At 45.3% G+C, this 72,089-nt stretch overlaps 2 protein-coding genes across 4 annotated transcripts; both read left to right on the forward strand.

Moving 5' to 3' along the window:
* Positions 1-17,207: 17,207 nt before the first annotated feature.
* Positions 17,208-59,927, forward strand: LOC119159387 (uncharacterized). Its single transcript, XM_075865106.1, has 4 exons — positions 17,208-17,628; positions 46,650-46,775; positions 55,379-55,600; positions 55,696-59,927. Exons 2-4 carry the CDS (start codon positions 46,663-46,665, stop codon positions 56,267-56,269), a joined length of 909 nt encoding a protein of 302 aa, XP_075721221.1. The 5' UTR covers positions 17,208-17,628; positions 46,650-46,662; the 3' UTR covers positions 56,270-59,927.
* On the forward strand, positions 31,783-37,572 carry LOC119165582 (zinc transporter ZIP1-like). 3 transcript variants are annotated; one of them, XM_075865104.1, is made up of 4 exons: positions 31,784-32,001; positions 33,157-33,323; positions 33,419-33,935; positions 34,814-37,572. In XM_075865104.1, exons 3-4 carry the CDS (start codon positions 33,571-33,573, stop codon positions 35,364-35,366), a joined length of 918 nt encoding a protein of 305 aa, XP_075721219.1. In that variant the 5' UTR covers positions 31,784-32,001; positions 33,157-33,323; positions 33,419-33,570; the 3' UTR covers positions 35,367-37,572. The 3 variants fall into 3 exon arrangements, with proteins under 3 accessions (XP_075721220.1, XP_075721219.1, XP_075721218.1); XM_075865105.1 differs by lacking the exon at positions 33,157-33,323 and having other exon boundaries at positions 31,783-32,001; positions 33,474-33,935; XM_075865103.1 differs by lacking the exon at positions 33,157-33,323.
* Positions 59,928-72,089: the final 12,162 nt, after the last annotated feature.

Raw genomic sequence — 72,089 nt, forward strand, 5'->3', positions numbered from 1 at the left:
AATATTTTAATTTACATTTCAAGGAAATGCTTTACAACTTTTTCATCGACGTCCTGATATATATCACCCACGTCATCGCTAAATTGTATTGATTCAGCTGGTTTGCAATCGCAAGCGCGTGTGCGCTTACACATGTTGTGCACATGTAAAAAAAAACTTACATGTTCTTCCAGGCAATACCTAAAAACAAAAAGACATCCTCAAATCTCTTTATTTTGACTAACAGCCTTGTATATATGCATGACAATGAAGTATATATGTAGAGTGTGCAATGTTGTGCACGCGTCATTTGCATGCTTTAGAGGCTTAATATTTCTCATGTCAATATCTCAGCAACTTGAGCTGCGTCAGTGAATTACGACGCCAAAACGTAATATAGGAGAAAAGAGGAAAAAATACTCATATTTTACCAATACAAAACTAAACATGACGTTGGTGTGCTAAATGGGTATCACATTCGCTTACTAAAGATAGTGTGCTCGCGACAGTTATGAAAATCTATGCGTCTACGCATATATTTAAGCTCTGAGTATCGTATCAGTAAGTAACCGCACTTTAACCGAGCGTTGTCCCACATAATGTAAATCGAGAGACATAAAAAGCACATAGAATCATAGACCTATTTCACCTTCCAGTCGTCACAAGCAATTCAAGGAGAATTTGGGAAATCGCTGGAGTTAAAGATATGCCCCGAAAGTTAATCCAAGAAGCCACCAGCTTACCGGTGGCTAGATACCATTGCAATATGGGTCATTTGTTGGGACCACCGTGGTTGGGACCTATAATCCTCGACGTGTGCCTTTGTGTTACAGGTTTCCTTGAGAAGCCTCAACATCTAGGCACATTTAGGAGAGATTAAATTATCAATATTTTTCTCGATAGATTATTTTCGCTGGGAACGGCAATCTCTCACCTTCTAATTAGTCTATGTCTACGATAAAGTCTATCAAACACCTTTGCGCGCGCGCGCGCGCGTGTGTGTGTGTGTGTGTGTGTGTGTGTGTGTGTGTGTGTGTGTGTGTGTGTGTGTGTGTGTGTGTGTGTGTGTGTGTGTGTGTGCGTGTGCGTGTGCGTGTGCGTGTGCGTGTGTGTGTGTGTGTGTGGGTGCGTGCGTGCGTGTGCGTGTGTGTGTGCGTGCGTGTGTGTGTGCGTGCGTGCGTGCGGCGTGCGTGTGTGTGTGTGTGTGTGTGTGTGTGTGTGTGTGTGTGTGTGTGTGTGTGTGTGTGTGTGTGTGTGTGTGTGTGTGTGTGTGTGTGTGTGTGTGTGTGTGTGCGCGCGTGCGTGCGTGCGTGCGTGCGCAACGGAAGACAAGGCTACGTCCTGAGGAGCTTCACCCACAAAAGTGACTTGGACGAATGAAGCAAATTTTACACATATTTCACAAATTTGATTTAAATAGCAATAGTCATTCACGTCAACACCAACTATATTGTGAGAACACATAACGGCGCCATCGTGAGCTATCTTGCATTGTTATTTCCCTTCCACCGGGTTTCCTAACTGCAACCCATGCTGCATTACAAGAGAAGTTGAACGGTTGGTTTGCTATCTAATTTTCTTCAGCCACAGACAAAGACATGAAAAAATCCTGAGGATATATGAGCGCTCGTCTCTCTTTCATTTTTTTTTTTGCGCTATTGCGTTTTTTTTTTTCTTGTTTCGAGACTCGCTAATATATTGCGCAAAGAAGAGTCGCATAATATTTTTGTTTTACTCTATAATTTCGTTAGGTTATTTTCTCTGCTCGCTCTGGCAATTTCGAATGTGCTACCTGCAAGTAAGCGCAAGTACACCAGCTTCAGCTACTGAAGTGATAGCGCTTTTTTTTTTTTTTCACGTTCCAGGTCCCTGAAGTATATAGAACCACTCCTGTCGCTCGTGTTCATGTCATCTTCGTCGCTTTGCGCACTTTATGGACACTGCGAAAGAGTTTCGTCAAGAATGTGTCGGTGTGACAAGTGTCCACGGCTTTCAAGGCGGGTTCGTGGTGCGTGGCTTCTACTTTTCCTCCCTTTTACGAGGGGCAAAGCAAACGAAGACGCATTGTCTTGCGACCCTGTTGCCCGAAGTGGGTCGAGAGGGCCTGCACCTGTGCTTTCAGCCTTATCTATAGATAGGCGCGGTGATCTCGTGAGCTCGAGGCTGGTGTCGCCATGAAACGTGGCCCGACGAGACGCGAGAAAAATATCGCACGAAGGTTAAAATAGAGACGTTGATAAAGACGAAATGTTTATTGAGATAAAGGCCGAAAAGCCCCAAACGGCCTTAGAACTGGCCAGTTAGACTACACCTTTGGTTATGTAAGCAAGAGTAAAAAAGTGTAATAATTGAGCTGTATTGTAGTACCGCGTAAGCATTGGAATGTCAGTTTATCTGTGAATTTTGTATTGCTTTTACGGTATTCACAAGTTCACCATAAAGAAAGAAAAGCTATCTTGGAGGCGTAGTCGGAGCCATACCTAAGCACCAACCTCTATTTAAACGCATTCAATCAAGAAAAATTAACAGTGGCTTAACTCAGGCATTTATTTATTTGTAAAACCCTCAGGGTATATTTGTACATTATCGAGGGGAGGGGCGGAAATACAGACGAACAACAAAATAACAACAGGACTATGTAAACACATTTAACAAGAAGATAAATATAATGAAGTTTGCATGCAAGTAGTACACTTTATTAAAATACAACTGAACTAAAACCACAAAGAATACGCTAAACAGTCAATAACACTTACGCCGATTAGTACAGTTCACGATTCTGAGTTTATTAGTGCATTCTTAAATCGAGTGGGGTCGATGATGCTTACTGATGATGCAGGTAGGATATTCCAATCTATTGACGTCTTAAGGAGGAATGATTGTGAACATGCTAAGGTTTTGTGACGAGGTACGCTGACCTTGTACACGTGATCATGGCGAGCAGAATGGTACGATGCCGGGTGAATCCAAAGTGAGTGCAGGAATCCAAAGTGGGCGAATGCAAAGTGAGCTATAACAGGTTATACTTAGCGTGAGCTTTGACGTCATCGACGGCGTCTTGTTGTTGCTGCTATTGAGATGGTTCAGTACGTCACTCAGCCTGCTGGCAACGCTGCTTTGCTAGACAGGCCTCCCTTTGTTCTTCACAGCCCGTTTAGCCTCCTTGTGTTCATTCTTTCTATGCCCACCCATTAGCTTACAGGCAACTACTTCGGGATACGATGAGTGAAGCCTCTCCGCTCTTCTGCGCCGCTGGGCAGCTATTTTGCTCTCCTTCTCCATGCCTAAACCAGACTGGCAAATAAATGCCCCGCTTCTATGTAGCGCCGTGGCACACGTGACCAAAGAGAGCAGCGTGGCTCGAGGTGCCACGTCGTACAATGAGAATGCCTCTGCTGTGGCTATGACGTCTCCGCTCTGGAATGCGCAGACCGTCAAGATGCACGTGGCAGTGGTTAGCAATGACGCGCCGTGCGACGTATGTTCCTGGCGCATGCACAGCACTGCTCACCATAAGCCACTTGAAACTACTCAACCTCAGCCAATGTAGCTCACGCTACAAAAACAGGGGTAGGGGAAGGGGTAGGTGGGTACGTGTGCTCAAGCAAAACACGGGACCTAGTACGCAGTACCATCTGACGGTCCTCAGAATTACCGTCCCTTGGAAATCAGCATGATGGACAAAGATCTTGTTGAGGGGCGCAACTACGACACCACCTCAGAGAATGGGGAAGAAGAGCCGGCGATGGGGAGGAATATATGTGCAGTCGGTATCAAACGTTTAAAGACCTCAAGGCCCATAGAGGACTCATAACATTTTGAATTTCACAGCAATTCTTAACTGTATCCAGTCGAACTGCAAAGTACACGCAGTCGGCGTGTTTTATAAGAGGACGAAAGTATAAATTCTAGGCTCCCTGCCAAAGCAGTGGGAATATCCGGCTGTTTGCTTATGTCGCGTGAGCCTTAAATGTTTGACGCTGACCATACATGTGCTTATGTGTCCGTCCCAGCGCCAAACATCGCAGATGCATGACTTGCACTTTGGAACAGTCATCCAATCCTTCCTTGCGTGTGCCTATGATTTATATATGTATATAAGGAAAGAAGTGTAAACTTAAGGGCTCGTTTTTTTCGTGTTTGACACGATATTAATAAGATCTAACAAACAATAATGCCAAGGAAGATATAGGGGAAGTTATTAGACCAAATTTTAATGTAAATTGTAACAATACTGATTGTTGGCCTAATTGGTACTCGCTTACTGACATGCTTTGGCTGCAAATGACACACACACAAAGTAAAGAATAACTCAACGACAAGGACATGCAACTTGTCGCTTGTCGCTGAGTGTTTCTTTACTTTGTGTGTGTGTGCGTTATTTGTGGCCAAATCATATCAGTATGTAATGTAAATGTCAAGAAAAAAACTGGGTGAAAAGATAACTTGCCTTGCCCTGAGCATATATATATATATATATATATATATATATATATATATATATATATATATATATATATATATATATATATATATATATATATATATATATATATATATATATATATATATATATCAAAAATGTCATGTCATCGAGCGTAAGCAATCCTTTTTGTCACATGTTAACGTTGAACCAAGCCCTCCAGCGCTTCATTTTTTCCACCATGCCATCATACCACCATTTTGGCGACATAGTAGTTTATTCGCGACTATAGTTATCTTATGGCTAGACATGATAGTGCGTATATGCCTGCACTGACTTGCAGCTGCGAATAGTGGGCGTGCTGAAAAATAAAACTATAAGTTTCCTGATAACATTTCAGTTATTCACAACATTAACCATCTTTTGTAAAAAAAAATACCTATCGAAAATGTTCATTTTTATCTACATTGTATAGCATGCAAAATTGTGCATTTTTCACTATACGCCAGTGTCCTCTGAAAGGAGCACATCAACAATGAATATTCTTTCCATATATTTGTGCTGTTTTCATTTTGTTTGTCTTGTCTTACCCTTCTGCATACTTCCACTCCAGAATAGATAAGGAAGCTTAAATGTCAAGTACACCCGTTATCTAAACGACCATTGCGAGCCCTGGTCACAGCTTCCGCTAACTACCCTTCGCTTTCGATAGGCGTGTTTTATCGCAGACACTCAACAAGGGTATCCAAACACGGCTTCGTGCAGTGCCAAGGCGACAGCACAAAAAAAAAAGAAAGACGCAGCCCGTGCAACAGCTCCCTCCACTCGCCGAGCACAGAAGAAAGCACTTCTTTGATAACGACATAGTGTGTCACTATATGCGGATGCCTTGAAAGAAGGGTTCCTTTTTATAAGCGTAACAAATGAATTTACCAGACATTGTTTAATGATTAGCCAATACGTGTACGGTAAGTAAACACCACAAATTTACAGGAGTCTCCTACGGGCTCGAAGCCGTATAAACGCTGTAACTGCCACACCTGCTCCACGCCTCAACGGTTCCCATACTCATCTCCCAACATCATTTTGTCAGGAGTCATGGCAAGCTAACTGTGATTGACTTTGGGTAAATGCGGTTATGTTTTACTATTCGCAAGAGCCGGTACCACGATTATTTCGCTCATCTCCCAACAACACTTTGTCAGGAGGCGTGAAAAGCTTACTGTGATTGATTTTGGGAGAATGCGGTTATGTTTTACTATTTGCAAAAGCACGTACTGCGATGATTTAGCTCCTACAACAATAAAACTTCGAACGCACCCCTTTTTTCAGCGTTGAACTACGGCATCGGTAATATTTATAACTAATGCTTCAGTAGTGTCATACGTCATAACGGGGAACATCTTGGCATCCAGGGTTAACCTGTTCCTTTACCGTAAGGTTAGGCGATTTTTTAACAGCATGCAACCATGGATATGGATGCTGGAGGGCATATTCGGTAATATTTCTTGTTTTTTAATTAATGGCGAAGCTGTTCTTAACAAAGGCTTTAATGTCTGGGGGCCGTCGTCGGTCGTAGTTCGTAGTAGGATTTACCCATAGAAGGTGGGTAAATGTCTTTACATTGCATGCGTATACCAGTTCTCCCACTACTCACTAATCCCACAGCTCACCACGGCACTTGCGATTGCCCCTGCCACTTCTGTCGCTTCATTACTTCATTAGCCCACTTCATTCCCACTTGATCTTTCTTTGTTCAAGCCACTTCATTCCGTCCCAGTTCACGCCACCGCCTTTGCTGTTTAATCACTGTCCCCCAAATGGAGCTGGCTGGAATTTTTTCTTCTTTTCCGAAACTACAGCTCTTGTTTTCTAGCGCTGTGTTCAGAACTCTTTGGAAGCCAACAGTTAAAAAAAAAGCTTGGAACTCATGGGTTTTCATGAGCGTAAACCACGGCACAATCACGAGGCATGTTGCAGTGGGCGACTTGGAATGTGTATTCACCCCTACGTCTATTTTATTTGTTTGCCACATGGCACTAATTTTCCCACCTAGCGTCTCGGTTGCGACTCTCGCTGACCCCGAAGAACAATGGCTTTACTGGCAGACGATGGTGCGAAGCGCATCTTATCAAGACCAACTACGGGCAGTCCAGAAGGTCCACGATGACGCCACAAGCAGCAGCAGCAGCAGCGCTGCGTAATTAGAGCGGTCAAATAATTTAGGTTACATGAGACTTTGATAAATCACGGTACGCGAGCCCTCTTGCATTCGAACCCGATCGGAATGCGGTCAACGCGATATCGCGGCAAACATCCATTTTAAGCAGTATGGTGAACAACGACGCCAATCGCTACGGGAATTCCGAAAGCCTATGGGTAGTTCTGAGTAAGCGTATAAAATTAGGCATGAGTTTATCGCCCTCTTCTGCCTTATCGTCTCGATGTTTGTCTTTTGAACTACTTGTCACTTCTAAGCTACAGTCTTTTTATCATCGTTATCTTTCATGACCAACTGACTGATTGTTGGGGATACATGACAGGGAGAGGCAAAGAAAAAATTAAAAAGCAAAGGAAAGGGAGATAATTTCAAGGGAAAAAATTCGGTATGTGGTACGCACCCACAGAAGCAAGGGGCGTACTTCAAGTATCACTTTTTTTTACATGCAACAATATTCGCAACTAATCTCGCGCGCTTTAATTGCGTTATTGTCAGGCATTCTGTACTAGTCGGTCACGAACCCTGCGAGCGATAGGAGCAGGACATATCATTACTGGTGGAAAAACCGCGAGCGCACTGTGTTCGAGAAAAAAAACAGCACAAGCAAGCCAGCTCAACACTATTGCTGGGCTGTTGAAATACGCCCTAAAAGGGGATGCTTGGGAGTATTGGTACGACGTCTGGGAAACAAAACAGCGCGAAAGAGAGAGCGCAATGAAAAAAAGGAGGACACAGACAACAACGCTGCCTTGCAACAAATTTTATTTTCTCACACCACGCAATATATGTGTATATATGTGTACAGTCCTAAACGAAAGACAGAAGCTATAATGATGAACCATAACAAAAACAAAGATAAAAACAACAAATATAATCTTCACAACTAAAAAAGGACCGCGTATCAGCTTCATCACTGCTAGCCATGTGCGTTGCGCATACAACCACGGATCTGACATGTAACACATTCCCTTGCCCGTCAAGGCGACTGAAGGCCTGCCCTACCGAGTCTTTCCAACTCCTCCAAGATTCTTTGTGTTAGCTGGTTCCGATGGCGCTTGAAAACGCCTCATAAACACTGGTTTCCCTCCTCGCGCAATGACAGCAGTTGTGGAGTGCCTGCTGAAGGAAATGAAAAATAGCCCAGGCACGCTTTTTGTACCCGACAAAAGAAACTTTGTCGTCGCTCAATACATTCATGGCGCGGCCCACAACCTTCAGAGAACTATAGCCGGCAGATAATGACAGGTCGATGTCGTTCTCTCTGCATCCGAGAAGCTGACTAGCTTCTGTACAAACGTAAACCCTCAGGCGAGAAAAATCCAGCTGCGTTTTTAAAATCAAGCATGAAATGAATTTGATGCATGTGCTGAAGGCGTAGTCTACTCCCTGTCGCTGTATTGTGGCAAGCGGTACATTGGCCAAACGGACGAATGTCTCAATGAGCGTCTAAAATGACACGCTTATATCGTTTCTTCGGCAGTATCTGGTCACCGTGGCACCTGCTGCCGCGAGGTTGCATACGCGGATTTTATCAGGGCATGGTTGTCAAGCGTCATCGCGACCAACTAACAAAAAAAAATCTTGGAGGCATTAGAAAGGAAAATGCTTGGTAACTTGTGCGTGAGCAGGCCTTCCATCGCCTTGACGTGCGAGGAAATTTATCTGCCAGATCCATGGTTGTATGCGTAATGTGCATGGTTCAGTGATGAGGCTGACAGGTGGCTCTTTTTTTAGCGATGAGAGTGACATTTTCTTCTTTTTGTCATTGTCCTTGACTGTTCCGCCTTTCTTTCGTTTGGGACTGCGCATGTACGTATATCCCGTGATGTGGACGAATATTCTTTGATCTCTTTCTTTTTCTTGAAGTGAGCTTTCTTACTTTAGGAAGCACAGGGTAGGAGAGGGAAGATGACACATGAAAAATAGTAAAGAAAAATAAAGAAACTGGGGGCGCGGACGCATCCTGACAATATGTCACCATTGCCGCTGACTGGGACTGTGCAATATCAGTTGTCTATCACAAAACACTCTGCGATAAAAACTGCACAATAGGAGATGGCATAATAACCTCATTTGCGACAAAATTCCGAAATAGCCATGCCGCAATGACCCAAAATTATGCCTCGTTTCTTTCTTGTTTGTTCACTTGTTATTTTGTGTGTGCGTGTTTGTGTGTTTTCTCTTTTGTCTTTAGGAACAATGGTTGCTGAAAACAAAATTTAGTTGCTATATTCCCGACGATCTTTTGTACAATTTTCTGTTCCCTCAGATACGACAGACTGAAATAGACTGCCAGATGTTCAGAAAATTATCTGTGGTTTTACGTGCCAAAACCACGATATAATTGTGAGTCACGTCGTAGTGTTGGGCTCCTGAACTTTTGACCATCTGGTGCTCCTTATTGCACACTGACAGCACACAGCACCAGCCTTTCGCCTCCATGAAACTGTGATGGCCACAGCCGGGATACACCTCGGCCAAGGTGTGTGTTTCGTTTGTGTGTTCCGTTTAGCAGCCTAATAAACATGCCCTGTAACTAGGCATGACAGCGCGTCAGCAGGATGGATAAGCTGTTCAAGCTGTGGTTGTGTTATAGCGACAGCAATAAGGACGCAGTAATTTAAAACAGTTAGTTTTGCGCATTAGCACATAATTTCTAGTAGGACAGTAATGTACGACGGCAATGGCCAGCTTGTTAGCGGGACAGTAATACCACTGTCGATGTTGTCGAAAGATGTCAAAGGGAGTCGGTGAACCAAGCGATGAACTAACGCCTATGCAACGTTGGAACAAACAGTTGAACCTCGTAGTTACGACTGATATAGTGAACTATCAGTTAATGTTACCTAAATATGCAGTTGCGTTGATTACTTTTCGCTGCGATGGCATTAATTATTTGCATAACAAAACCGGAAACAAGTGCACGCCCGCAATATTGGTGGTAAAAAAGAATTGTCTGGTTCACGCGAGGCCCCAGACTTGATGGAAAGGCACAGAAACAAAGTAAGTATTCAAAAACATTCTCTCCGCATCATTTAAACGTAATATTCAAGTAGTGTTTTAATCTACCAGACCAATTGGAAGACCACTTTTTTTTTTCAACTTCCGTTACATGCAGGCCTGCTTTGTCAAACTAATTTTCTTTTGTTGCTATTTCTGCTCTAATGTTCTCGCCTATCTACATAGAAATACCTCAATGAGGAATGCGTAAGGATTGCCTAATTTATAGTGGCTTGGAAGCCCACAATAATGAGCTTTTGTTTGTAGCTTTTTTTTGCCAGATTCCCGAAAGTTAATGCAGATTTTCATGCCTACTGTTGAACAAATATTGGATATAACAAAAAACTATGGCTCATCGTACTCTGTTATAGCGACATTCAAATGCACTCGTGAACTGAAGCAATAAACACCAGAAGAGACAAGTCCCAGCAAAACCAACACCAGAAGAGACAAGTCCGTGTTACTTCTTGTGTTTGACTCGTCGGTGCCGTATTTCGCCCGTTAACATGTGCCAACAATAGCCCAACAAAAGCTTTGCTGGTACTCGAGAAATCAGAGAAGTTATGTAAGATATATAGGCCCTTGCGGTCAGGGTTGCCTTTGAGTAGATTTGAAAAAGAGCCACATTTCAGGCTAAAGGTACCCGTAGCAGCCACGCCATTTAACTTTGTCGCCAAATTTGTAGCCGATTAGAACAAAAGTGATATTATGACTACATTTTTTCTTTATTATGCACTAAGATGAGTTTCCATATGCAATAACATGAAAACAAGAGCAGTACTTTTGCTTCTAGCTTGGCCTTTAAGCCGCATATAAGTTGTAAAAAAATGTATTCATTTATTTATTTATTTACTGGAAGATTAGGGAAAGGGACAAGAATGATGAGAAAGAGAGAAGAGAAGGAAAAGAAAAAGGCGGAGACAGACAGTAATTTCACTAGCGTGGAGAACTCCACCGCAAGTAAGAGGCGTTTACACAAACCTGTCGTCCTCAAAACAAAAAAAAAAATAGAGGGCTTTCACTGCCTTGTGGGCTGTCGAGAGATGTGGACGGTGCTGTAATAGCCCTTGCACAGAGAGAGGCTGATCATCCAGTCGCCGCAATGCGTAGGCAAGTACTTGTCTGTCTGAGGCAAATCGAGGACAATGACACAGCAGGTGTTGGATGTTTTCACCGGTGACAGGGTGGTCCCTGTCAGTCATTCCGATTAATGAGGTATATGCTTTCGTGAAAGCAACTCCCAGACAAAGACGATAGAGAAGCGAAGCTTCACGTCGATGTAGGCCGGGTGGAGGCCAGAGTTGTAGTGAAGGGTCAAGTTCATGTAGTCTGCTACGTCGTATGTTTGGTGTGTTCTGCTCCGTCAGTGTGAGACTGGGGGCCACTTGACGGGGCTGCCTCGCTGCGACCGCTCATAAAAGCGGAATCGGAATGCTGTTTGCTTCCTTATGTGACTTGCGAGCAGCATTATCTGCAGAATTATTCCCGCTGATACCACAATGCCCAGGTAATCACTGGAAAACAATGCCATGGCCTTTTTTGTATTAAGATGTGGTGAAGTTTCCCGGTATCATAGCGATAACTAAAGCCATGGCGTATACAGTGCGCAGAAAAAATTAATGTGCCATGAATGACGCTGCGGTGGTTTATTGTACGAAATAAGACCAAGCGGTAAAAAAATTGATGTTATGTTAAAAGTGAAGGGTATAAAGACTGAATTTCGTGGCTTTTATGCTAACAGTGCGATTGTAGTTCGAAAGAATATTACACACTTCCTGTTTGTGTTACATATTATGTGAACATACTAGAAATATTCGTTTAATTGACGGGTTCAAATGCAACGTGGTTCAATTTTTAAATAGGCAAGTGCTAGTCTTTGGGACCCGCCATGGTGGTCTATTGGCTAAAGCACTTGACTGCTGCCCGCAGGTCCCGGAGTCGAATCCAGGCTGCAGCGGCCGCATTTTCGATGGAAGCGAAAATGATTTAGGCCCGTGTGCTTAGATTTAGGTGCACTGTTGTAGGCCCGTGTGCTCAGATTTGGGTGCACGTTAAAGATCCCCTGGTGGTCGAAATTTCCAAAGCCCTTCACTACGGCGTCTCTCATAATCATATGGTGGTTTTGGGACGTTAAACCCCAACAATTATCATTATGCCAGTCCTCGGGGTGACATAAATAAGCTTTCATTTTCTGGCGATTAGTATACAAACCATATTGTCCGTCAGGTGGTGAAGCATCTATATGGGATTGGGTAGTGTAAGTTCAATGCCTCTGTACATAGTTGTGCAGTATATGCTTCTTGTGGGGAATAGAGTAATTTTGGAACGTTTCAGGCAGTAGGTTGATAGGAACATTAAACGTTCAAGTAGTGTTTTCTTGAAGGCTAACCGAAAAATTGATTACTAGATTTACCATAACCATATCTTAGCTTCATTTTGGTGCGTATCTGTTTTTTTTATGTTCGCACGACAAACAAGCCTGCTGCTGGGAAAATTACATGCACGCACACTAACTGACGCCGAAGAAAGGGTGAAGAACAGTGGGTACTCTTGAGTCTTCCTTGTTCTTTCACCAGTCAATTATAAGAAAATCGGCTACTAAATGCGCCAAAACAGAAGTTCAATGCAATCAAAATGTAGCCATGGCGCCGACATGAAATTTTCGTAGCCACATGGGGGCCTCAAGTAGCTAAATAGCGTAAAGTAGCCATAAACAGCAACGCTGCTTACGGCTCGAAAATAACTTCTGCTGCGGGGCGATTCATTGAAAGTATATTCGCATGAAAGGGCATCAGAGTAAAAGCATCAGTGTTTCCACCGATTTCAGTCGGATTAAGCTGTACTTAGTAATCTTAGTACGTCGTCAGTGTGACCAACCGGCACGCGTGAAAGCTCGTGGCCTGCACGTGGCGTGCGCTGCGCACTCGGCAGGGCAGACTTCACGTTGGCAATCTGTACGCCGCTCCGCATGAAAGAGCGATGTGGTCTGTCAGGCAAGCCAGACCGCGTCGCTTATTTATGACTGACGGCGTGCATGTGGCCGGTGTGAGATTGTTTCGCGCGTGAAGCTTGTGCGATCGTGTGCGCGAAACTGACCAAACCCCGGCGTGTTGTCGTGTGCGCCCTCGGTCGCGTGCATTTCGTCCTTAATTTGTTATCATCTTGTATGAGTACGTTACAGTTTCCACTTTGCGACGGCCTCGTTCGTCTCTCTACAGCGTTCACGCATTTCGCGAAAGAAGGCTTGCTACATCCTCGTTTCCAACATAGATACACAGCTGCTATAAAGCATGGCCGCCCGTTGAAAACAGCGTGTCACGCTTCCTCTGTAGGCGCAATCCTTCCGGCAAATGTGAGTACGTGCGTTCACGGTTCATTCGAGCGACCACCATCGTATTATCTCCTCTCTTCCAGGGCGCTTTAGGTGCGCCGTAGACATTTACTGGCCAATAATTGCTTCTAACTGTGCAGCAACATCTGGTGTGTTACGTGACAAAATCATGATCTCATTATAAATGAATGAAGAAAGAGCCGTTCGAGGGATGATTTCTTCTTACACGCACTTGTGCAAAACCTGCAGATTATAAATACAAGGAATATATGGGTGACATTACTTGTACTCTTTTAATAAGGTGTATTGTACTGATTGTCGTACAGGTATGAATAAAGGTTTTGTCAAAGAAAGGAACATGTGCATTCTTTGCAGCGAATTGCTAGAAAACCATCAGCAGGCAACCAAGGAAGACGAATAATGACTCGAATAAGGATCACAAACAAAACCTGCTTCAGTACAAATCAGGTGATGTTTATTTTATCAACGTCATAGCATTAAAAAGCTCGTTTCGAAGAAATTCTGGCGTAGGCGTTGTTGGTTGTGAGCGAGAAATCGTCATCTTATGCATGACCGAAAAAATAGAAAACTATGTAAATAAAATAAATAATAAAAATCCTGGGTCAGAACAAGAATTGAACTCGGGTTGTTTCCGTGGCAAGCGGATGTTCTACCACACGGCCACGCACCTGCTTGTGAATACATTGAGATGAACTTATTCTGCTTGAAAAATGCAGTGAAAGTGACACATCCTTCACAAACACACGCGTCCTGTATACATGCCTCACAATACAACATGAAATATTGCAGCTATAATGCGTGGTACAAGCGCCCATTGCAATCAGACGTCAGAGCATGTGATTATAATAATGAATGCGTGGGGTAAATATGGTAACTCACTACAAAAGGCACACACGCTATCTGTGCCTGTTTCCTTAAAAGCCAACTCCGCCGATTTTTCGACCATATCAAGGTAATGGTGTTTCTATGTTCCTGAGACACTCCTTGTCACGAGTCTAACTGCTGAAATGCCCAGAAAATTTGAAAATAACTTTTATTAAGCAAAAAGGTGCGAAACCGGGTCCCGTCCGGGCGCCCTGTCTGCGTATGACTTGCTATTTGGTAAGGACTGGAGGACGTATACTGGTGCCATTGGCGCGAAGTATGAAAGCTGGCAAAGCCAGACCAGCAAATCGCCGATCAAACACCACAGAGGAAGGAAGAAAGCCTTCCCGTACTATACCCCTACTAAACAACACCGCCGTCATCTTGTGACCAGCACAATCTGTGGCGACCAAAATAACGATGCCATCGGCTTCGTCACTTCAGTTGACATGCCAAACATGACGTCACGCAGACAGGGTTGCCAAACATTCTGGCAAGCGAAGCAACCTTTCCGAGGCAATCTTTAAAATTCATTTGCAAACAATCAGCCCATCTCTCAAGCCTGTAATTTGGCATAAATGACAGAAATGTGCTAAGGAGCGTAACCAGCGAATTTTATTGAGATTCGTGGACCTCGAAAAATCGCCGGAGTTGGCCTCTAAGGCCACGTAGTGGGTGCATAGCAAGTTCGAAAAGGTTTCATGCTTCGGAAATTTCGACCACCTGGGGTTCTTTAACGTGCACGCAAATCTGAGCACACGCGAGCACGTGTGTTCCAGCATCCAAATCACTGTTCAAAAGTGCCTAGAACTCCTTGAAGTGTCCTTTAAAATGCCTTGCGATAATTTGATCAATTTTTAGATGTGCAATTTGTTTCCAATGACGATCAAACATGCTGGTATTTGTCCCTTCGCCTGTATACGCAGTCGAGCAGTATCGGTGATACAGTGAGTAAATGCAACTTCACGAGAACGTAGAAAGATGGAGACACAACAGAAAAGACTGGTGCTGAGCGGTCGCTGATAAGGTGGGAGGGAAGAGTCGAGATTATGGATCCCTTCCATGCGACCAATGCTGCATTCTCGGTGGAGGCGAAAATGCTTTAGGTCCATGTGCCCAGATTTTGGGTGCACGTTAAAGAACGCCAGGTGGTCGAAACATCCGGAGCCCTCCACTCGTTATGCGACAGTCGCGGTCGGGATAGAAACCAAGACCTTGGGGTCAGCAGCCGAGAACAGTAATAAGCATATGGCGGTTTTGGGACGTTAAACCCCACACATCAATCAATCACTATAGAGTCTCGCATAGCCAAAGTTAGCAACACAAGTGTCCATGTATCTTTGTAAATGCATCTAAATGCCACACGACCGGCAGAGCCAGAGCCACAGTTTAATGCCAATTTGGACAATTTCCGCCTCATTAAGTTCATCCGTCTTGCAAAAGGAAACGAGTCACCGCTAGCCGCCGATGTCATGTAACTTTGTATTGACACGTGTGCAGGAATGTGTGTGTGCTCGCGCACGGAAAGCGCTTAGCCATATTATAATCTCTGCAAAGAATCCCGAATTCAGGAGCTCCTTATGACACGAAGCTTGCGTATCACACCTCGTATTCTACAGCCTTGGATATCACTCCTGTGGCGATCATATTATGAACCTGAGTTGGTTTCGTTTCTTTCATTACCACTTGAATAGCGAAATTAATTTCTGCCACACTGAGATACAGCTGATACATAACCTTGCATTATGTGTGTTCTCTTATATGTTTATGTGCGTTGCTTATGTATGCCACCACTGCACATACACTGCTCAACTGAAATAGGCTAAGAAGCTTACCTCCATATTCTCGAACGTCCCTTCACTCAAAGATCTACCTTGACTTAAGAAAGTTGCCCCGCCGCGGTGGTCTAGTCGCTAAGGTATTCGACTGCTCACCCGCATGTCACGGTATCCAATCCCGGCTGCATTTTCGATGGAGGCGAAAATGCTGTACGCCCATGCTCAGATTTGCGTGCACGTTAAAGAACCCAATGTAGTCAAAACTTCCGAAGCCTTCTACTACGGCGTCTCGCATGATCATAGGGTAGTTTTGGGACGTTACACCCCACATATCGACCGACTTGAGAAAATTGATGGGATCGCGATCTTCACGGAGAAGAAGTCACTGCATATTAGCGATAATCAGAGCAATTTTTTTCAAAGTTCCGAGTCACTTTTAGTTGATCATCAGCTCTCTGCTTAACTCGAAGAAGTTGATTGACTGACATGTGGTGTTTAACGTCCCAAAACCATCATATGATTATGAGAGACGCCGTAGTGGAGGGCTCCCGAAATTTTGACCACCTGAGATTCTTTAACGTGCACCGAAATCTGAGCACATGGGCCTACAGCATTTTCGCCTCCATAGAAAATGCAGCCACCGCAGCCGGGATTTGATTCCGCGACCTGCGTGTCAGCAGCCGAGTACCTTAGCCACTAGACCACTACGGCGGGGCTAACTCGCAGAAGTGATGAAATACGGGGTTCCGTCAGGCTCACAAGAACTTTTATGGGCGAAGCTCCTTAAACCGTGGGTCTCGCGTCCGCCATGTGTGTAGTAGTAGTAGTAGTCGTACTAGTAGTAGTACTAGTAGGTAGCCACCTCTCGTTTAGCTCTTAAAATGTCCGCTGGATGGCGGTACTTCTATAAGATGAATACATGATGAAAGAAAGCGAGATGATGGTACATGGAGTGTTCACTAGACGGACGGACGGACGGACGGATGGATGGATGGATGGATGGATGGATGGATGGATGGATGGATGGATGGATGGATGGACGGACGGACGCACATCCATACGCACGGACGCAGGATTGTATGAACGGACGCACGGATGGATGGACGGATGGACGCACGGAAGCACGGACGGACTGACGGACGCTTCGCCCCACTCATAATCATTCACTATGGATATGCTGTGATTTTATTTTCTTCTCATGCCCTCCGCTCGCTGAAGCAGTAACAAAACAGATTGATTGATTGATTGATTGATTGATTGATTGATTGATTGATTTATTTATTGATTGATTGATTGTCCGATACGGTCATGCTGATGAACATGATAGTGATGACTGTTGTATATCGCTTCAGCCAGTTTGGCAATTCGTTCCATATCTGAACCACGAAGACAAAAGAAAAAGAAGCGTCAAAAATGAGTAACGCCGACTCTAGCACGCAGCTGCGTCCTATACGGCCACCGATGCGCGTCATAGACCACCCTCGACGTTGCGTTTCCGCGGCACTGACAGACCGCAGCCGCTCGTATTGTTATCGTTCGGCTGCAGCAAAAGCAGCCCGCTTGTTTGCTTTTCGACGTATCCCGCATGAATATACGAGTCGAACATCGAGGGCGTCCCCGTGCGCGCACTAACCATGCACGCGAGCCTCGCCGGTCCGTTCCCTCGGAAGTTATTCGCTGCGCAGTCAAGAGGTCGTCTAACGGGACACGAAAACATTCGATGAGGCCACGAGCGCGCAAGGGGCGTTAAAAGCGTCGACTGCTGCGAGTATCGGAGCTCTATTTGAGAACTGAGGGGAGGATGAGAGAGGGGCGCGGAGCGATAACGGAATGTCCGTCCTCCTCTACGCAGGCCAGCCTCTTCGCTCCCCTCCTCATTCATTCCGCGCCCGATAAGCCACCAGCGTACAAACTGCACTTCGTGACGACGCTGGTCGCTAAATACGCGCCGACAAGCTTTGCAGACGGCACGCAACCTCGCAACAAGGAAAAGACCACCGCATTGTCCGTGGTAAGAGGAACTTTCGTTTTTTGTACTTGCGCCTTGTGTATTAAATGGCCGCGTGATCACTGCATGCTGGGCACGCGGCAGCTTGCGCAAGCAAGCGAGTCGCGCGGCTGCCTTCGCCAGCCAAGCCTGCGCCAGCACCTGGCACGGCAGCAGGAGCGACCGGCAGCGGCTTTATATACGCGGTTTGTGCGGACGGAACGCAACTTGGGGCTGTGCGCAAAAAAACACCGACGCGCGCTCTCGCCCCCGCTCTCACCTCTTCGGGATCATTTGCGGCGTCGGTGGAGACGCGTTATCTTGAACGGCGAGTCCGCGAGGCTTAAGCGTTGTGTGGCCGCACACGGCGGTGACGATATCGACCAGCGCGCCCCTCAAGACCCGGCGATATGTGGAAACTCGAGTGCACGTACGCACCTTTTTTTTTTTTTTTTTTTTCGAGAGGCGACTGTCGATTTGGCACCGCAGAAGCCACTCTCCTCGACCGCCTTCTTTCACCTGCGTTACTTGCGCCATTTTCAATTCGAACGCTGGATGAGTTGCTCTCAGAGAACAAGTCGATTTCAACGGCAAGACCACCTTGAAGCATTCCACATTAAACCACAACGATGCGGTGAGGTGCGGCCAATCAGGAGTATATCTAAAGGCTTGCATTCGGAAAGCGCGTCTTCGCACCGGAGCATTGAACCATTGCCAATGCAGTCTTCTTGTTTACGGTGCGGGATACCATTGGGTGAAGTTCAACGCTATCACAACGCGCAGTGCGCAGCACGCCAGGCGATTAGTCAGGCCAATATTTACAGCTTGTCGCTGACTTTTTTTTACCATTTTCGGTGTAAATGTAACTGCTTGCTGCTCCGTCGTCTATCACGCATATTTCTCTCTCATGAGTCTGTCGCACGTGCCCTTCATACGCGCACATTTCAGACGTGCTTTTACGAAGCGTATTTGTCACACCTGCTGACGGAGCCCAGATGTGCGTTAAAATGATAGCGCTATATAACCAGCACCATGCGCCTGAACTACAATCAGCTCAGCATTAGTGTAACGTCTATCAGTTTATTTAAAGTGAAAGCTTCGAAGAGGGCATAACGGCACCGTGAATTTGTCGTATATGCACTTTTTACGTTGAATAAACAGTGCATATGGGCTTTATACGCCGCATCATGACATCCTGGCTAGATGCGTCACTATAAGTGTAAAAAATATTGCAATTTTGGGGGGATTATATGCACCAAAATAAAACGATACAATGATGAAGGACGACGCAGAGAAGGAACTTCAAGGCAAATATGGCCGTAACGGCTTCTTTAACGCGTGTCTAAGTGCAAGTACACGAGTCTTCACACATTTCACCATGTTGAATGCGGTCGCTAAGGCAGGAATTTGAACCTGTGTCCTTACGCTGAGCAACGTCACAAAGAAGTTCGAACCACACCTGTGAAAAGGAAGCATTTGGGAGTCAGGGGATTAATTACACTGTCTTTCGTCAGAAAATACAACTTGTACAGGCTAATCAAACATTTGCGCTAAAGAAAAAAAAAACTTCAATTTTCAGGATGTTGCATTTTTGACCGGCGATAACGTAGCAGGCACATGTATTAACTCTAAAGTCATTCATGTTCGCTGCTATCTTGCAGTTTGCCAAAGTCAGCAATATCTGCAAACAAAAGTATCAGTTTGTTTTCGCTCAGGAAATGTCTTCTGATTTTGACCTGCCATGTCCTATCGCACGCTGCAGAAATCTGCTTTGGAAGCATCATGAGAAATCTCAGCGCTAAGCAGTGCTCGTCACTAAATTATATTTATTTTTTTCTAGTGTCACTACCTTTTTCTTGGGGGGGGGGGGGGGGGAGGGGGAGGTGGAAGGGGGCATCTCATAGCGTGGTTGTTGCTAATCAACTTGGAGTAATTACTTGTAGCTCTAATCAATTTTTTATTTTCTTTGATCAACGTATTGATCGCAGAGAAGTACACGATAGTGCAAATAAGTCAGCTCAATCATATCAGAGGAAAATGCCCTGATATATTGCTGCGAAGAGCAGTTATGAGTACAAGGTCGGTGCTACTGAATGCAATACTTCCATGAATTGGTTTTCCAGCTCATTACACATCACCTGATTCACCAGATTAGTACGTCGAAAAACCCGCAACGATGATATTTTAAGTGGCCCACAATATCGTCGTAGCATCTTTGTTTGTTTTTGTTTTCGATCTATTGTGTTGCGTGTAATTTCCTCCGTGTCTGAAACACTATTTCTGCATCGCGTTTGTCGCCTCTGTAAAATATTTGCGATGCATACTTGTTGTATAGACTCCCGGAGGGTTCCTCGAGCTAATTTTCTTTCGTTGACTTTTTTGTTGAAGCTCATTTTGTAAATGACAAATCAATAAAGTTCCTTTTCTCTTAAGTTTCCGCGCATCACAACTAGGGGAGAAAATCTCGACATAAAATGGGGTATATATAGTGTTGCAAGAAGCCATTCGGTACGCGCTTGTCTTGCAAAAAGCGAAATATGTTTATCTCTAGTCACCTAAGCGGGGCTCCTAGTCTAATTACTCAGTCCAACCTGCCCCGTCTTTTTATTGTGCAAAGTTATGGCCTCGCAGATTTCTGACGATAATGGTGGACGAAGACCCTTGGTGTCACATTTTAAGAACTATTTACGTCCTACCGTACCACCGGAAAAGCTGAGGACGAAAGGCAGACCGTAGGACAAGTTTTTCGGAGCGCGAGGCGAAAGACAGAAACAGCAAGAGATAGACGTAGAGGAACGAGATATACTCTCCGTCTATACCTTCCTGTTTCCGTATGTCGTCTCGCGCTACAAAACATTCTATCAGATGCATCACCAACAAGCCCACATTGCAGCTCTCTTACGACGAAGAATGTCATCGCTTAACATTTATTTTTTTCATCCGTTGTGAAGCTTGGTATGCTAGCGGCGTGAGGGGAGGGAAAGGCTGCAGTGACACTTGCGTTCTACCCTCCCCCGCCCACATCTGTAATGGGGTGAGCATTGTGCGCGCCTGCGGTGAGTATAAAGAAACGAACAAGCAACATCCGACATGCATTGTATGACTCCCTCGACTTCACAGAACAAATTATTGTCTTTCTTTCCACGTTCCAATAGTGGTCTGAAGAGCACTTTGCCTACGTTGCCGCGAAGAATCGATGATAGAGAGAGTAAGCGCAACTTCACTAGGACTTACAAAGATGGAGACACAAAAGGAAAGACCGGTTTCGAGCGGTAGCTGATAAGATGAGGGGGTTGGGGGGGACAATCGAGATTATAAATTCCCTCTATGCTGACAATGCTGCATTTCCGATGGAGGCGAAAATGTTCGAAGATCGTCTGCTTAGATTTAGAGGCACGTTAAAGAACCCCGGGTGGTCGACATTTCCGTAGTCCTCCACTATACGGTGTCTCTCGTAACCTTATGGTGATTTCGGGACGTTAAACCCCAACAATTACATTACTATATGCTACCAATGGCCCCTCCACTTGACGCTTGGGACGTCACTTGTTTTTCGTACCTATTGGTTCAACGTCGTCTCCACAAATAGCTAAAATTACGTGGCATAGCGGAGGAGGAGAGGACAGAAAAGAGCTGGGAACCGGCTGTCTGACTCGTGTCACAGGCATTTAGCACACGAGACATTGATGCCACATACGAGTAATTTTTTTTACTTTGAACTTGCTTTAAAGATAGCATTCCTTTCACGAGACGGCGACAAGGGGCAACGGCGGGTCTTGTTATCGTTTTTGTCGGCGAGATAGAGGAATAAACAGCCTTGCAAGTTTCGCCGGCCTTCACTTCGGTCGAAACGCGTCTTTCCCTATTTCGTATCTTTTGTTGCTAGACAACAAGTGCTAGCGTAGGCTGGCCGGACGAGGCTATTGGCACCCGTAGCACTTCAAACAACAGCCTATCTTCGTCGGCTACCAGTGACCATTGATTTGAGATTTGCTGAAAGTGACACACACCTTAAACATCATACATGGAAGCAGTAGCTTATTTGAACGTGTCGGAGCCTTATTTAAATAGAAACACCCTAAACTACCATGTAGGTTCTGGGGTAACGTTTACCTTTCAGCGCTCAGCGGCAGTATTCGCGCATGAATTTTCTTCATTGAGGCCACACGTACATACAAATCGATTGATTTCACTCTCCTAAGGTTACCTTCAAGTTCTCTAAAATAACACGATTAACAAGACCGCGAGAACCCACAGATTCTTTATGCATTCGCCGAGGATGACTCGAAAGCGCCAGTCACAATCATCTCTCTTTCAGGTGATGCACTAATCTTCCTACGCCCCTCCGAAATCATTCTGCGCCTAACGTGGATTTGCCTTGCCTCCGTGATCACAGAAATTGCAAGCTTTCCGCGCCGTACCTAGCGTCACACTGCCTCTAGGATCGGCTCGCCTTTTCTCAAGCGAGCACGTCGTGTGATGATGTCACCTTTTGCATAGTCAATAACGTCATGATGGTACGTTGAGCGATCTGTCACGTCACGATGACATGATACGGGGGCAGCAACGCGTCGTGATTTCTCGCATCATGCCGAAAGACGATTTTCCGCGCTTGATTGGTCATGTAGCTAAGGCTTTCCCTTCTATATGTATATTAATGTGCATCCAAGGAGCCCACGACAACTTTAGGTCGGCGAGTGCACATATCTTTCCGTCAGGACTTGGTCATGACCTCTTGCAAAACAGGCCGTGGACTCAACTAACACCCTTTTCGTACACTGAACTCTTCCACTGCGCGACAAAGATTCCGCTGCGAATGAGATTGACGTCGGAGCAGCGGTGCCGTCGTGTGCGTGATAATGAGACTGACAGTGGCTCTCCGGAAATAGCGCTCAGCAAAGCAAAGATAAGCTCGCCAATTAGCTAAGTGTAAATGTCGTTTTTCTTGCATAAATAAGCACGTCGTAAGAAAGGAGACCTTGAAATGGTGCTACCTGGACGTGATGTACGCTTAACTATATAAAACAGGGACCGACCTGCAACGTTCCAGCGTAAATGCTTTATTAATGAGCGCGTCCCGCAGGAGTCCACCAAGTGGACTGCCCATATCAGCGTACGTTGATAAGACAGACTTCCGTGGCTGGCTAGCAGCACCTGTCATTACCTCCGAAACTGATGATTGATTGATATGCGGGGTTTAACGTCAAAAAACCGCCATATGATTATAACGTCAAAAAACCACCATATGAATATTAGAGACGCCGTAGCGGAGGGCTCCGGAAATCACGACCACCCGAGGTTCTTTAACGTACATCCAAATCTGAGCACACCGGCCTACAACATTTCCGCATCCATCGGAAATGCAGCCGCCGCAGCCGGGATTCGAACCCGCGACCTGTGGGTCAGCAGCCGAATACCTCAGCCACTAGACCACCGCGGCGGGGCATCTCCGAAACTCGAATTCTCCAGAACCGTATAAAAACACACACTGAAGCGGAGTGGTTCATTCAGTGGTTCATTCATTTTAGTGTAATACGCCCCCAGCAGCCACTTTGCTTTCTATACTATTTCAACGCTAAGCATTTATCAATGCTTTAATGATATATACGATCCCATTATGCTAAGCAGCTTTATAATTGCTTCATTGGTGATGTTACGGGCGCGAAAGTAAAAGTAAATAGTTTAACATGTCAGACAGAAGGTCTAAACCGTACCAGGGAATACGGAAATACTGCTCCGTTCACTCCGTGTCATCGCGCTTCACGCCGCTCATTCAGACTGCTGGCATGTTTCGAAATGGCCAATAAAAAACACTTGTGGAGAACTTTTCCGAGTAGTGTTCAGTGGTTCGGTTTTGGCTGCAGTGTCCCGCTTTAGTCACCGCTGATGGCTCGCGCGCACCAAGCAAGGGATCTTGTATACGTGTGTATACAGGTAGGTTCTTGAAACCCTTTAAATTTTCGCGTTCCTTTTGAATTGCAATAATATTCGAAATATGTTTGTCTCGGCTCTCGGCGCCATCTTATGGGGCGTTCTTCACATTGACAACCAAACGTATGCCACTTTGCAAACATCGGGATGCCCGTACGGGTGACGGGATTTTGTTGCGCGAAATACCACAGAGAGAGAGAGAGAGAGAAAATTATTTACTGAAAGGCAGGCAGGGATGTCGGGCTGAACTAAAGTAGGAGAGAGAGAACACAAGGAGAAAGGCAGGGAGGCTAACCAGGACTGAGCCCCGGTAGGCTACCCTGCACTGGGGAAGGGGAGAGGGGGAAGGAAAGGTATAGAGCTTTTGCATGCTGCTATACCATGAGAAAGGGGTGCATGACAGCAAACGCGCGATGAACGACGATGGCGAGTTTGGGTGACGAGCACATAAAGTACCACCTCGTTGGAGCGAATCGGAAGACGTGCATCCAGTCCAGGAGCTTGTAAAAAGGCTACGAGCTTTCCCGTGTAACTGCAGTTGAGCTGTTGCCTCGGTCTTGCAGGCCATAGATCAAACATAATCTGATCGGTTGATGGCCAACTGTGAAATCGTGCAATCCATTAAATCAGTTTCTGACGTTTGCGAGCGGGAACCATTGCTCACGATAAGTGCACCTGCTGAAAAAATAACGCCATACCAGAATGCATTGTGGTATATTGTTTCGTGTGTCTTCTATTGTTGATATTGCATCCTAGCATTGAAGGGGTTCAATATTTAGCATAGCTACATGATACAAAAGCAGAATCTGTTGCTTACCGCGCGAGTGTAGGCCCGTGTACTCAGATTTGGGTGCACTTAAAGAACCCCAGGTGGTCGAAATTTCCGGAGCCCTCCACTGCGGCGTCTCTCATAATCATATGGTGGTTTTGGGACGTTAAACCCCACAAATCAATCAAATCATGTTGCTTGCCACGCATATCGTAGATAAGAAGCCACTTTTCTTCGGCAGCATAGACAACGGGGCTTGAAAGTCTGTAAATAGCTTCTCGTGTGCACAGATGCAATGATAGACCTTGTGCGAAATAGATGCCATTTGTCGGAGATTCGATGAAGCTGCGGATTCGACACCGTGTTGAAGGCATGTGTCTGAGTCATATTGATGTCGCAGCTATAACTTCTCGCATGCATCTCCTTCGATAGCAATCAATCTGGGCATAAAAATGTCGCACGAATGAGTATAAGAACCTGTACGCGTTACCGGCATTTCTTAGTCGAGCGCCGACAGTTGGGAATACATAACTGCCTCACAACGCGATCGAATGCAGAATTTTGTCGCCGAGGCACCTGCGCTAGCTTATAAATTTGCCCTCCCTGTTTTCAGTGCGGTGAATCAAACGTCATTAGTTATCTAAACATCTTGCTCGGAGTGTATACAGGATGACTGGAACGAGGTTTTAGCGAGCAACACGACTAGCCGTAGCGATTACGGTAAGTAGGAAAGTGTTGTTGACTCATTCCTAAGTGCATTTGTTAAGGTACAGCCTACGTCCCGATAGCCCCGCCGCGGTGGTCTAGTGGCTATAAGGTACTCGGCTGCTGACCCACAGGTCGCGTGATTGATTCCCGGCTGCGGCAGCTGCATTTCCGATGGAGGCGGAAATGGCGTAGGCCCGTGTGCTCAGATTCGGGTGAACGTTAAAGAACCCCAGATGGTCGAAATTTCCGGAGCCCTCCACTACGGCGTCTCTCATAATCATATGGTGGTTTTGGGACGTTAAACGCCACATATCAGCCTACGTCCTGATATATTGTGCATCTAATTGTAAGTGTGACGTCGTCCTTTCCTTAAACTACTTTTACTTTAAAAATATTTCCCTGCTGTTGCCACCGACGTAAGTTTGTGCAAAATTACTGCACGATTTCAATGTAAATAAAAGATTACGAACCTCACGCGTGTGAAAAGTGAACACGAAAACGAAATTTATTTATTTATCAATACTGCGATCTTTCAGTTGAAAATTCATGGCACGGTGGGAAAAGTGTTCGAGAAAAGTTGCATGCATTGAAACAAACGATAACAGTACAAATGTCATATACAAAACAAGAAGGGTCGTTAGCTGGCATTTGCTGCTATTTTTTTCTGACATGTGCACGTCAATAGCATAATACACCAATAATATTCGCGTTCAAATTGTAGATTGCGGCGCCTCACCATTTCAACCCGTTTCAGCAAGATACTTCTGTGTCGCCCACTCTACTGCGTCTCTCATAAACATATTGTGGTTTTGGGACATTAAACCCTACATATCAATTAACGTGTCGCCCACTGAACGTTTGCAAAAACACTTCCGCACAGACAGGTCGAATGTAAGCCGTTTATCGGAACATCATTTTTTTTTCTGTTTCATGTGTAAGTGCAACAGGCTTGGAGCATCTGTTAACACTTCATAGCCCACAGGTGCCGATACAAGATTTTTCTGAACGCGTATTAGCTTTTCTGGGAATATAAGTCAGAATATAAGTCCTCTGATACGGGTTTGGGTACCTAATACAGACTGGGGGGGGGGGGGGGGTGCAGTACATTTGGGCTGGACTTATAAGTACTGTTGCAACTTCTGACGAAGAATAATTTACGGCATTTACGCATCGCTCAATGTCTCGAGGCATGTTCTGCTTTGCCTGGTTCACCAGCAAGTCAAGGATGAGTTTTCTACCGCATTAAAGCATTTAAGATCTCTGCCGAAGGCGTTTGTCTCTTCAAAGTGGTGCCGAAACCTGGGCAGTCATCGAACGACGGCATCCAGAGCAACCGAGGGCAGAAAAGAGTCTTGTCACCATCTCGACCAGCCAGTCATCCAGGCTGCTATGAATTAATGAGTTTTATACCACATTAAACTCCAAGTTCTCTACACAAGGCCTTTGTCTCTTCAAGTTGGCCAGTGACAGTACATGATATGCTTGAAAAATATGCGAAGTGAAGTTATACGCGCACAAAGCATTCCACCGTATGCTCTTAATTAAACCTCATCGAAAACAAACTACAAACAACACGCTTTAGCACAATCTGTCTATTAAGTGGCAATCAATGACATGCCCGAGCTACATCATCATTTATCATCATCATTTATTTTTTCTTATGGGCCCCTGACATGGTAATACATAAAAGGGGGGAGGGGTCAAAACAAGGATACACAAAGGCAATCACAGACCAAGAACATAAGGTAGGATACAATTCAAGAATTGGAATTACAGGGCAATAATAATAACAGAACTCGTTATGCAACTAATAGCATGATTCAAAGTGGCATAACAATGAAAGAAAGGCAACTGGCTACACACATAAATTACGACGGTGCGGATGTGAAATGCGTTTCGAGTAAGGCTTTAAACTTCAGAGTATTACGTTCGTTGGCTATTGCATTTGGAAGCTGATTCCTCTGCAACCTCTATAACTTGTAGTTGTTATCACAATGTAATGAACTAAGTAATGACATCAACATAAGAGCTCGCACGCGCGATGAGTCACGACTCAGCTTCGGATGTTAGCCGGCTTGTCTGTTCCTGCAAGCACACGGCACGAAAACTGTCTCGTTCCATCATGACGCACAAGATTGTTCTTTGATGAACGCAGATGCTGTCACGTCTAAGGAGCACGGCGCTCTCCCCTTACCTCCTTCTTCACGACCTCTCCTTCTGGCGTTATACTGTTCGTTTCAACTGACACGCGGAATTAGTACTCCCGTTGTATGCACACGCGGAGCGTGCTTATCCTTCAATACGGACGAAATGCACACAGCGGCCGCTTGATGGCAGCAGATTTCGCATAAGGTCTATATTGAAGTGTCAGCTGACGCCAAGACATCGCTCTTACAGTTGGGTGTAAAAGTGCAAGAACAAGGAAAAATGAGTAAACCACGAAACTAATAAAAAGCATGCCGATTTGTGGGGAAATGGGAGAAAGGGAAGCTTGCGCGGAAAGCTTAGGGTCGGATTCTGCCTCACTTCCTGCGGACAAAAATACGCTGTAACTTGTAAATGGATGAATCCCAAAAGGGTGCATTGAATGTGCCACGGTTTTTTCTAACAGGCATTGTCCGAATTTATGCTCTTGTATTTCTTAACGTCCGACGAAGGCGCGACTACTTCTATGAAGACGCGTGAAACGGAGACCAACGTCGTTTTTCTTATACACACATGCGCACACAAAGCACACTGCGCCTTAAGCATTTTTTTTTTTCACACAGTCGAATGTCATTTGGCGCAACCCTCTTTTCTAGTTGATATCGAAATATTTGTGAATTTACTGTCTCGTGTATACAGTGACCATTGTCTCTTCCTCGTTCATTTTCGAGATTCTCTGCGTGCCACATTGTGCTGTCAAAACTTGCTGGAAGAACACAACGCCATCCCGCCATCGCACACAAATGCCTTCGAGCGTATTCCAGTAAAACTATTTAGCACAACAGCTTTCCATGGGTGTTTGAGCATGCGACAAACGCAAGTGATCATCGTCCGGTGGAGAGCGACGGAAACGTTCGTAACATTCTTTTTTTTTGTTTTTGTTTTTAACACCTACCCCCAGCATCATGTCATACGCTTAGCGACATAAAGTATAGCGAAGTATTCACCACACCTCTGCACGGCAACGTGTACGCCCACATAGCTGCACTATGCGTTCATGCTGTGACTGATGATGATGAATGATGGATGAACCTTTACAATAAGTGGGCTGCTTTGAAACACCATCTCATTACATTACGAAATGCGCGTGGTGTGACGTCATGCTACACGGTTCTACGCTTCTGCCACGCAACGCTACAATGTGACTCTTCGACCGACATGGCTGAGCTGCTTGGTAAGGATTCATGTAAAAATAGGGGGGCGTGCGAGCACAGACACAAGAGAGAGAAGGCAGATAAAATGCAGTGCTTACTTTGTTTTTCCGCTACTTACTTGTGAACTTGCCACAGCTTTTCCATCTGCTATGCCATTGCTCGTTTCGACATTTAATGATGCAACGCATCGCATGTCGCGACACGTCCACGCGTGCACTCGCGCGCACACACAAACGCAAGCACGTGCAGGCACGCGCGCATGCAAACACGTGACCAGGTTCGTTGCGACATCACTTCTCAAGGCGGCAATCTGAAAGTGCACGCGCGCGAGATAGCGTCAAATAAAATGAGAAAAAGCTTCACTTCGTTTACGAACACACTTTTGTAAGAGTCGTCGTCGAGTCTATTGACGGTGTGTTGCCGCGACAAGAGAAAGCAAGCGCATTAGTGCATAAAATGAAAAAAAAATGGAATCGTAACAAGCCTAGGAATACAATTTTTGTGTTGAAACAAACACGTGTGAAAGCTACACGCTGTTCTTCCAAAGCTTGTATGAACCCAGACGTAACTGACTTGCGCTTCTAAGAGCTCTCTGGTTTAACATTATTTAATCAAAATGTGTTTGTTCAATTTAGTAAGAAAAGTAGATGCCTAAGTACTATACAGCATATTCGAATCGACTTTGTAATAATTTGTTACTTTGGATATTTTACTATTAGTGCTATTTATTTCATACTGTTGTTGTTAGGCTTGTATACTGCCCCTCCTGCTTTGACCATGTCGCTTGCTGTATTATAATTCAATATACAAATAATTAATTAAATATTTAAATAACTAAGCGAGTAAATGAGGGAGTAAAGAAGTAAAAAAAAACTTAAAATGGGAATATTGAAAGTAACCGCTTGAGCTTAGTTTGAGTATAGCTTTACCAAAAAAATTGTTTTAGATTTGTTTGTTTGTTTGTTAGCTTGCTTGTTTGTTATTGCTGTCAAGCCCCAAGTGGGGGTTTTACCGGAAAAGAAAACACATACAATTTTACAAGATAGCATGCAATGCTATGCTGAACTTTCAGCAAAAAAGATGAAATAAAAATGTGCATGAAAAACGTCACAAAATAGAGATGTACAGCAAACACACGCATATACACGTACATTCTAAACATTGAAAATGAAAAGTAACAAAGATAGAAACAAAATACATTTACATCGTGCAGACAAGAATAAAAATAATAATAGTAAGAGCCATGATCCATTTTTTTAGAGAAAATATGTTATTCGAAAGCTGCAGAAAAAGCTGCGATGAATTTACATCGTGCCAGTGCTTGGTAGTTTGTTCTATTTTTTTTTTTAGTTGCTCTCTGAAAGAATCTGTATTTAAATGCGTCGTTTAGGGTGACTGGGAGCATTATGTACAAACTGTGTCTTTGCTGAGGGCGAGGATCTGAAGAAATTACAAGAAAATTTATTAAAATATTTTATTCTGATTACGAATAATGAGAGATAGAAATTTTAAACGTTCATACTTAGTTCGAAGTTCTAAGGCAGGAAGATTGGCACGGTTGCAAATTTCGGAAGCAGAGTGCACGCATTGATATTTATTGAATATGAACCTGGAAGCCATCCTTCGAACTTTGTCCAGTTTATATCCGCAAGCAGTGGTGCGGGGGTTCCATACTACCTTAGAATATTCCATAATTGGTCGTACTAACATTTTGTACGCGAGACTTGACGTCTACATCCACACCAAGCCTGTAGTATATTAGCCCTAAATATTTATATTCTGTCACCCGTTTTAGCGTATGGGGATTAGTCTTGTAATTATATTATAAAGGAAACCTTTTTTTCTTGTTATACTCTTACAAACTGATTTTACGGGGTTTAAAGTAATCTAAATTATTGGTAGAAAGTTCTCTATTTATTTTCATTTCGCGGTTAGAGCTTAAACTACCAATTCAGGACAAAAACTGTGGTATTTCACGCCAGAAACACGGCGCTGACACGTCGGTGCAGACTTGTACAAACTTCCAAGATACCCCATCGATGTCGACCAATCTGGGACGTGTGTATATTTTTCTAGTATTGCTAATTTAGCACGTATGATTTCCTAGAAACCGACACAGTCCATCATTAAATATAGAAATTACTTTAACTATGGCAAAAAATGCATGTCTTGGGGTAGATTATGCCGGAACTTTAATACGGCACCTCGTTTCGTTATTTGTTCTTGTCTAATGATTGTTGGGGTTTAAGGTGATTGAATAAATGGCAGATAAGGAAAGGTAGGAAGGTCGACCAGTCGAGGGTAACCGGTTTGCTACCCTACACGCGGAAACGGGATGAGAGAGATTGAAAGAAAGAGAGGAGAGAGACAGAAAAATAGCACATCACACTGCCCGCGCACAAGCACCCAATCAGTAAGGTTCCATCAACCCGGCGCGGAACCGTGACATCACTGTCACAGCCGCTTGTGCAGGTTCGCTTTTCTCAAAAACCTCAGCAGTTCTTTGGTCGCCTTCAGCTATGAAGGGTCCGTATAGTCGAGGGCTCCGGAAAACCCGACCACTTAAGGTTCTTCAACGGGCACCCAACTTAAGGACATGGGCATCAAACATTTTCGACTCCATCAAAACTGAAGCTGCCACGGCCAGGATTTGATCCCGTGAGCTTCAGATCAATATTCGAGAACTGGTATTGTCTCGCTCATGTTTGATTGATTGATTGATTGATTGATTGATTGATTGATTGATTGATTGATTGATTGATTGATTGATTGATTGATTGATTGATTGATTGATTGATTGATTGATTGATATGTGGGGTTTGACGTCCCAAAACCACCATAAAATTATGAGAGACGCCGTAGTGAATGGCTCCGGAAATTTCGACCACCTGGGGTTCTTGAACGTGCACCTTAATCTTAATCTGAGCCCACGGGCTTACAGCATTTTGGACTCCATTGAAAATGCAGCCGCCGCAGCCGGGATTTGATCCCGCGACCTGCGGGTCAGCAGCCGAGTTCCTCAGCCACTGGACCGCCGCGGTGGGACAACTCCTGTTTTATTAGGCCTTCTCCTAAAAGTAAACGACGTTCTTGTTAATGCAGAAGTGCAATGAACTGGCACAGCTCAGGTTCTTATACTTTGCATTTAAACAAATTTTAAAATAAGCAATCCTCTACGTTGCAAAGCGTCGTATTATAACAGCAATCGTTAGGGATTTTACTAGTAGTAATATTAGCAGTCGAGACGGTATTCATTCGAACTCTGTATTATTTTTTTTTTCATTGGAGTGCCCATTCATACTATCGTATGCTGCCGGCTACAATCGATAAACTTATCAGCTACGATATTCTCTTACGCGTATATTTTCACATAAGCATGGTCTCGCGTGCATCCTGTTTGCTCGGAGCTCACAAACCCTTTTCGCAGACGCGAATAGTTGCAGTGAGGACAACGGCTGAACGCAACACAATGCTCTAATCTGTAACGTCGAGATAACCTCGCTGCGAAGGGAGCGCCACAATCCCGTTCTGAGTTTTGCCTTGCCTGTCTTCTCTGAGCTCATTTCACAAAAAACACATCCAGTGTTGGAGACTCCGACCTCTATGTTTCTCGCTTGATGCTGCGTCAAGGTACTGTTTCAATGCACCGTTTCGATGTTTAAGGGGAGTCATCATATAGGATGTTTACAGGAATTGAGATATATTTACAGCAGGAATAGAAATATGAAGCATTTGTAAAAACTGTATGAAAAAATGTCAAAACTGTCTGAAGAATGTCTGAAGCCAAGCTTCCCATCTTTCCTCCCGTTAATCGTTGTAAAGTGACGTCACATTGTATAAATTACCACAGTAAATTCTGACACCCGCACTATAAACATGGCATCCGTGTGCTTAATTGCATTTTTCAGAAAGGTGAAGCCCTTGTTATACACTGCGACACGCCTCTGAATTCGAAACTGTCCGTCACTGTCAAATAAAGGAAAAAAAACATGCTAGGGCACCGTCAGCTGTTTCGATACACTGTCAAAGAATGGTGTCCTATTGATACAGTCGTACCATTATTTCTGGTACTTACATTGAAAAGCTTCATCTTTTCCGGGTTCATGGAACGTGCAGCTGCTGATACGACGGCGAGCGTCGGCAGCTTTGTGTATGACTGCGTTCACACTATAGTCTCTAACGGCTCTTGCATTGGTGACTGGGAACATATACTGAAACAAAAGAACGACATGCTACTGATGTCTTACCATTTTACACCTTTCATTGCGTTGAGTATCGCGTGTACGTGAAATATGTCACCCGGATAACGTAACCAGATGACGTAAACGCAGCGTTTTCCTTGTCTTTTTTGCTGTCTTGTATTCTGAGCTTCGTACCATTGTAAATGATTTCACTGACCTGAAATGTGGCCATAAAGTATAGATAGCCTCTCAGGTTTCAGAAAATTTCTGAGGATCTCAATCGTTTCGTAGCTTTGTGTAAAGTGCTGTACGTGCTATATAGGTTGTTTGTCAGTAAATATTTGTTAGACATATCACATGTAACTGAGTGCACCGTGGTTATTGGAGGGTTGCAACCGCCGTCGTAACCTAATGCTGGTCATAAACGTGCGTCATACTTTGGGGAACAATACTTTTATCATTGTTGAATCATTCGAAATTGAAAATATTACATATATATTTCACCACAAACAGCGCTGAGCCAACTAACATATGCCTTCCTTCCTTCTTTTAGTAAATCCTAATTAGTGGGGTTATACTCCCGTGTTATTGGTTTGCTCTTCAGAGAAAGCTATTGGCGCGTTCGAGTTAAGTGTATGCTGATTCAAGCAAACTGCGTATATCGTCGCATTACTGCGTTGTTCCGGGAACGCCTCCCCGATCTACCTCGTCTTCCCTGATCCTGTGTACCTGCAAAGCTTTCCCGACTCGTAATGGAACAGAAAACCCAAGGTCAGTTCTGGCAGATATTAAGAGCTCTTTGTGCCCCCAGCCAGTGTTGCGAACCACTCGCCTAACGCAGTTGTGCATCTCTCCCATATCTGCAGATTCACAAAAAGACAAGGTTATCTGAAGGACGCAGTGTGCCTCTTTCTGACCCAGAATCCCGGAGCCGTCCTTGTAGCCGGCCATTCGAAGACCTGAGACCACACTTCCTACAAGTACACACTCTACAAGAACTAAGAAAAGCGGTGAAAAGATGGCATTCCAATGGTCTCAAGTCGTGGCCCCGCTGTTGCTGTTGGTCGGAACGCTGGTGTCGGGGCTGCTTCCCATCTGGCTCGTCAAGAGGCTCAGCACGGCCCGGTGGGGCAGCAAGGCGTTCGCGTTCCTCGTCTGCATCGGGGGTGGCGTGCTGTTCGCCACGAGTTTCCTGCACCTTCTGCCCGAAGTGCGCGAAGGATTCGAGAAGTTGACGACGGAATTTCCCGTCACCGAAGGTGTCGTCTGCGTGGGCTTCCTCGCCGTATACGCGCTGGAAGAGATCGTCCACGCCTGCCTGGGCCACAGTCACCACGCCTCCGACCATGGTCACTCACACACGGCCGTTGTTATGAACTGCAGGTACACATGAACCTTGTGTTTATTTATTTATTTATTTATTTATTTATTTATTTATTTATTTATTTATTTATTTATTTGCAACACGGTACACAAGGACACAGAGGAATAAGGGAAAGGGCAAGCTGGCAACTACCAGCTGGTGGGGCTTAGCATTTGCTTACTCTTTCGGGAGGAAGAAAGAGACAGAACAGAGGAGGAGAGGAAGAAGAAATGAGAGGGGGAAGAGAATAAAGAATGACGATGGCATAGGCAAGCATAAGTAAACTTGAAATAAAAAAAATGGCTTTGCATGTACATATACACGCACCACACAAACAGATACACGAAAGTAAATATAATGGGTGGCGTTAGCCCCTGCCTCAGACATTTTCAGCCCCGCCATGGTGGTCTAGTGACTAAGCTACTCGGCTGCTGACCCGCAGGTCGCGGGATCGAATCCCGGCTGCGGCGGCTGCATTTTCGATTGTGGCGAAAAGGCAGCAGGCCTGTGTGCTCAGATTTGCGTGCACGTTAAAGAATCCCAGGTGGTCCGAACCCCTGGAGCTCTTCACTACGACCTCTCTCATAATCATGTGGTGGTTTTGGGACGTTAAACCCCACATATCATCATACAACCACACTATTCAGGGTCCTTACTTTTCTAGAATTTTTTCAACATCAGTTAGGACCATGCTTATCAAAAAGTTTGTGTCAAGTTTTCACCAACACGCTATGGTTTAGGCAAGAATATAGGAAAGTCTTTTAGCATGACTTGATAAATAAACCGAAAAAAAGATGTTGCTTGCACTAAACCATACGTTCAGTATAGTTTTTGATGTTATCCGCGTAAGCTATTCACAATTGTTACCGCAATTCTCTCTTTGTCTCCCAACATGCAGTCACGACGCGGAGCAAGCTCACCCGCCGCAAGCGAATGGTGTGGAGAACAAGCATGAATTCTCGGCGGACGCCGTGGCCGAGCAGGACCAAGGCACGCAGCGCGTCTCTCTCGGTAGCGTGCTCATCGTGGTGGCGCTCTCGTTTCACTCCATCTTCGAGGGCCTCTCCCTGGGCCTGCAGTCGACAGACCAGGCCACCTGGATCATGTTCCTCGCCATCTCCATCCACAAATTCGTCATAGCGTTCGTCGTCGGCTTCGACATGAAGGCGAGCCGCATGAGGACGCGCACCATCCTCATCTACATGGTCATCTTCTCGGTGATGTCGCCGCTCGGCGCGCTCATCGGAGCCGTGACCAAAAACAAGCTCGAGGACTCTCCTGTGGTCGCTGGACTCAATGGTGTCGCGACGGGCACTCTCTTGTACGTGACCTTCTTCGAAGTTCTTCAGAGGGACAAGAACAGCCAGCTGAGCGGAGTGCTGCAGCTGCTGGCAGTGATGCTCGGCTTCGGTGTCATGTTGACGCTAGTCCTTGTTCTACCGCATGACTGAGTTGAAAACTCGTGTTCTTGTTGTTGTAATTGTTGAGAGTGTCGCTGTACGTATATACATTTTATATGTTTGTAAACAGCGGTAGGCAACGTCGACCAACTGAGGCGCTTGTAGCGGCGTTGCGGCGGGTAGGTTCCGCCCAGCCCAAAGCTCGCCACCACTCTCTATGATGACGTGACAACAGGCACAGCAGTTGCAAACCTGCCTTCGAGCACAAAGCGTTGGAGAGCCTCTCTACAAGCGCCTTAGTGTGTCGACGGCGCTTACCTCCATTTACAAACATGGAATAGGTCTATATCAATGGCTCGTTCACAATTGCGACTAGCACCGGTCACGTGACAAGCTAGTCGCAAAATCACTGGCCACAGATTATCTCTTTGGTAGTTATGCGACTATTTAGCTCAGCCATTCACTGCTCGATTTTTCTGTCACGTGACTGCAATCGCAAAACTCTGAACCAACCAGTTGCCCAAGAACAGGACGTCAGCTTCCTTTGAGGCGATAGCAATACGGGCAAATGGGAATTCCCTGTGGCGATGGTTATAAGTAGCGAGGAGTTGTGAAAATCGGTCACCATGGGTCGCTTTTTGGTTGCCAGTTCGCAGATGGTTGGGCGACAGGTGCTGGACGCAGTTGTGAAACAGCCTGTAAACGTGTCACGACTCTGCAGGTCGGGACCGTGGTGTGTTTGAGATAGATCTGTGTGAAACAAAGTGTAGGCGAACAACTTATTTAAATGTGATACAACGTGCCAATCATGGTGCAGCTGAACATGTATGCAATAATTCATTCGCGAATTATATAGATATGTCAAGCGAATTATTCTGTGCAGTGGTGTCGTGTCGCGTCTGTTAAAGGGACACTAAAGTCAAGTAACAATTTACGTTAGATTGAAAGCTCAATGTATGATAACATCTAAAACGACAATACTGCCAACAACAGTGCCCTACTTACCGAGAAATTAAGGTAAATGCACAAGAGCACAAGCGCCGCGGTAGGACATTTTAAAATGATCCCGGTGACATCAGACGGACAGCCTACGATTGATCACTAGTAATCAATCTAACTGCACTAAATAAAGAAGCTTCCGTGCATCAAGAAACGCAATAACGTAGTGCTTGTTCGTTTCTGTTTTATTCATGGAAAAAGGAACCGCCGGGACGTTACTATGGGGAATGACGCGAGTGGTCCAAAGTTCAATTTTCGCGTGGTTACACGGGACAGATGGTGCTGTCTAACGGGGCAAAGTTGAAACAAAAACGTCTGCAATCTCGAAGCCAATGGCGGCAAATTGATCAATGGCCGTTGTTGCTGCTGTGGCTCCCGCTGCTTTCGGTCTGCTGCTACCAGCGCGGTAAAGCCGGGCAACGCTGTGCACGGCAACAGTGACGTGAGCCGGTCGGGTTGGTTTGCTTCTAGAGGTGGGTAACTTGAAGTGCGCTAACCCGAAGCGGACCACTAAAACGTGACTTCATTTCAGAATAGGCCCTTCCTTGGCACAAAAGTAACACTACGAGGTTTCTGGACCCCCATTTCAACAATGAACGCCGACTTAATAGTTGCCTTTAGTGTCCCTTTAACTTTGTGTTTCACGTATATTTAACAACGGCTACATTCTTAGAAGTTTTAATCATGCTTGAGTAAGATTTTATCGTAAATCACTCTCAGTCATAAATAAAACAGTACAAATGCTTCATCAAGTGTTATTGCTGAATCTTGTGGGCACTAATGTTGAAAGCAAAGTTGACTGTAACTTATAGCATCTCCCATTCATTGCACTCGTTCAGTACTTTCCGATCGTGTCTTTTATAGCAATAAAAAGCCCATTTCGCATCATGCCGCATGAATATGGTGTGAGTGACATCTTTCTTCATGTTGGCTTATCGAAAGTATATATCTTCACTCATGCATCATTGAAATTTTACCTTGCTCTTCCGAAATAAATATATGTGCCAGTGAAATAAAGTTGCTCAAGAAAAAAAAAATTATCGGTTTTTCTTTTCGCACCTTGCCGGATAATCTACTGTGACATTTACTATGCGAGCACATTTACGAAACCATCCACATAGTTTGCCACCTACTGTCTACGCTCATTGCGTCACCATTACCCTCATCTCATGGTCATTTTGTTACGCTACAGGAGCAATACGCGGAAGTTGAGAATGAATGAATGAGAAGGTGTTGCTTATTAAAACTATTGAACAAACTTTTGCTTCTATCGTGTTTTTTTTTTCGTGAAACTCCTGAATATCATATATATCCTGCACGATTTACTGTACTGCACTCTTGAGCAAAAAAAAATAAATAGCATGGCACAGAAAATTGGAAAGCAGTTTTCATGACAAAAAAGCTTTCCGCAAACGCGAATTCGCCCACATGTTACAAGATAACGGCTACAATAAACTTCGCCTGGTTGCATGAAGAAGTATATTGCAGTAGTTCTCGCGTTGAACGGGAAGGCAAACCGATGGCCCCTTTACTTACGCTGGTAGAAACGATACATAGCCAGCGAAGTGATGAGGGTATTCCTACATTGTTCTTGCGGTAGTATAAAAGTCATAAAGTAGCGCATTGTGACTTGCGTTCATTGAGAGACGAACCTACAAGCTCTGCCCTATGAGTGCGTTACACTACTCACGGCGCAGTGGCTCTTCCCTTTACCACGTGCACGTTGCTCAATGCCCAAGAAAGCAGACGTGCCAATAGCTAGCGGCTTAGCACAATCTGTCATGGGACGGGCGCATGTCACCATCGTGCCCTCTTATCAACCCTGCTCCGATGCAAACACGAGAAAGGAGCAGGAAGCTACGGTGTTATCTGGCAAATGACACTCAGAGTCAGCTTTCGCCACATGGACTCGAGCATCAACGAGGGCGGTATTGTTCCCATTCCCCGTTCGCCATTGTGTCAACTGAAACCGGGCGTCTTCGCAGCCTGCCTCGTTGTATGTCTCCTTACCGTGGCCTTATCTTTGAAGCGTCTCTGTCGATTTCCATTGTTCCTCCTGCGTGTATATACCTCAACGTATGCGTCGTCCGGGAAGAAACATGTCATTTTTCATGCAGAATATGAGCGGCATTCACTGAACATCACACTGCAATACATTTCTCGTGTAAGTTTAATTACTGTTGGTGCGTTTCAAAGTTCGGTGGATATTGACACCTCACGTCTTAAGGGAGCCATATTTTGCATGAACTCTTCACGAAGATGAGAATGACAACATTGTTTTCACGAATAACAGCATTGCAAAATTTATTCTCGCAACTTGGTTTAGTTACTAGACTGATCTGTAACTTCTGAGTAGTGCGCTCATTATGTCGCCTATGTTGTGGTCTGTGTTTTCAGTCTGCTCCCAGGCAAGTTCCTGAACGCATCCGGTGGTTGTCACGGTGTTACACGTTCGTGTACTCTAATATTAATTTGATGATTGATTGATTGATTGATTGATTGATTGATTGATTGATTGATTGATTGATTGATTGATTGATTTGTGGGGTTTAACGTACCAAAACCACCATATGATTATGAGAGACGCCGTAGTGGAGGGCTCCGAAAATTTCTACCACCTGGCGTTCTTTAACGTGCACCCAAATCTGAGCACACGGGCCTACAACATTTCCGCCTCCTTCGGAAAAGCAGCCGCCGCAGCCGGGACTCGATCCCGCGACCTGCGGGTCAGCAGCCGCGTACCTTAGCCACTATACCACCGCGGCGGGGCGTATACTCTAATATGACCACTTGCGTAAACGTTATTTCTTATTTACCGTGTTCGGGCGCATTCCAGTCGGGACAGCGATGGCTTTTAGAAATTTTATTGTTCTTAAAAGGGAAGCCCTATGTCGCAGTCGATGAGTACCCCTTCAAACAGTCCTTTGAGAAAAACAGAGAATGGGATAAGATTATGACGTACATAACGACGAAGTTTGGCTGGAGACCTCGCAGAAAGCACGCAGTGTGTTTTTATTAACCCTTCTCATCGTTACCCTTCTCATCTCAGCACCAGGCTCCCGGGTGAGCCAAGTGAAAAACTAGTGGGTTCCCTATGGCAGTACTATTCAATTCGCTTCGCATGTGACAGCAACCACTGAGTATCTTATTTTTCCAAAACAGACGGAGTTGCTAGTTGGCGCGAAATCATCCACACTGGAGAGCTTCAGGACGTTCTTTTCTCAAATGTAAACGTCACACTCACGGAAGACTAATGGCAGTTGCAGATTGATTAGGAACGGTGCACGATCGAACGATCGAAAGCAATGTAAATATCTCGCGTATTGCAAATGTTCGAAAGTTTATTATTTATTTTTGTTATTTATTGATACTGCAATCTTTTACAAGATCATAGCAGGGGTGGTACAAAGCATAAACATAAACATCAGTGGAAACAGGCAAACAAACAATCAAAAACAAATGTAATACAAACTTATGTAACTGATAGCTGCAGTGATTCTTCGTGACAAGAGAATCAACAAAAAGCAAGGTACAAACATAGATAACAATCATTTCTGCAGTGACTCTTCAAATGCAGACAATGTGTTTAGGGTAACAACATCGTTATGTAGATTGTTCCAATCCACGATAGTCCTCGGAAAAAAAGAATATTTGAAACAATTTGTTCGTTGCATCAATGGAGAGATAGTAAGATTGTGTCTCTGTCTTGTTCCGTAACCCATTGAAAAGTGAACGATATGTGATGTGTCAACTGCATAGTGACCTTTTATTAAATGGAAATTTTAAGCGCAATATTCGATTTTGGTGCGGAATGTTTGGAAATTTGCTTTTCAAGAGAAGTTTTGTAATTGAAGTCGGACCGTACGAGTTATAAATGAACCTAACAACCTTTTTTTGCACCCTTTCAAGTTTTTGGATATCAGTCTGAGTAAACGGGTCCCATATGACCACAGCATACTCCAGTATAGGACGGATAATGGCATTGTAAGCGAGGAGACGAATACTTGGTGTGGTTGATCTTAAAGAACGCCTTAGGAAAAAAGTTTACGGAGAGATTTAGCTACTACAAAATCTATGTGCTTTGACCAGGATAGATTTTTTGTAATCCAGAAACCAAGGTACTTGTATTGAGTTACTTCTGACAGAATTGTATTGTTGGTGGAATACTGGAACAAAAGAGGGTCTTTTTTAAGGGTAATTCTCATAAAAACTGTTTTAGCGAAATTAACAGGCATCTGCCATTTGTCACACCACGAAATTACTTTTAGAAAGTTCCGATTTAGTTTAATTTGATCGTCAACTGAGGTGATCTTTTCATATAAGACACAGTCGTCGGCGTACAACCTAATGTGAACAGAAAGGTCAGTGACGATATCATTTATATATAACAAAAAAAAAGAGGCCCAAAGACGGATCCTTGAGGAACGCCCGAGTTTACAGGAGTGTGTTTAGAAGATGTATTTTTTACCGTAACAAATTGACGCCTGTTTGTTAGATATGCTGTTATCCAGTCAAGGATCTTTTTGTTTTGTAGAATACAAGTTAATTTGTGAAGTAATTTAGCATGCGAAACTTTATCGAAGGCTTTTTGAAAATCCATAAACACAGCATCCATCTGCTTCCCTTCGTTAATTGCTTGAGCAAAGTCATGCGTAATTTCCACTAATTGAGTATTCGTTGAAAAGCTCCGCCTGAACCCATGTTGAACATTTGTTAATACTTTATGAGAATTAAGGAAGGTAATTATATGTTTATGAATAATGTGTTCTAGAATTTTACATGATGTTGATATAAGGGAAATCGGTCGGTAATTCGGAATAGATGACTTGTCTCCCGCTTTGTGTAAAGGCTTAATTTTGGCGATCTTCCAGTCATCTGGTAGTTGGCCCTCATTCAACGAGTGGGTATACAAAATAAACAAATAGCGAGAACACCATTCTGCGTAGCGCTTCAAGAAGGCATTTGGAATGCCATCTGGCCCGGTTGATTTCTTAACATCCAGATTCAGCAGTAAGTTTAAAATGCCATTCTCGGAAATGACTAAGTCTGGAATAGGTGGGAGCGATATTGAAAAATCAGGAAGGATGCCGTTATCACAAGTAAAAACAGACTTGAAGTGGTTGTTGAAGGCGGAACAAACTATTTCTTCATTGCATGTTCTTTGGCCGCTTATCGTGAATGAGTCAATTGAGCGAGATGTTGGCGTGATCAGCCTCCGAAATTTCTCGGGTGATGTTTTGATAAAAGTTGGAAGCGATGTTTCGTGGTATCTTTCCTTGTCGCGCGCAATTTGCAGTTTTAGTTCGCCCGACAGGTTAGTTATCAGCGGTGTATAAGCAGCTTTATCATGAGATTTCGCTCTTTTGCTTTTTATTCGTTTAAGTTTTCGCTGTAAATGTAGCGTTTCTCTTGTAATTCAGGGGTTCCGGCATTCAGTTTTTTAACGATTTTCGGTATGAAACGCTCCATGCATTCAAAGACAATATCTTTAAAAGTAAGCCACAGATCATTCACACTGCTACCCGAGTGTTTAAAATCATCGTAATGAAAATCAAGGATATCCAGAATGGATTCATCGTCAGCTAGGGAAAAATTCGGAAAGGAAGTTTTTGTACAGCAGCGATCAACACACATATCTAAAAAGGTTAGCAAAACTGCCCTGTGATCCGAAATACCGCTGATAACTTCACATATTGCCGTGTTTTGGATTGAGCCACTCAAAAAGAATAAGTCCAAGATAGATTTTGAACCATTTAGTTCTCTAGTGTATACTTTAACAACCTGCAGAAAATCGAACGAAAAAACAATATCTAGCATTTCGTGATTAGCATTGCTAGTAGAATGAGAAGAAAAATTTTCCCAGTCAATATTAGGCAAGTTAAAATCTCCTGACAAGATGAGTTTGTCATGTGGCTTTATATTTTGCCGCAAGTAGGTTCTAAGCTTATCTAGAACACTATCAGAAGAGTTCGGGGGACGATAAACCGCACCTATAACATAACGAACTTTGCCTATATAGACTTTGCAAAATATGCCCTCAACTTCTAATATATCAGGCAATTGTTGCGGATGTAATGAGTTCTTGAAAAGTATCGCAACTCCTCCTCCTCTTCGGTTGCGGTCCTTGCGGAACACGTTATAGCCTTTTGGGACAAATTCGCTATCAAAAATTTCACTGCTTAACCACGTTTCAGTAAGTACGGCTACATCGGCATCGTGCGACAGTATGAGACCCTCAAGCTGGACTGATTTGTTGACAATGCGGCAATTCACGTTTAAGATAATGAAAGGCGATTTCGTTTTGTTATGAAGTCATTCGGAATTTCCGGAAACCTTGTAACGCTTGCCTTTTTTTTCGTCCCATCTGTATATTTTCTTGTCAATGCTTAGCTTATCAAAAATCATTTTGACCTTACTACCAGCTTCTCTTTCTTCTGCAGAACTCTGCCAGAGCTTTTTCCGAATTTCCCGCACTTTCTTAGAAAAATCTTCCGAGACCGAAAACGGGGTTCCTTTTAATTTTGGACACGACTTCAAAATATCCACCTTGTCACGATAATCTAGGAGCTTAATTATAACCGGGCGAGCTTTCTCGTTCTTTTTGCCAAGTCTGTGGCACCTTTCGATACTGCTCACCGAGATTTTAAGCTTCTCTTCGAAAACATTCGTTTTTATCTTCTCGACAAGTTCTTCGGGTGTTTCTGACGGGTATTCATCGATACCGTACACAATCAAGTTATTTTTTCTACTCCTATTTTCTAAATCGTCAACCTTTCCTAAAAGATACGACACGTTTTTTTCTAGTCTCACTACAGTATCCTTTAGTGCACACATATCTGTTTTCAAAGCACTTATTGCAGACAGCTGAACTATTAGCTACTAAAAAAGTGCTGCCTCAACGCAGCACTTTCCTAAAATATAAGAATACCTCACGCTTCGTGAACAGGTAGCGTAGGTTGCGTCCTGGCAATATTACTGGCAATTACCCGGCAATTACTGGCAATTACCCGAATTCTACAAAACTAGGCTTGGTTATGTCTTCGCAGCACGGTATAAAATAGTTATGGGTGTGTGAGCTATGGCAAGCAACAGTGAACTAATCAATGCCATAGCGCCTTGACCATATCGAAGAGTATCAGCCACTTGTTGAAGGCATTGATTGGTAATGATAAAGACCATTTCCAAAATCAGCTTTGATTTCAGTTTCTTTATTGTATACATATAATACAACCCACGGGAGTCGGAAGATTTGATCACTTGGGAGCAGTGCAGTGCCTAAAACACCGTAAACTACGCTTTAGGGCTTTGTACAATTGATGTGAAATAATAGCAGAATGTGCACTAGAGTTTGGATATTCAAACGGCTGCTATATAGAATAAGTAAGCTTACCCGAAATGATTTTCGCAATGAACCAACAACGCCCTATTCACGGGATTTGAAATTCATCAGCGATGAGGAATAAGCTGCAGCTGTGTAGAGGAGCCAGTTGAAACACCATGTACCTTTGTTAAATGGAACACGGTAAGCCCCGTAGGGCCGACATTTCACAATCAAAATTTATATATTACACGTGTCCTATGCTGCTGTGCTGGCTATGACGCCCAGCGATGCCTGCTCCGAATGGTGTTGAACCAACTGTACTCCGGATTGTTTGTTGGACACAAGACTCTAAGTCCTTGGACGTGCGCTTCGATAGCGCAAAAAGCAACTAAAGCACTGCTGAAGTACCTGAGCGACCGCGTGTACACTGCATGTGTTCTAAGTGTACTCGTGACATTGTGTATATTTGTTTCTTCTTTTCTTCGGTGACTTTTTCCCATATATATATATATATATATATATATATATATATATATATATATATATATATATATATATATATATATATATATATATATATATATATATATATATATATATGAGTGCAGGGTAGCAAACCCAACGTGCATTTGGGTAACCTTCCTGATTTTCCTTGCATCTCTCTCTCTCTCTCTCTCTTCACGTGTATTCGAATATTGCAATCGAAGTTTGTAATCGATGTGGATAGCCTTCAGATTTGTTTGTTTTATGAAATCGCGAATGATTCGCCGCGTGTACCTCATATGATGTGCAGTTGTCTTTTTTGCAGTCAACATAAACTAAAAAGCTGCCGCATTCCGATGTAAGGATAACATGACGCCACTTCTTCACTTTCTGATCATACCAGCCCATGTCCCAGCTCTTCGGGGATTATACGAGTGCACGTTCTGACTGAAGAAGTCAATATTTATAGGCTCGATTCTTCTCTCCGCACCAATATTGCGGACGTTAGCACTCTACATAATTGATTGTGATAGCCATACAAATGCATTCTTTTCCGGAAATATTACTCGATATATAGGTGGAAAGCGCCCGCCTCCCTGTGGCGCCTTGAGATCTTCTACTTGCTCACTACAACCGAACGACGTCAATAATCAATAACTGATAGAAGCATCTCAAGTGCCTTGGAAGAGGCAGATAACTTGGAAGAGGCTTGACCGTGCCCTACTCTTTATGGAAAGCTAGCCAGCGTGTTTCGTCCTCGTAACTCGTTCTTAAGCAGAAGCCTCGATTTCTGTGGTACGGCGTGGTAAGTCCCGTTATAAGTGTATCCCGACCCAAGATATCAATCTTCATTTTGATCTGCATGCGATGGCGTGGCAGTCAGATAGGTATACTCTAGTGTCGTTATAGTACTTTCTAGTTAGTCGCAATTCAGGCGATTTATTGCGGTTAACTGAACTATACAAGCATTTCAGTATGAATACTCAGTCAGTGAGCTGTGGCAAGCAAGAGTGAACTAATCAATGCCATAGTATAGTATAGTATAGTATAGTATAGTATAGTATAGTATAGTATAGTATAGTGTGTGTGCGTGTGTGCGTGTGTGTGTGTGTGCGTGCGTGTGTGTGTGTTTGCGTGCGTGCGTGCGTGCGTGCGTGCGTGTGTGTGTGTGTGTGTGTGTGCGTGCGTGCGTGCGTGCGTGCGTGCGTGCGTGCGTGCGTGCGTGCGTGCGCGTGCGTGCGTGCGTGCGTGCGTGCGTGCGTGTGCGTGTGTGTGTGTGTGTGTGTGTGTGTGTGTGTGTGTGTGTGTGTGTGTGTGTGTGTGTGTGTGTGTGTGTGTGTGTGTGTGTGTGTGTGTGTGTGTGTGTGTGTGTGTGTGTGTGTGTGTGTGTGTGTGTGTGTGTGTGTGTGTGTGTGTGTGTGTGTGTGTGTGTGTGTGTGTGTGTGTGTGTGTGTGTGCACGAGTTTAGAGGAAGCTACATGACTCCTATGGGATCCTTGTATAACAAGAACTATAAAGCGATTATTTATTACAGCATGGTAGAAATTACACACTGCAAGCTTAATAATAAAAGTACTAATAAAATTACTTTCAATGCTATAATAGGACTACATAAGAAGCAGTCTCACGTATAAATGATACACATCATAGGTTTGCAACAATTTTAATGTGAAACCAGCTGACTGGCCTAAACCTGTGCTGAATGCGAAAGCGGTCGTTTCAGGCAGTGTGCGGCTCACTGAGTAGGCGATAGTAGCGATGCGATTCGACTATTTGTATGACGACATGTACAGTCAGTTTCAAAATTTTAGAGACTATGAGACGCGAGAAAACGAGCCTAAAAGGTTGCAGGCTACTGCTCTTTCAGCCAGAAGCCTTGAATTTATATTTCCCGCCTTTCCTTGAACGCGCTAAAAAAATCACTTTGCAGTTCGACTGAACAAAGTCACAAAACACGAAAAAAAATCTGTTTTCTTGGAGTTAGTGGCCTCTGCAAACTCTTGATTGATTGATATGTGGGGTTTAACGTCCCAAAACCACTATATGATTATGAGCGACGCCGTAGTGGAGGGCTCCGGAAATTTAGACCACCTGGGGTTCTTTAACGTGCACCCAAATCTGAGCACACGGGCCTACAACATTTCCGCCTCCATCGGAAATGCAGCCGCCGCAGCCGGGATTCGAACCCGCGCCCTGCGGGTCAGCAGCCGAGTACCTTAGCCACTAGACCACCGCGGCGAGGCTCTGCAAACTCTTGACACCTTTAAACGGTACTAAGATGTTCTTACAAGAACAAATGTCTGACCTGAAATGAATAATCTATTTACCACGTCTAACCTTTATTTGCCTTCCTAAACTAGTTTTGGTGTGGTTATTCGATCGCTTTTTCGTCGAGCAAAGTCTGTCAGTCCTGAAGGCAACATCAAAGTAAAGTGGGCCATTTCGAGAGGCGATATTACTATGACAAGGTTGATTCCGGACACTTTGTAATCCGTACTCGATCATGATCGCCTTGGTTATCTCGGTTTCAGCGTTCGTGCAGTCATGGATGCCACATCGACGCTGCGAGCTTTGCTCCTGCTCGGAGGTAACCTGCTGGCCGGGCCCTTCGTCTACTGGCTTCACATTCGGGCAGACGTTCGGCAAGAGTGGCTCGTGTAAGGGATCTATGGTGTGCTGTGCTACATCAACTGAAGTGCAAAGGCGACATTTAACGGCGGAGTAAACTTAGCAGAGCGTGCGTCCATAATCTCTAAACAGGAACTACGCAATCAAGCATGAAACGTCACGCCCTCTCTTTGTTCGTCCTCTTTTTCATCTTCTGCTTTGTTCACAGAACACGTGCACTGATTTGTCTGGCACAATATTCTGATAACTGATAAAGAACGAATTCATAAAGACAAATTACTGGCTATATATATATATATATATATATATATATATAATTTTTCGACGAGGCACGATTCAAGCCCGTCTAGAAAAAATAGACAGAGAAAGAGAGAAAGAAAGACATAGATATGATAGGTGATCAAAAAATATAAAACACAGGAAGAAAGACAAAGATGGAGATGAAGAAAGAAAGATAATAATAAATAGAAGAAACGACGGCCTCCCAGCTCCGCTGTTTGTATAAACTTTCTACCTATATTGCAAAGCAATTTTAAAGTGTGCGATTTTTTTTTGTGAGGGGTAAAAAGAATATTATCTTCTTGCCAGTTATCGGGATCATGTAATAGGGAACGAAACCCGTACCTCTGCCCTGTAGCATGTTGCTTATTGCGGCCAGCTCTGACACATCATATATATTGCCACCTGGCCATGAACTGCGGCGAGCACGAGCCCGCATCGAGGAGAAAAACGAGGAAGAAGTTGTTGGGCTAGCGCTCTCTCGCCGAGGCTTTTGTTTTTTGGTTGTGGTGTCCCTGACCTGCGCCTCTGTGACTACGCGGTATTCTTTACCTGAAGTCCCTCTTGTTCACGCGCGACAACTGGTGGAGGTGCTGGGTATTCCCAGTCAATGATCCAAACGCCTCCTGGGAGCCCTATACCCGCAGTCGCAACACCTGTCCACCGGGCCAGCCGGAGAATCCGAGGATTGTCCCCCGAGCGTGAACCTCTACCGGAGATGGCATCAACTGCACCACCCCAGAGCGGTACGGAAAATATTCCGATGGCTAATTACACGCTGCAGAAGCCACGAGTGCCACCTGGCCATGAACTGCGGCGAGCACGAGCCCGCATCGAGGAGAAAAACGAGGAAGAAGTTGTTGGGCTAGCGCTCTCTCGCCGAGGCTTTTGTTTTTTGGTTGTGGTGTCCCTGACCTGCGCCTCTGTGACTACGCGGTATTCTTTACCTGAAGTCCCTCTTGTTCACGCGCGACAACTGGTGGAGTCGCTGGGTATTCCCAGTCAATGATCCAAACGCCTCCTGGGAGCCCTATACCCGCAGTCGCAACACCTGTCCACCGGGCCAGCCGGAGAATCCGAGGATTGTCCCCCGAGCGTGAACCTCTACCGGAGATGGCATCAACTGCACCACCCCAGAGCGGTACGGAAAATATTCCGATGGCTAATTACACGCTGCAGAAGCCACGAGTGCCGAAGGTGTTCCGTGGCTCCATGTTGGAGGATGTTGTGGACTGGTTGGCTCACTTTGAACGCGTTGCGGCTTTCAACGAGTGGACCGACGCCAACAAGCTGCGGAATGTATATTTCAGCCTTGAGGACGGAGCTCGTACTTGGTACGAAAACCGCGAACCCTTCTCGTCGTGGACGATGTTTTGCCGTCAGCTGCTGGCAAGTTACGCTGACCCCCATCGCCGTGAACGAGCGGAACGGGCCATCCAATCACGCATCCAAATGCCGAACGAGAGCGTGATGGCGTACGTGGAGGACATGACGAGCCTTTTCCGTCGCGCTGACCCAGGTATGGGAGAAGACAAGAAGTTGCGCCACCTAATGCGAGGAGTTAAGGAGCAACTCTTCGCTGGTCTCGTGCGAAGTCCCCCGAATACTGTGGCAGAGTTTTTAACTGAAGCAACGACAATGGAAAACATGCTGCAGCAGCGATCAGCTGTGTACGACCGCCACGTGAATGTTGCCTCGCCGGTGGACCAGATTGGAGTTGCGGGGAGTAACGTCAATCTCGAAGCTCTCTGCGACCTCATCAGATCGGTGGTACGCGACGAGCTGCAGAAGATTCACGGGCCGCCTCCACCTGCTGCGGGATCCATCTCCAGCCTCATCAGGAGTGAAGTACAGCAGGCTTTGCAAGTCCCGCTGTCCAACGATGCTTCCCCGCCTGTACCGATCGAGCCTCACCGTGCATCTTATGCCGAGGCTGTGAGCTGTTACGTCGCTCCTGCATCGTACGCCGAAGCTGCGAGTCGTTACGCTCCTCCACGCCGTTTCGTACACCCTGCACATCGCGATCCACTCCCAGCAGTTCAACCAGTCCAGCATTTCGAGAATCGGCAGCTCCTCCCGCGGAAATCGGACGTATGGCGCACACCGGACAGGCGGCCGCTGTGCTACCACTGTGGCGAAGCCGGACACGTGTACCGCGAATGCCAGTACCGTCGCCTCGGACTTCAGGGTTTCGCCGTCGACTCACCCAGGCCAAGATTTGGCGAAAGACCCAGAGCGATTGAGGAGTACCTGTCCGAGCAGCGCATGCCACTGCTCCCGCGGCGCCAGTCACGATCACCATCTCCAAGAAGGTCTTCGTCAAGTGTCCCGAACTACCCAGGGGCGGCGCCAGCACGGCCGCTCAGCCCTAGGCGGGAAAACTAACGACAGCGACCTTCGGGGGCGGGGCCGCTGATAAACGACACGAACAAGGGCCCCAATCCATGCGAGTACGTACCAGCAGTGGTTCAACGACGACAGCTCCCGAATCAGAAAGCCGACTTTCCCTAGATATACCTGTAGTGCTCGACGGCCGCCACGATATTACAGCTTTATTAGACACAGGGGCCGACTACTCCATCATGAGCAGAAAACTGGCGACGCATCTCAAGAAAGTGGGTACGCCGTGGTACGGGACACGAATCCGTACAGCCGGCGGGCACGTCGTCACCCCTCTCGGTATCTGCACGATTAGAGTCGGCATTCGCAAACGCACATTTCTCTGCAGCTGCCTTATACTTCCTGAATGCTCCCGAGACCTCATCCTAGGCATCGACTTTTTACGTGAATACGGCGCTATCATTGACCTCCGACAGCGCACAGTGACGTTCTCTACAGACAAAGCAGAAAAGCCTGATGACAGCCATCTCAGTTCGCTTCGTGTTTCGGCCGACATAATCACGTTGCCTCCACGTTCAAGCATCCTGGTTGAAGTCGTGTGTGACGAGATACGTGACGGTGAGGCAGTCGCCGAAGGCAACTTGACACTTTTGTTTAGCATAGGTGTCTGCGCAGCCCGCAGCCTCATTACGCTTCACGACAGACGTGCCACGCTGCTTGTGACAAATTTTAGTAATGAGCAGCGGCACCTGTTTCGACGCACCGCTATCGCTTTCGCCTACCCCATCGAAGACGTTGCTGAATGTTTTTCTGCCGCATCAATAAATAGTGGGCTACAATCGACATCGACCGGCGTTTCTAAGGCTCTTGAAAAGGTGGACATCAATTCGAGCCTCACGCAGAAAGAACGCACAGCGCTGCAGGAGCTGTTGCTTGAATTTCAAGAGTGTTTCGCTTCATCCTCAAAGGTGCGTCAAACGCCCCTTATGAAACACCGGATTATTATACACACCGATGTCTCGCCCATAAAGCAACAACCCTACCGAGTTTCTGCCAAAGAACGTGACGCGATCAATGCTCAAGTCGAAGAGATGCTTCAGGATGATGTTATACAGCCGTCCAATAGTCCATGGTCATCGCCAGTCGTTCTTGTAAAGAAAAAGGACGGAACGTTGCGTTTCTGCGTGGACTACAGAAAGCTGAACGACGTGACAAAAAAAGACGTGTATCCTCTGCCACGCATCGATGATTCACTAGACAGACTACGGCGAGCAAGGTATTTTTCATCCATAGACTTGAAAAGCGGATACTGGCAGATTGAGGTTGATGAAAGAGACCGAGAAAAAACTGCTTTTGTTACACCGGACGGCCTGTATGAATTCAAGGTGCTTCCCTTCGGCCTGTGTTCTGCACCAGCGACATTCCAAAGAATGATGGACACTGTTCTTACCGGTCTGAAGTGGAACACCTGCTTAGTTTATCTCGATGATGTCGTCGTATTTTCGGTCACTTTCGAGGAACACTTGAAACGTCTGCAGGCTGTTCTGGAAGCACTCCACTCCGCGAACCTCACGCTGAAGCCAGAAAAATGCCACTTTGGCTATAAAGAACTTAAATTTCTGGGGCATGTTGTGAGCGCAGACGGTGTTCGACCTGACCCCGACAAGACAACCGCCGTAGCCTCCTTTCCCGTTCCCCGTGACAAGAAAGCAGTACGCCGCTTCCTCGGTCTGTGCGCCTACTATCGTCGCTTCATCGCCAATTTTTCTAGAATTGCCGAGCCTCTGACTCGTCTCACACGTGACGACGTACCATTCGTTTGGAATGAAGAACAGAACGCGGCTTTTATCGATCTACGTGAGCGTATGCAGGCACCACCAGTTCTTGCTCACTTCGACGAGGATGCTGCCACGGAAGTTCATACCGACGCGAGCAATGTAGGTCTCGGCGCCGTGCTTGTCCAACATCAAGAAGGCACCGAGCGCGTGATAGCTTACGCCAGCCGTGCCCTGTCTCGCGCCGAGATGAACTATTCCACCTCGGAGAAAGAGTGCCTAGCAGTAGTGTGGGCCACTATGAAATTCAGGCCTTACCTCTACGGTCGTCACTTTAAAGTAGTTACTGATCATCACTCATTGTGCTGGTTAGCCAATTTACGAGACCCGTCTGGGCGTCTGGCACGATGGAGCCTTCGTTTGCAAGAGTTTGACCTTACCATTGTCTATAAATCAGGCCGCAAGCACGAAGATGCTGATTCCTTGTCACGTGCACCTACTGGAGTTTGTGATCCCGACAATGACGATGACTGCGGCTTCCTCGGAGTCCTCACTGCAACAGACTTGATCGCACGACAACACGATGACGTCGAGATTCGCGCAATCATTGACCAACTAGAAGGACGCAACACACCCGTACCTCGGCACATCTCTCGCAATCTCTCTTCGTTCTGCCTGCGGAACGGTGTCTTGTATAAATCAAACTCGAACGGCAATGGGAAAGCCTACTTGCTAGTGGTCCCATCTGACATGCGAGACGACATTCTTCTGGCCTGCCACGACGAACCCACATCCGGGCATCTAGGTTCTTCACGAACTCTCGCCAGAGTTCAACAGGCGTACTACTGGCCGAGACTTGCTATGTACGTCAAGAGATATGTGAAAAGCTGCCGTGAATGTCAACGCCGCAAATCTCCGCCACTGAAGCCTGCAGGCCTGCTGCAACCAATCACACCACCAAGGTCGCCGTTCGATCAAATAGGCATGGATTTACTGGGGCCGTTTCCTCTGTCATCTGCCGGTAACGAATGGATAGTTGTAGCGACAGATTATCTAACGAGATACGCCGAGACAAGAGCCCTGCAACGAGCTACAGCTTCCGATGTTGCCCAGTTTTTCGTCGAACAGATCGTTCTTCGCCATGGCGCCCCGTCTTGCGTCATCACTGATCGCGGAACAGCTTTCACGGCTCAGCTCATTGACGATGTATTCAAGCTAAGCTTCACGAGCCATCGCAAGACGACGGCGTATCATCCGCAGACTAACGGCCTGACGGAACGACTTAATAAGACCATCGCCGATATGTTGTCCATGTATGTAGACGTTCAACACAAGACGTGGGATCAGGTTCTTCCATACGTAACATTCGCCTACAACACTGCCATCCAAGAAACGACACGATTCACACCGTTCCGTCTCGTCTATGGGCGTGAGGTCCAGACCATGTTGGACGCTATGTTGCCACACGATTACGACGGGTCGCTCACACCTGACGCTGAGCAGCTTGCTCAGTTTGCCGAAGAAGCTCGACAGTTGGCACGCCTGCATATCACGCAACAACAAACTGCAGATGCACGCCGCTACAATCTTCGCCATCGACAGGTCGAATACCACCCAGGAGATCTAGTTTGGGTATGGACTCCGGTTCGCCGCCAAGGGTTGTCCGAAAAGCTCCTGAGTCGCTACTTTGGACCCTACAAAGTAGTGCGTCGCATCAGTGACGTGAATTATGAGGTGGTTCCATATGGAACCATGTCACCCCAGCGTCGAAAGCACTACCCAGAGATTGTTCACGTTGTACGGCTCAAGCCGTACTTCGTACGTTAGTGGGACCGTGCCTCAGCCTTGTTCTTTTGTTGTTGTTTTTTTTCTTAAGTGTGCCCACAGTGTGCATGTCTGCTTTACTTCCGCTTATCCACTACCATTCGCGCGAGCATCGGGGCGATGCTTTTTTTTTTCAGTGGGGGAATAATGCCACCTGGCCATGAACTGCGGCGAGCACGAGCCCGCATCGAGGAGAAAAACGAGGAAGAAGTTGTTGGGCTAGCGCTCTCTCGCCGAGGCTTTTGTTTTTTGGTTGTGGTGTCCCTGACCTGCGCCTCTGTGACTACGCGGTATTCTTTACCTGAAGTCCCTCTTGTTCACGCGCGACAATATGTACTGCCTCCATTTGATGCATACATAAAGACAAACTATTCGCAGAAAGCGCGGCACGTCGTTACATCACCGAAAGACCCGAACGCTGACTTGCGCTAGGTGAGCGTTTGTTTACGTCCACTGGATTCAATCACATTTACTCCGCATTTTGTTCTATGTTAAAAACGTGTTGGTCTTTACTCTTGCTTCTATTACTCGTGACCGTAAAATTAAAGCGTAAAAAAAACACTAGGCAAACGAGCGCTGTCCAACGCATGTTTATTTCTGTGTGTTCGTCTGTCATTTTTTACGCTGTTATTTTACGCTCGTACATAACAAACTAGCCCGATTCAGTGCCATTGTCAAGTTCTATTACTCAGCTACGTAATTTCAATACTTCTTCTAGCGCAAATATTCCTCGGAATATTTTCACCGCAATAATGGCAAGGTCGGCTTGACGAAGCATCGTCTGATCGGGAACAAGCATGAACTTTCTGACAACGGGTACTCTGTTTCTTTTGTACATTCCGTAGAGAACCGTGAGTGCGACGATGCCACCAGGCGCGCGGTGCAGCGCCAAGCTTGCGCAGCGATTCCCCAAGTGTCAGGTGTTGGTGAAGCGTTGGCACGAGTTCTGCGAACGTTCGATGTGGGCATCACGTGTGTTCCTGCCCGCTAACTTAACCACGAGCTGGTCCACCTGAAGGACCCTTGCAAAATATTATGCATCTGTCTCGAAATCTCAACTCTCGCAAATCAAGGAACCCCTGAATACAAAGAACGCTCAAGAAAAGAAAGCTCCCAGCCATTGTTCACGAAATTGCGTGCGCTGACTGCGATTATGTTACTATCGGGGAGAGTGGTAATTTGAAAGACGACTAAATTACCACATGAATGACGGCAGAAAGATGAACGTGGCGTCCAACGCGCTCGCGGAATACGTGGCTAATAAAGGGAAAAAAGACAACCACCCGTTTGTATAGCACAAAGCCACGGGGAAATCTGTACGGATTTCTCAGAAAGAAAAGCCTCTTTGCCGAAACATTTGTCTTGGTGCGGGGTTTAAACCTGGGATCAACGCATTTGTGTGGCGGTCGCTCTGTCAATCGAGATATAACCAGGAAGCTAGCAATTTACAGCACGCGGGCGAATTCACAGACCACTCGAAGCACATGGACACGAGTAATGCAAATGAGTTCTGCGAAAACCCGTAAGGTGGCGGAAGGATTAAGAAAGCGATAGAAGACAACAAACCGTTTGTAGTACGAAGCCGCAAGGAAATCCATACGTATTTCTAAGAAAGAAAAGTGCTGTCAATTACTATAGTTTCCTGGTTAGCTCAATTGACAGAGCGACCGCCCCGAAAAAGCATTGGTCCCGGGCTCGAACCCCGGACCAGGACGAATTTTTTGTCAACTATGAGGCTTTTCTTCCTGAGAAATCCGTACGGATTTCCTTGTGGCTTCATCCTACATACGGGTGGTTGTCTTGTTTCCCTTTCTTAATACTTCCGCCACCTTGCAGGTTTTCGCAGAAGTTATTTGCAACATGTGGCTAAATCTAATCAGAACAGTGGCTGGGCCAATGCACAAGTAATCTCAAAGAAAAGACAATGGTATTCGCGTCAATATCTGAAATTCCTTCGTATCCAGAATACGAAAAAATTGCTGAAAAAAAAATGATGGCAATCTGCCACCAGCGTTTGCCAGGTGTCTCGGCAGAGTTCTACGACAGGCATAAGCCCACTTCGCTGGGCCACTTTACTGTGAACAAGGCTACCGTGCAGTAGCCTAATCTTCAATTTTTATAATGTTTCAAACCTTTTTATTTTGGTCGTCGCTTTTTCACTTCGTTTCTTCTTCATATAGTATACTGGCAGATAGGACAAAACAGTGGCATGAGAACATGAAGACATTTACCACGTTGAGAGTCCCAGAATTTTCGCCTGTTTCCTTTTCAAAGAACACTACACGACGAACGCAAAACGAAGAGAGATAAATATATGTATAGCTCCATCATCTCATATATATATAGTTCTCACACCTCTGTTGCAGTATACTGGAGCTTTCAATGGATCGAATTTTTTTTTTTGCGTTTTACAGATACCATCGTACTGCCCTTCTTTTTTCCGGAGGTGCCTTGTTCGGCATGGCTTTCGTCGACATGCTGTACTTAGGATCCAGGGAGCTGAGCCAGACCGGGACTCACGAGAAGCCAGTGGCAGAAATAGTTGTCTGCATCGGGTTTGCTGTGGGCCTCTGCCTCCAGCAGTTGGACGTTTTTATTACCAGCTGGGCTGAACGCAGGAGGATATCGAGAAGCGTGTAAGTGAAAAAAAAATAGCCCCATAATTTGCCATCTGTACTGAATTCTATGCGACTATTTGATGTCTCGCAACTTGTAAGCATTCTCCTCGCAGATCAGCCACAGAGAGCACCATGCTGTCTTCTTACTCGGAAAACGTCGACTATGGCGCCACAGAATCTGCTTGCGCTGTTCATGGAAGGCCTCGAGAAGATAAACCATTGCCCCACGTGGGCCTGTGGGCTTCCTTGGGAGCCCTCGGGTGTCTGTGCATCTACTACACGCTGCACTGTCTTAATCTAGGTGTGTTGCCCGATCAAGCCACAGCCGAAGCCACCGGTGCCTTCAAGACCGTTGAAGTTAATACTGTCTTGGGCTCGGTCACACTCGCCGTGGTGATGTACTCGTCCCAACTACAGCCTTCGGGGCTCCTCGCGGCATCGTTTCTGTCATCTGTGCTACCAGCTATTGCCTACATTGTAGGCTGCTTCGCGACCAAGTGGAGTATCTCGATGTTCTACGCAGGCATTGTGGACACGTTTTGCTGTGGCGTGCTCATGTGCGCGAGCGTTCTCGGGGTAGTGTGTCCATACAGTCAATCTAAGGCGGGGTGCAATTCTTTTCCGCCTGCGGCAGCTGGCCTCGTGTGCGCGATCCTAGTGCGTTTTGCCTTTCCCGGAGCATGGTGACCACGTCATACGCAGGGACAAACAATGTCGCATGACTCACGGATGGAGGAAATTGCGTGAGGTGTTTCTCTAGAATCTTCTGACATGTCGGCAATGTTGTACTCCCCTTGCTGACTTGTCAATGACACGACGTGTTTTGCATCTTTGTGAAGAAGTCCCGACGTCTTGAATAAGGTTTAAGTGTCGTGATATAGACAGTGCTTGCAGTACGCATCGTCAAAAACAGTGCACTGAAATCAACTGTGACATCAGTATCCAAGTGTCACGTTCTGAGAACAGATGTACCTGGTATCCTGCGTAGACAGTGAGAAGAAGAGAAGGTTTGTAACCTCATCAACGATATAAGTGACGAACTGTAACACGTCTTTGTAACAGTGAATTGTGGACGCATATGCGGTGACCTTGGGTAGCCTCGCTCACATGTACAAGGTAGCATGTTTTTGTACACTTCTTTCAAATGATACATTAGACTACTTGGACATATCAAACAGCATTGCTATATCTATGCATTTACCCTTAAAGCATTTTTATCGCCCCATCAGTGTACGGAAATATTTATTTTCAAACAGTCGTCAGATTTTTGGCAGATGCTTACGCACTGCCCTTTCTCCTGACACAGTATTTGCTCTTCATGGATAATTGTGGTGGGAGAGATATTATTTGTTCTCTTTTAGACGTCTTCTCACCATGGTTGCTTATAAATTAGTGGCTTTCTGAAATCGAGGTTGCAGGTTCCATGCTGGCCACCGCGGCTGCTTTTCTATGAATACAACAGTCAAACGCATTCCTGTACTTAGACATATGTGCACGTTAACGATCCTAACAGTGTATAGCCAGGCGGGGCCACGACACACACATGCCGGTGCCTCCTCTAACCTTTTAATTAATAAAGGCTCCTCCCCCCCCCCCCCTCCAAAAAAAATTCTGCCTACACCACTGAACGAGCCCCAGGCTGCAAGACAGCTACCTACGCAACCATACTACTAAGCGTGCTTCACAGTCGCGTCGTGGTTTTCAAGTTAATACCATGAAATGTATATACAGGGTGCTCCAGCTATCTTTATCCAGAGTTTAAAAATATACCGAGACACGGAATTACGACGCGACCAAATGCATGTTGCTGACAATTTCCTGGAGTCATACAATTTCTTGTGTTCTAAAATATTGTTTAATTAGATGTGTTTAATTCACGATTTTTGAAGAAACAAAGATGGATAAAAAATTCAATGATAAAGTTCTAGATCGGTTTGCGAAAGCTCAATGAGACAGTTTCGTACTTTATATCGGTTAGTTGTTAGTGTTTTTCTGCAAACTACAAGCCCCACCGTGGTGGTCTAGTGGCTATAAGGTACTCGGCTGCTGACCCGCAGGTCGCGGGATTGATTCCCGGCTGCAGCGGCTGCATTTCCGATGGAGCCAGAAATGATGTAGGCTCGTGTGCTGAGATTCAGGTGAACGTTAAAAAACCCCAGGTGGTCGAAATTTCCGGAGCCCTCCACTATGCCATCTCTCATAATCATATGGTGGTTTTGGGATGTTAAACCCCACATATCAACGAATGTGCAAACTACAAAGTCCCGCAAAATACGAAAAAAATGGCAGTGGCTTAGCTTAGCTGTGCCAGGATATACGTAGCGTTAGCAAAGGTTCAGCTGATTATTCTGAGTTTTCCAGAGTGTCTAGGATTAGCTTGATTATCATGCTTACTGCTGCTGCAATGACACACAGGGCATACGTATTATGTGGCACATGTATATTTTCTTCTCAACGTCCAGGTAGCTTCTCTAATGCCACAAAGACGGCTCGGTGGTCAGTGAAGTAACACGCTGCCATCTCTATGGCTCCAACACGGTATTTGGAATTGTCTGTCTTTCTGTGATAGCATAGCAGCGCCCGCGCTGGCGCCAATATGTCTGTCAAGGCCATGACGTCCCTCCTCTGGAAAGCTTTCCTGGTTGTCTAGAATTAGCGTGGTTATCATGCTTACAGCTGTTCCAATGACACACACATGGTATACGTATTATGTGGCACATGCATATTTATTTCGCCGGGCAACTACTTCGGGATCCGATGAGTTAAGCTTCTCCGTTCTAGTGCACCGTTAAGCAGCATTTGCACTTTCCTTCTCGATGGCTATACCACTGTGGCAAACGCCAGTCAGAGGCGCTATCCAGCGGCTCCAGCGCCGTGTCAGATGGCAACTGCACAGGGAAGGCACGCGCGTCGGCGTTCATACGTCTACCAAGACTATGACGGCACTCCTCTGGAAAGCGCACACCGGCGGCGGCGAGTCGCGCGCGGCCGCGGCCGAGTGCGAGGGAGGTGCCGGCTCCGGTGCGTGACACCACTGATCGTCTGCGCAGCGCATCGAATTGCGCGCACACCGGCGGCGAGCCGCGCGCGGCGGCGCTGAGTATCATTGCGCATGCGCAGACCAGTACCACGCGAAATTGGCTCAGCGAGGCCAGTGTAGCTCACGCTACAAATTTTCCACTGGACAAATCCGCTCGCGCGTCAGTGCGCAAGATGATTCTAGTGCTCCCTAACGTTCCACATACGAACGACCATAGCATTTGCCCGATAGTGCTGTCTTGACAGGGCCGCAACGAAGGTGGTGGCTTTGCGATGAACATGTTTTGCTATCGGTCACAAAAGCGGCAACCGGTTCTTGAGTGCTTATCTCAGTCATGAACCGGTGCGAGGGAAGCGCACTGCCGTTCGTACGCGGAACGTTAGAGAGCACCAGAATGACGGCGCGCGTAGGCGCGGCAGTCGGTTTGTTTCGTGTAATTGTTTTCTATTTCGCCGACGTTTGTAGTTAGCACAAAAACACTAATGTATAACAAATATAAAGTTTAAAACTGTCTAAGCGTACATTTTGCAAAGCGATTCACAACTTTCTCATTGAAATTTTTTATCCATCTTTGTTCCTTCAGATGTTAGTTAATTTAACATATCTAATTAAACATTATTTTAAAACGCAAAAGATAGTCTTACTAACTCCAGGCAACAGTCAGCTACATGCATTTGGTCGCGTCGTGATTGCGTGTCTTGGCATACTTTTAAACTCTGGCTAAAGAGAGCTGGGGTACGTTGTATGATTACTTCTTATTCATTGTAGAAATGCAGCTCATTGAAATTGGCCTGTTATCAGCTTTCTATTGCACGTTTCTATTTCTGTTTTTGTATATCATCAAAGATATATACGTGACAATAAGTAAACTACTGGCAATGACAGTAAATAAGGAAATATGCCGTTCAGTCAGCGCGTTGCACATAACAATACGTGATTTACTAATACCAGGCTATTTTCGAAAATTGTTTGTGTATTGTGTCACGAGCTAGCGTTTTCTTTTCTTGAATGAAATACTCTGTCACAGGTAATCCTGCGCGAACCTCTGTGGTAAATATCTATAGTTACGGTGAGTGTCTGTAGAATGCTCTTATCTTCTTCGATATTGAAGCGAAAATTCGGGTCATTCGTTATGCGATTAATACTCTTCGATGATTTCATGATTCATTATGTAATGACTGTATGATAAATTGTGCAAGACCTATAGCGCATTCGGACAAGACCGATACCTGGTTCCCATGCGCATGCTATTTGTTTTGTATAGCTGGACAACAACAAATAAATAAACAAATTATCATCTTCAAATTAAGTTTATTCATACACTATACGTCTCATCGGAGGAAGCATTATTTTGCACTGCGTGGCAGAAGAAATGCCCCCAACATCCCTACATTTTTTTCATCATTTTATTGAACTGCAGGCACTGAATTTTCAGCTATTGCCTGCTTGCACCGTGATGCTAAGACACACAACTAGAAATGTTCAGGGACAGCTTTTTCTTTGAGCATTTGCTTGTGTTTTGGATAGAGCGTTGCAATAAATTGCTACGCACCAACTGGTCCTCTTTTCTAGAGTCTCCATTCGCCTAAAATATGCAGTCACTGAATGTTAATGTAGCACATCAATTCTGCACCTAACGACACAGCACCTTCCTGCAAGTACTTCAGAGTTGACATGACGCCGTCGTTTTTATAAAACGACCTCGCACGCTGGTTAAGTGTGTTCCGAGGCGCCGCACTATGTTATTGACAGCTCAAGCTAAATCTGTGTCCTTCGAAATAAAATTAACTCGTGAATCATATATGCTCGGTTAAACAGAACAAAACATGAACTTTATTTTTTTTTAAGGTCCGGTGATTTATCCTATAATTTGGGCGAATATCATCGCATAGTATTTGACCGCGAGGCGTTAAATCTTGCGGCTTTCTCGGTCCACTGAACGGGAGAGAGTTGGACCTAGACGACGAAGCTGAGCAACGCAGTCTCCCAGCGCGTTCTGTTCGAGACTGCGTCGCCGTCTGAAACACGTTCTCCTTCGAACTGCCACAACATGTGTTCCACGGTTGTCCTGGCAACGCGAAGTAGCTGTGACCAGGCTCAGTTCAGTTCAGTTTATTTATTTATTTTTACTTTCGTACAAAACATACATGCTTACTTAAACATACAGAAGGAGGTCCCAGAGCACTTGGCTGAAGGGGGGCCTCCTGCAAAAGCGTGTTTCCCGGCTAATTTTTGTAGCGAGAGGTACACTGGGCGGATGCACGTCGTTTCGCTATCTTCTGGCCACCATAGTTTCGCTATGGCCGGTGGCCGCACAGTGAGCTGAGCCGTTGCCTAGAAACCGCTGCAGCTGGCAGTGATGCTCGCCACGCCATCTGGCACGACGTCAGGGGAGGATCCAGTGCAACCACGTTGCAAAAACACAGGTGGAGCCGGCGTCGCTTTGTATACATATAAAAGGGGCGGCTCGGTGGGATTCATCGGCAGATACGAAAAATGAGTCGGAGAGACTGAAAGAAGTTGGGTTTCGTCGTCGGAATAAAACCAAGAGAAGGCAACGAGCCGAGGAGACTGAGGAAGAACGAGCCGCATGCGTTGGGAAGCGTAGGAAGCAAACAGATATGGAGAAGGCAGAGAGGTTAACCCAAAAGACTTCCGTCGAATCATTGGGAAGCGAACAGAGAACCAAACTAAACAATAATATTAACTTTATCTCTCGCTACGAACCCCATACATAACTGAGTTCCACCGCCACTTTTTGGTGAGGTAGTGCAAACATGCAGCTGATAGTCTGCACACAACCAAGTTATTCCTCTGGAACTCGGGAAGCGATCTCGCCGCTCCTCGACAGACATCGTGGCCGAGGCGGCGGTCCCGTTTAATGGTGGGGGCTCGGTGCGTAAGCATTTTTCAAAGCAATTATTTCTGTTTTTTTTTACAGAAAGTAACCTGTTGCTCAGATAAAGAAAATGGGAGCAAGGCTTCCCTTTCTTTTCTCATTCCTCAGCTCTGGTGAAATGCTTGATTGAGATATAGGAAATGCAAGTTACGAACTATTACAATTTAGCTTTTTCCAATTTTTTTGTTAGCACACTGCAACGGTTCCAGCCTTTCCCTTCAAAAATTAGCCTTACATATGAAATGAAGAAGCCATGGCAGTTGTACGGCATAACCTCCATCGCTGTCTATTTTGTTTTTCATTAATATAAGAGGTTCATTGTGATCCCGGCCACGGCACTCGCATTTCGAGGGAGGCGAAGTGCTAGAGCCCCGTGTACTGTGTGATGGCAGTGCTCGTAAAAGAACACCGTATGGAAGAAATTTCCGAAACCATCCCTCATGATGATATCGTAGTTTCAGGACGTTAAACCACACATATTATAATTATCATAAAAGGTGTTCATTGCTAAGGATAGCATTTTCTGAATGTGTAAAATTGTTTTCATTTTTTTATTACATGAACGCAACCTTGTCAGCGTGTTGGCGGACACTACAGGTCAAAATACGTCGCTTGTTCATTCTTACCAATAAATATTCTGCTTCATTATATGCTGACTGCCTCCTCTGTAAAACATAACTAATGCCACACTTGCTATTCGGTTATAACCCTAGTGACGTGCGTGGTCCAGCCTAGCATCCCAGGTGAAAATTTCCTGCTAGTTTTCTGCTGGGACTTGCTGGTTTTCGACGGAACCAGCAGTTAAGCTGCTGGTTTCTTGCTGGTTGCGCTGGTTCCAGCAGTGTGCGTACTGGTTTTCCGCTGGTTCCAGCAGGGTGCCTACTGGTTCTTTATTGAGACAAGCACGCTGCCTACTGGCTTGCTGATGGTCCCAGCAAGCTGCCTGCTGGTTGTACTGGTTCCAGCAGTGTGCCCATTGGTATTCTGCTGGTTCCAGCAGGGTGCCTACTAGTTCTTTACTGGGACCAGTACACTGCCTACTGACCTGCTGGTGGTCCCAGCAAGCTGCCTGCTGGCCGTACTGGTACCAGCAGGGTGCTCGCTGGTTTTCTGTACTGGCTTGATTGCCCACGGTAAACAGCGCTTTTGTTTGACCATTCTCAAAACTGTTACGATCAGACCAATGTGAGCTTGCTCTCGTCTGCTACGACGCACCTAGAGGCGCTAACGCCGCCATAAAGAATGCCCCATTTGCTACGTCTTGAACGGCACTCAGCAGTGCCAAGCATTAAATTTTTGAACGGCACCCAGCAGTGCCAAGCATTAAATTTGCTGCGATTGACTTCATCGGTAGCATTAGTCTCGTATTCATTAGGGAGGTTTTAACGCGATTGCATTACAGAGCTCGTGTCGCAGAAAACCCGCCGCCAGCGTCGGCCTCGTTGGTTGTGAGCGAAAAATCGTGTGTGCGTCTGTGACGGAAAAATCGGGTTACCAAGATAGCCGCGGGAGGCCGCTACTTGTCCACGCGTGCACGCGCGATCACACTGAAAAGGCCACGCGTTCGAAGAAAAAGTCAAGATCACGAGGCGTGGGTTTTTTTTTTTTTTTTTTTGCCCTGCATTCCTCTCTGCTTAGCTTCCAGCGCTTTCGTCGGGACGAGAGAAGAGGTAATGCAATTGCAGCATGGGACAAACCTTTGTAACTCCACTCGCACTGGACGGATTTTTAAACTTTTCGCGGCGTTAAATTCGTGAGGCAATGAGTTCTTCTAGTGAATTCATTTAATGGTTACTTGTAAAAATGTTTCTGGGCCCCTTTGACGCATTTTGTTCGACAGGTGTCTCGACGAAAACGAGCCTATTCGGGCATAATAGCGCGCGTTGGTCCATTCTGTGCATGTTTGTGTACGTGTGTATGTAACAAAACATATTCATAAGTATGCACTTAACAGTTGAAGGGTGCACTAGGGGCCAGATTTCGCTATCGCGTTCAACTCTTAAGCCCAAACTCCATAAGCGCGAAAATGCACGCGACAGCGACGAGTGAGGCTATGAGCTACGAAACAGGGCATTCGCGCGACGTGTCGCGTGCTCGTTTTCGCGCGATCGCTCGGTTCTCCAGATTTGGAAACCGTCGCTCATCGCCCGGAAGTGCTGGGCTCAAGCAGCCAATAGCGAAAAACCGGAAAAGACGAAGACTACATAGGTGCACGTGACCCTGCCCGAGTCACGTATGCGCAACAAGAAATAACCCAATGTTTATTACGCATGCGCATATAAAAAATGCTGCAAGGCAATAATAAACACTTTCCGTTCCATTACACAACAATATATCTTATTTTTTAATTGGAAACCGCTCGCTACGCGGTTTTCTTGGTGCGAGTTGACGGCCTCATGCCAGCAACAGTGGAATTCGCTCGCCGAAGTCGTCGCGTGAATGAGGTTTGCCTGCGCTAGCGACTGATCGCGCGAAGACGATCTACGTCGCGTCGCTCGTCGCTGTCGCGTGCATTTTCGCGCTTATGGAGTTTGGGCTTTAAAGGCGAAGCTTAAGGGTCCCCCCCCCCCCTTTTTTTGCAAACTATTACTGAATAGTTACCTACTTAATAATAAAATACTGCACAATAAAAAGTTTTATTATTTATTTACAGGTAATAGCATAAGAAATAGCAGTCCTATATAACGTATAAACTATTACGGCGTTTTAGCGCCGTAGTTCAGCACAACACAAGTTGTGCTCTTGTCGTCACTTGTCCGTCTTTGCATTTGTATGTTCGATGTATTAGTTGCGTGTTTCCTCTGAAATCTGCGTGACATGAGTGTCGAATAGTTTATTTTGGGGTCAGTTTCACCTTTGGAAAGCGTAACAAGTGAATATCAGCCTATTTGAGTTGTTTTTCGTGCTATGCAATGCGTTGTCTTGATTTCGTGAGAACAGATCCAGGCCGACCGTCTATATATCTCAGCGATCGATCTTCCATGAAGGTAAGTTGCATATTTGTTTCAGATATAAGTAAACCATGCATATACCGCATGCTTCGGTGCTTTATTAGGCTCACTGTCGTCGTACATTGGTGTTTGTGATTGTAATGAATTCGCATATGCATGCCGGTTGCTGTAAGTAAGCGATGCTCCTTTGTTTCCGTGTAATAAAGTATTAACACGCTGCTGAATTCTACATATTTGCACAGCACAAGACTACGAGTAGTTACGACGTAACTACAGAAGAAGAGACAAGAAGACAACAGAAGAAAAGACAAGCGCTCTTTCTGTCCTTGTCTCTTCTTCTGTAGTTACGTCGTAACTAATCGTAGTCTTGCGCGGTGCAAATATGTTGATTCCCAATCACCAACTAGCCCAAGCATCTGTCTGCTCAATTCTAGTTTCCTGAGTGAACTAATGGGGCTGCAGAGATGTAAAAGTTATTTGCTTGATATGTACATCATCGTGCGCACTGCTTCCCGCGAATGGGCGTTAAGTAGCATTTTTGAAAGATTGATATCTGCAGTCACGATCTGCATGGACAACGAAATCTTTTATTTTGTTATAGATTGCCTGCATCACTTGGCTGCCCTCGACAATACAGACATCTGTGATGTGGATCAAGGTCCCCGTGGATTTCCATCCGGAACTATTCGAGCGGGAGCCGAAGATGGCAGATTACCTTTTTCAAGTGTAAATGCTAGATTTTTATTAAAATGTAATAGATCAACGCTTGTGTGTTATAGGTGTATTTAACAGACTTTTGAATAGTAGCCCCTTTAGAACTACATTCTATTGAGGGGAACAAACTTATTGTGTTCATTGGTACCACTGAAACTCGTATTACTAATTCATATTAGTAAGTATTACGAAAATGGAATGTGACGATTTTTAAGCTGTGAAAATATTAACTTCTAGTTAGAAACAGGACGTATTTCAGCTGGTTTGAGCTGCAATAAAGCTTGCAGCTCACAATATGCAGCTCGAATTGGGCTTTTTGCCTCCTTTGTTGCTTGGAGGTATGCTCCATGTCGGCGAGTTACAAGTTGGCTGACTGCCTGCAACATTGCGCTGGAACCACCACCTACTGGTTCCATCAGCTGCTGGTTCCATCGCCTGCTGGTTCCAACACCTGCTGGAACCACCAGCTCCTGGTTCCATCCGCTGCTGATTCCATCACCTGGTGGTATACTGGGAATGTGCTATTAAACCAGCACTGTTAGAACCAATAGCCAACCAGCAAGAAATTTTCACCTGGGGTGTGTGATTGGCCCATAATTGGGCGGCACAAAGAAGAGAGGTGGAAACTAAAATAGTAAATTAATCATGTTAATCTTGCGTATATGAAAATAACGATACTAGGTAGTACTGTTTTTTATCGTACTATTAGTATTGAAGGCTATGACAAAAATAAGCTGTACGAGCAAGTCATTTCTCTATGAAAAGAAACACATGACTAACCAGGATGTAAAACTTTTTTTTTGTTTTTACTATTTTGGACATACAATTAAGGTCGGCATCTCATACACATTTTTTTAAATAAAAGTAATGCAGGGCCAACAATCCAGGGATGGTGTTGGTAACACCAACTGCAAGTAGCACATTCGAAGATGGGCGGTGGGAGGGTGGGGGGTGTTGTTATTTCTTCACAAACTTAACGCAGCGTTCATAACTTTCTAATGCATTGGTTGGATTCTTTTACTTAATTTATGTACGACTGCATCGTGTGAGCTTGCAGCTTCCTCGTCTGAGCAAGGCACTCGACACGCAGTAGACACGTGCAGTTCCTACAATGCACACGGAGGCGTCTATGAGCGTCGCGTGTCGTGAAGTGTTCAATAAAGGCTCCGAGAGCAATTCGAAAAGCACACCGGAAGGCATGCGTTTCCTGACAGATGGCATATTGTCTATTTTTGTAAAAACAGCTGCGTCGAGGTAGACGCCGCAGGCTGTTTTAAAGCAGCAGGTCGGGTGGGAAGAAAGCTTACAACAAGTATTGCGTATCTCTCTCTCTCTGTCTGTCTGTCTCGTTCATTAATCGTTAAGATCAAACAAAAGAATGAAAAAATCGGAACTCCGACAGTCATGTTGCTAATATGCACTTGTAATTCTCATCGCTGCGTGTTTCACAGCTCACAGCATCAACTACTGCGCGAAACTACTACGCGTAGATTATTCTGTCTCACGAAAGAAGGAAAGTTAAAACTCGTATCTTCCTTGCATTATGTGTTTCTCTCGACACTTTCAACAAATGTGCCGCAAGTGAATTCTGTTCGTCCTGTTCCGTTCTAAAGCCATCTAGGGGCTTTATTCTGTTCGAGTGAAACGAGCCACCACGCATCTATCTTATGAAACACCTGCGAGTGGTTGTTTTGCTCGACTATCAGATGGCGCCACCATTTCGCCCTGACTGGTGGTAGCGCTTGGTTTGAATTGCATTGTACTGTAATTTGAGCTACGCAAGGATTGAAAACACATCACTTGTGGTAGAGTGAACTGTAGTCGCAATTCACTTCTGTGGATCTAAGTAAAACTTGAGCTGTAACTCCATGGAGTGGATAACTGTGAGTATTTGCTGTGTATACTTGTGCGGTGTTTGTGTCTCGACTGGAATCGAGGCACAGGACGCCCTCTTTGAGCGGCCTCACGCTCTCACTGCGGTTCACTCTCCACATTTAGCAAATGGTCCCTGTAAGTCTGGACGCTGAGCGTCTTAAGCATCATCTCCGCACCAGCAAGATGTCGGAATCACACGGTTCGACAGACACGGCTGTGTCTTGACGTATAATGGCGCTTATGATTACTTCAGTGTACAGCGTAGCCAGAAATTCGTTTTAAGGGCGCCGTCCTCCAATTATGTTCGTGCGTGCGTTTTTATGTGTTCGTGTATACGTGTATATAAGTATGTATATATTTATATAGGTGCGTACGTGTACGCACATTCTGGCCTTTGCTGTATTAATGCTTTCTTATTTTTCTCTTTCTTTCTCCCTCTATTTTTTTCTTCCCTCCTGTTTTTCTGCATCTTTTTCCAACTCTTTAGTTCTATTTACTCATTTCTACCTCTATTTCTTTCTCGTTCTTGCTCTTTCAATTCTTTTTTCCTCTTACATCCCTTTCTTTTCTCTCGCTTCATCCCCCCCTCTTTTTTTCCACTTCCTCCTTCCATCTTTCTATCCTTTCCTTTATGTCTCACGCTATTGATTTCTTTCTTTCTTTCTTTTTCATTGATTTTCCCTCTTCCTTTCTCTTCATTTATTTCTTTCTCATTTTTTGAATGCTCTACCCGCGTTCTTTCCCACCTCCTCGCCATTACATCTCTCCTCCTCCCACTCACTTCTCTCTCTTACCCCCTTGCTAGATATTACTCTTCCCAAACCTTTTTGAATAGCCGGGTGAGAGACAGAGATAATGATTTATTAGAAGGCTGAGAGGTCGGCTCAGCTAGCTCGCTAGAGCGAGCTACACTGCACGGGGGATAAGAGAGCGGGGAAAAAAGGGACGAAGGGTGACAATAACACGAAAAACAAGGTATGTTAATGTACAATTCTGGCTCGCTAGAGACTAGTTTCCAGTTCTGTACTATTTAGGAAACCTATCGTAGTCCTTATCTTGTCTGATCACACATTGCGGATATAATGCTACTTTCACTTTGCGTTGCCACACCAATTGCTGTCAACATTAAAGCGAGCGTTGTTGTTGTTGTTGTTGTTGTTGTTGTTGTTGTTGTTGTTGTTGTTGTTGTTGTTGTTGTTGTTGTTGTTGTTGTTGTTGTTGTTGTTGTTGTTGTTGTTGTTGTTGTTGTTGTTGTTGCGACACGTAAAGTAGGCAATCACAAAACATATGCGCCGTTGTTTCACACACTTCGCAGCGTTCAAAGCTCGGGCTGTCCGCACGGCGGATGAGGTGCGCGTTGCGGTGAGTGAATTCAACACCCAGGCGAATCCGGTGTAGTAAACTGAAGTTGTTGTGGTTCATTGTGGCCGGAAGGCGAAAAGTCATCTCAGGATCTGTTTCTCGCAGACGCCTGTATCAATGGTCTGGCTGCAACCAGTAAGTCGTTGTGCAATCTTGCTTGAGCAATCTCCAGTCTTCTGGATCTCCAGTCTTCTAACAAATCGAACACAAAGTGTGTGCATTGGAAAACAAGCCTTCCAACAAGTTCAGGTCTATCCAGGGGTCCCGCAAGGGTCCGTTCTTGCTCCCATTCTCTTTCTTATGCATATTAATGATATTTAGTTCAGTATTCAAGGAATGGTTCGAATGCGGCTTTTTGCAGACGACTGTGTAGTATACACAGTAGCACGTCATCCAGGGGATCAAATACAGCTGAATAATTCACTGCAATTTATCTGTTCCTGGTGCAATACATGGGGCATGAGACTTAAGGCGTCAAGAACCTAGTGTATTACGTTCGCCAACAACAACAAAAAAAATTCAGTTATATCTCTGGTAACACCTCGCTCAAAAAATGTCATCGTGTAAAATACTTGGGCCGTATCCTCACATCTAATCTCAATTGGGAACCTCGCATCTTCTCCATCTCTCTGACCGCCTAAAGCAAAGCTATCTTTTTACAAAGGAAGCTACGTAACACACAACCGCATGTGAAAATGAATGCCTACAAAACACTTGATAGACCCTCAATAGAGTATGCTGATTTGATCTGGGGCCCTTACCAGAAACACCTATATAATTGATAGAATTGAAAGCATTCAAAAACTAGCCGCCAGATTCATATACTCTCAGTATTCTAGACAATGCAGCGTCTCTGGGTCATTACCGAAAGCAAACCTCGAAAAGCTTTCCCAACGAAGAACTTAAATTCATTTATCTTTTGTCCCACGAACATTTCAAAACTTTGAAGTCACGTTATTCACGTGATCCTTTTCTGCACTCATCGAGAACTAACCACAGTAAAGCAACCAAGCAACCTTCAAGCCACATGAATATTTCCAAATATTCACTGTTTCCCTCGACAATTGCTCCACGGAACATGTTACCGGATGGTGTCGTGAATTGCATTAACATGGAATCATTTGTTGCGGAGGTGCGCGCCATTCATTTCTGTTCGCGGGAAGGGGGAGGGGTGCTCTGCGCTGAGATATATCAGCTAGAAATAAAGGAAATCGAGTCATTCAATTTCATAGAATCAGCAAATGCGCATGAGTATGGCACGGTGAGAACATGGTGGTATGACGTGATAAAAACGGTGACCTATATAGAGTTACGGGAGCTTGTTAGCGAGCTGGGACAAGTAGATGATTGGCGGTTCCTTCGCCCCCTCTTAGTCAGGAATGACTTGGACGGGGAGAGGGAGCCGATGAAAGAGATCGGGGGATCGAATCCCGGCTGCGGCGGCTGCATTTCCGATGGAGGCGGAAATGTTGTAGGCCCATGTGCTCAAGTTTGGGTGCACGACCACCAGGTGGTCGAAATTTCCGGAGCCCTCCACTACGGCGTCTCTCATAATCATAGGGTGGTTTTAGGTTAATGCTTTATTTTTCTGTTCTATGTAACCACTCCTGCAAGGGCCGATTGAGCTCGCAGTATGCCCAAATAAAAAGATTAAAAAAATAAAGAGTTAACGTCCCATCGGGAGTACGGCACTTTCACGTCAATGGGAGCGTTATACACAGCGGCTCTTGCTTCAGCATCAGGAAGCTCATTGCCTGCCAGTTCAGAGGGTCAAGGGATCCATTGCAATGTGATTGCATCACCAATTCTCTGCGTAAGGTCGAATGCTTTAACGATTTCTGGAGCGAACGTAAAATCTCCGTTTTTAGGGGCAAGCTTCAAAGGCTTGCAATGCGGGTTTGGAGTCAGATAGTATCAACCATTCAAGTGGTGCTCGGCTGGACACAAACTGGATGGCTTATCATACTGCAACAACGTCTGCACCTGTTGAAGACGACTTATGGTTTGACTTGTACTTCCAAGACGTACCCAAATGAGGGACCACAAACGCCGCAGTCGAGGCGCGTGAAGACACAGATCCAATCGGCGTATACGTGAATAGAATCATCTTATATTCGAGCCAAATGTGACAAAAAGAGTTGTTTGAAACCAGCCCAAGTAATACGACGCTTTTTCGTGATTTCAGGTGCATGAAGGAACACCAGAGGTCTGTTTAGAGTCCCCGGTGGCACTTCGGAGATGACGGCAGGTGCACAGAGTGAAAAAGTGACTTGCCTATGTGTGTCAAGGCATCTTGAGTAGGTGCTGCTTGGTCGGTCTCTCTCTATCAAAGACAAGGAATGGTCTGCGTGCCGGGTCAGCAGACGAAGGTGCACTACAAGAGTCTCAAAAGACAGATTAACCTCTACGGGATATGTACGCGGCTCCTCTATTGTTCCTGATGTTGATGAACACCTTGGTAGCCCTATAGACACGTTCGCAGCCCTCGCGCTTGAAGGCTCTGCAAAGTACGAATGCATGTTGCATGCGTATTCGAGAGCACAAGTGAGCTGTACCGTAGGTAGCCAACAAACAATGCCCGGTATAATTGCAAGAGCCTTTATCTCGGAAGGGCCTAATCTCAGTTCAGCTACAACTAGAAGAACTTCTACAAGTCTAAGCTTAGTCCTTTACAGTTTGCAATTTTTTAGAAGGTCGAGACGAGAACAATCACAATTTTAATATAACGTGCGTGTTAAATTACTCGGAATGCAATTACCAGGAGTTAATTGTTCGCGTTAAACATATTTTTTCTACCAGTTTAATTGCATCGGCGAGTGTGCTACCAATCGTTACGAAAACAAAGTACATTGTTTCAGTAAATAAATACAAAGCTATTGAATATCGCAAATCAGATCTGCGAAAGCTTGCATGGTTTAGGAAAGTTCATAAAAGAGAGAATTTAGGTTTTCATCTATACGTCTATGGTATCAAGCTTTTTTTACAAACAAATGAGTAGAAATTATCTTCCTGCCATAAAAATAGAGAGAGAATAAAATGAGGGAAAGGCAGGGACGTTAACCAGAAATTGAAGCATCCCGTTTGCTACCCTGCACTAAGGGAAGGGAGAATGGGGAAGAAAGACGGAAAAGAAAGCGAAGAGTGAAATAGACGCGCGGGGAAAAATATTTGAGCTGTTAGTTAAACGCGCCGGAAAACTACGATCACGCATCTGAATAATGAATTTGTATACCTCTATAGAGTCTCTAGGGTCGAGAATAAAGGTCATACTGATGAGACAAATTCATTCAAGCTGAAAAGTAAAAGTAAAGGCTGGGATTCCTTACAAGTAACAGGCAGTTTGTTGGGTCGCCTTTGCGCAATAATCACACCATAGAAAGGAAGACGAAGCACAAATACAGGGGGGGGGGGGGGGGATTCAGAGAAATAAACTGTGCTCGCGTATTTATAACGTAGCCGTTATCAAAAAAAATATATCGCAAAGCTTATGAAACAGCGTAACACTAACATTGTGCATATCGTCAACGTGCAGTGACGCGCACGGCACCTACCGACCCTACGAGGCGTGGCAGTGAAGAATTCATACTCCTTATTAGTTGAGAGTCCATAACCACTGCGTGGCACAAATATAACCTAAACTCAAGCGTACACAACACTTGCGCGTCG

This window comes from Rhipicephalus microplus, chromosome 1 (assembly GCF_043290135.1).
Source record: "Rhipicephalus microplus isolate Deutch F79 chromosome 1, USDA_Rmic, whole genome shotgun sequence".
In the NCBI taxonomy this organism is placed as follows: domain Eukaryota; kingdom Metazoa; phylum Arthropoda; class Arachnida; order Ixodida; family Ixodidae; genus Rhipicephalus; species Rhipicephalus microplus.

Coding starts and splice junctions, on each gene's coding strand:
- LOC119165582 (XM_075865105.1), top strand. CDS start 33,571: ATGGCATTCCAATGGTCTCAAGTCGTGGCCCCGCTGTTGCTGTTGGTC. Junction 33,936..34,813: donor GCCGTTGTTATGAACTGCAG/GTACACATGAAC, acceptor CCCAACATGCAG/TCACGACGCGGAGCAAGCTC.
- LOC119159387 (XM_075865106.1), top strand. CDS start 46,663: ATGGATGCCACATCGACGCTGCGAGCTTTGCTCCTGCTCGGAGGTAAC. Junction 46,776..55,378: donor GTTCGGCAAGAGTGGCTCGT/GTAAGGGATCTA, acceptor TGCGTTTTACAG/ATACCATCGTACTGCCCTTC. Junction 55,601..55,695: donor AGGAGGATATCGAGAAGCGT/GTAAGTGAAAAA, acceptor TTCTCCTCGCAG/ATCAGCCACAGAGAGCACCA.